This window comes from Suncus etruscus, chromosome 2 (genome assembly GCF_024139225.1).
Source record: "Suncus etruscus isolate mSunEtr1 chromosome 2, mSunEtr1.pri.cur, whole genome shotgun sequence".
NCBI lineage: Eukaryota > Metazoa > Chordata > Mammalia > Eulipotyphla > Soricidae > Suncus > Suncus etruscus.
This window is the reverse complement of record NC_064849.1, coordinates 70,659,840-70,731,928: the sequence shown is the minus strand read 5'-3', so window position 1 is coordinate 70,731,928 and position 72,089 is coordinate 70,659,840. Positions and strand designations below refer to the sequence as shown.

The 72,089-nt window shown below is 40.4% G+C and overlaps 1 protein-coding gene and 1 non-coding gene across 2 annotated transcripts; one reads left to right on the top strand and one right to left on the bottom strand.

Annotated features, from left to right (window-relative positions):
* Window positions 1–40,599: 40,599 nt before the first annotated feature.
* CATSPER2 (cation channel sperm associated 2) lies at window positions 40,600–69,888 on the top strand. Its single transcript, XM_049769016.1, has 15 exons — window positions 40,600–40,708; window positions 41,897–41,972; window positions 44,262–44,566; window positions 52,320–52,466; window positions 54,077–54,250; window positions 55,252–55,320; window positions 56,645–56,808; window positions 58,519–58,668; window positions 59,954–60,078; window positions 61,292–61,470; window positions 61,685–61,784; window positions 65,612–65,681; window positions 68,706–68,718; window positions 69,476–69,643; window positions 69,857–69,888. The coding sequence occupies exons 1-15, from the start codon at window positions 40,600–40,602 to the stop codon at window positions 69,886–69,888; spliced, it is 1,881 nt and encodes a 626-aa protein (XP_049624973.1).
* LOC126002513 (small nucleolar RNA SNORA51) lies at window positions 53,717–53,849 on the bottom strand. Its single transcript, XR_007493204.1, has one exon. It is a non-coding gene; the product is annotated as a small nucleolar RNA SNORA51 (small nucleolar RNA).
* Window positions 69,889–72,089: the final 2,201 nt, after the last annotated feature.

Here is a 72,089-nt window from a genome sequence, read left to right as displayed (position 1 = left end):
GACCATCTTTGTCCTTTACAATTTTTCTGAGTCTAAAGTTTATGTCATCTGATATTAATATGGCCACTCTAGCTTTTTTAAGGGAGATATTTGCTTGGATGATTTTTTCCCAACCTTTTTTTGAGTCTATGTTTCTTTATGTGTTTCTTTTTAGGCAACAGAATGTTGGCTTCAGCTTTTTGATTCATTTTTGTCATTCTGTGTCTTTTATCTGGTGCATTTAGGCCATTGGTATTGAGATAATTGTCATGGGATTTAGTGCCTTCTTTGTGTAGAAGTTTGGTGTGTCTATTGGTTGGTCTTGTTCTAAAGTTTCTGAGCTGCTATTTATCCTTGAAGCTATGTATGCTTCCTTCAAACCTGAAAGTGAGTCTGCCTGGGTGCAGTATTCTAGGCGAGGCATTCATTTTGTTGAATTTTGATACTATATTCCACCACTGCCTTCTGATCTTGAAAGTTTCTTGTGACAGGTTTTAAATCTTAAGGATGCTACCTTGAATGCAATTTCATTTTTTCTTTTTTTATCTTGCTGCTTTCAGTATTCTATCCCTGTCTGTGGGATTTGTCATTGTGTCTAGGATGTGTCTTGGGGTACTTTTCTTAGGGTCTCTTTTAGCTGGTACTCTTCGAGCATCAAGGATTTGGTTGCACGCAATTTTTAGCTCTGGGAGTTTCTCTGTAATGATGTCTTTGACTATTGATTTTTCCTAGGGATTTTCTTCCTGAGTCTCTGGGACTCGAATTATTCCTATGTGTGTTGAATTAGTCAAGGACTTCTATTTTCATTTGCTCACATTCTTTGAGTATTTTTTCCATTGTCTGATCCTTTGCTTTAAGTTACTTTTCCAGCCTCTCTGCTGCATGTAGTTGTTATGCGTCTCATCTTCCAGCTCACTGCTTCTGTCTTCAGCTTCTATTACTCTGTTGGAGAGGCTTTCCATTCAGTTTTTAATATCATCTGCTGAGTATTTCAGTCCTGTCATTTCATTTTAGTGTTTTCTGATTTCTATCTTAGTTTTCTCTTCAGCTTGACCAATTCTTTCTTTGGGTTCTATGAGCACCCTCCATATTAGTAATCAAAATTGTCTGAGAGGTTATCTATGTGGTTGGTACTCTTTGGGGCATCACAGATGCCATCTTCATTCTTTATGCATGCTGTTGTCTGGAATTGTTTCCCCATTGACACACATGTTATGTGACTTTTTCTGTGTGTCATGGTGGGGTTCTTGGGGTGGTAGATGTGTATGGCCATGTACCTGTCAGTGAACTTGATGGGATTAAATTGATTACATTCACTGGGGTCTTTCTCAGCAGTTTCTCACAGGGACCAGAAAGCCCTGATTTAAATTTTTGGCTATTAAAATTGCCTTGGGTAAGGTATCAGACATTAAAATTGGATGCTGTGGAGTCAACTGACCCTCTACCTAACAGGTAGTAGTATGAATTGGTAAAAAAAAAAAAAAAAAAAAAGAGCATGGAAATGTTTTAAAATATAAGAAAACAAGTATTACATGATTCAGTAATTCTACATCTGGTTATCTAGCTTTCAAATTTCAAAATCAATATCTTTGAAAGTTACTCTTTGGTGTTTACTGTGTTATTTGTTACAATAGAAAAGATAAGGGCAGAATCTCCATGTAGACAGTCTGAGATCTTCAACAAGATGACCAGATAAAGAGCTGTTTCTATGTGAAGTAAGTTTATGTGAAGGGAAATGTAAGCAACATTAAGTAGTATGAATCATCTAATATTTTAAATATTATAAAAATTATAAAATAACCCATTGAGGGGGAAATATAGTATCACATAATGATATATCTGGTTAGGGTTGAATAATAAGCATTTGAAGATCTATTTCAACACAACTTCAAAATATACATCTCAATTATCTAAAAAAACAGAATAGACATGTCCCAACAAAGTTTATACTGGCTATTAGGTATAGAAAAAGATGCTAGTCCAGAACATTAAACACTCACACAATGTAGAATGGCTATGGACAATTGAAGAATTTATATGTAGAACTCACGCATAAACTAGTGATGTAACATTGGGATATCTATAAAACTATTTCAAAAATGACCTTGAAAAAATTATATATGTATTTAACATGATAGTTCTTATAGTATTTTTAGGAAGCATTCATATTGAAACTGATATCATCATTTAAAATTGACAAATGATTAAAAAAGATATGGATATACAATGGCATCCTATTCAGCTACTAAATATGTGAATGTTTATCCTTTGCAGCAAAATGGAAAGAACATGAAGGAACGTTTGATGTTAGTAATAAGGAGAAAAACAAATATTGACTATTTCACTTAAGTTTTTAGTATAAAGAAAGAAAAGTACTGAATCAAACAAACACCACCACCAATAATCATGAAAAAAACAAAAAAACAAAAAACAAAACAAAAAAAAAACCCTGGGCTTACCTGAGGAACTGAAGGTGTGAGGATCACAAAGGTTGCTGATGGGCTTCAAATGATGCTGCTTCCATGATTTTGTTGTTGCTGATATTTGAAGTATTTGAAATAAATTGCAGATAGTATTGCAAGCTTAGTTCATTATTTCTGTCAATTCCACCCTGATATATTTTATAAGAACATTTTTACATGATAAATTATTTTAAGAAGATTTATTTTAATATAATTATAAATCAATAAAATTTATTCTATTCTAAAAATACGTGGCCTTTTTTTTTATTATTTGCTTTGAGCCTACACATTACTGTATTCAGGGTTTACTCCTTCCTTTGCACTCAAGGATCACTTTCTGGCAATCCTCTAGGGGGCAGAGGAAGTGCCAGAGATAACTAGGTCAGGCAGATCTGTGCAAGACAAGCCTAATTCATCTACAGTACCATCATTCTAACATCAATTAGACACTAATAGATGTATAATAGAACTCAGGGCCGGAGTGATAACACAGTGGGAATGATGCTTGCCTTTTACGCATTTGATCTGATTTAGATTCCTGCATATCATATGATAATCCAAGCTTACCAGAAATGATTTCTGCGCTCAGAGACAGGGGAAACTTCTGAGCACCACTTGGTGTGGTCCAAAAAGAAAAAAAAAATTCTGAGCACAAATGTTAGTAAAATATTAGCATATTTCATTTTCTTGGAAAACTAGAAAAAAAGACTGAAAGAGAAAATCTGAAGGCATCATCAACTGTTGCCAGAAACTGAAGGCCAAATGAAGAGATTTGGTTTAAGACTTCAGCTACAGAAGGAACACATTCCAGAAAGCAGAAATACTACACCGAGTATCATTAATAATGGTATATTGTGTACCTATAATTTGTAAAGATGGTTTTGTTTACACCACACAAATACATTCACAGGTTGCAAGCATCTGAGTGATGACTATTTTAACTTGATCCGGTATAGTTTCTAGATGCAATGGAAATAAAATCAGCATTTTATACATTTTAAATAGGTATGGCATAGGTATTAACAACCTATTATTAATAATAGGTATTAATATTATTAATAGGTATTAATAATAGTTATTATTAATTATTGGCATTATCATTAATAATATTGGTGCTATTATTAATTATTAACCGATAATTATTAATACCTATTAACAACCTAACTGGAAAAAATTTACTCTACCTGATATAACCTTTATACTGCTGTACATAAAATCCTAGAATAATTGAGAGCTCTTCTCAGCACAAAGCAGGTTCCCTTGTCAAAGTCAACTAAAGAGAAGATAGTCAAAGGTGGATGTAATAAAAACTGATGGGTGAGGTAAAAATAAAACATGAGTATCTTTAGATTCATTAGCCTAGAGAGCTAATGCTGAAAATTTGGTAAAAATGAGCATAGCAAAATGATCATGAACAGAAAATCTGCTCATTCCTCATTTTTGCCAGTTAAACATCTAAAGTATATATACCATATATTAAACTATAAAGTATAAACTATAAAATATATATACTTTATATATATAGTATATATATATATACTTTATTTTTTGATAGATTAAATGCTTGGTTTTCTGGCCACACCCATTGATAGGGGTTACTCCTGCTCTATGCTCAGAAATCACTCATGGCAGGCTGGGGGCCTACGTGGGATGCTGGGAATCTAACCAGATCCCTCCCAGGTTGGCCGCATGCAAGGCAAACACCCTACCACTGTGCAATCTCTCCAACTCCCCACTTAAGCATCTCAAGATAAATTTTCATTTCAAAGGTAGAGTACTCAAAATATAGACCTGTATTTGTATTACTTCTATGACGTATCTTCCACCAAAATAAAAGGATTTTGGATGCAATGCAAAAAATATAGACCCACTAGATTCCATCATCAGCCCAAACCTTGATATGCAAATATTGTTCCCCAAAATCTGAACACATACTGAAAAGAACCAAAACTGAACAGTTGAACACAGAACAAGGAGTAAGCTGATAAACAGGAACAGGTTCTCTCATATACACTATAACAAATAAACAAAAAGAAGGTAAATACCAAAAGAATAAAATCAATTATTTCAAGCAAACTTAACTAAAGACTTCTACTCATGAAGGATATTGTAGATTGTATGATTGAAACTCAATCATGAACAACTTTGGAATTTTGAGAAAAATTTACAACTGTATCATAAACAGTTTTGTAACCATGGTGTTTAAATAAAATAATCAAATATAAATGACAAAACACCCTCATAAAACAAAATATTCAATTTTTTTATCTTTATTTAAACACCGTGATTACAAACATGATTATAGTTGTATGATTACAGTCATGTAAAGAGCACCCCCCCTCACCGGTGCAACATTCCCACCACCAATTTCCCAGATTTCCCTCCTCCCCACCACCCTACACCTGTACTCGAGACAGGCTTTCCACTTCCCTCATTCATACACATTCTATGATAGTTTTCAGTGTAGTCATCTCTGCAACTGCACTCATCACTCTATGTGATGAGCTGCATGTCCTGAGCTGCACCTACCAGCCCTCATCTCTCTTGTCTCTGAGATACTGTTAAAAATGTCCTTCATTTTTCTTAAAGCCCATAGATGAGTGAAACCATTCTGCGTCTTTCTCTCTCCCTCTGACTTACTTCACTCAGCATAATAGATTCCATGTACATCCATGTATTGGAAAATTTCATGACTTCATCTCTCCTGATGGCTGCATAGTATTCCATTGTGTATATGTACCACAGTTTCTTCAGCCACTCATCTGTTGAAGGGCATCTTGGTTGTTTCCAGAGTCTGGCTATTGTAAATAGCGCTGCAATGAATATAGGAGTAAGGAAGGGATTTTTGTATTGTATTTTTGTGTTTCTTGGGTATATTCCTAGGAGTGGTATAGCTGGATCGTATGGAAGCTCAATTTCCAGTTTGTGAAGGAATCTCCATATCGCTTTCCATAAAGGTTGTACTAGACGGCATTCCCACCAGCAGTGAAAAAGAGTTCCTTTCTCTCCACATCCCCGCCAGCACTGCTTGTTTTCCTTTTTTGTGATGTGTGCCAATCTCAGTGGCGTGAGGTGGTACCTCATAGTAGTTTTGATTTGCATCTCCCTGACGATTAGTGATGTTGAACATCTTTTCATGTGCCTTTTGGCCATTTGCCTTTCTTCTTTTTCAAAGTGTCTGTTCATTTCTTCTCCCCATTTTTTGATGGGGTTAGTTGTTTTTTTCTTGTATAGTTCTGTCAGTACCTTGTAAATTTTGGATATTAGCCCTTTATCTGATGTGTATTGGGTGAATAATTTCTCCCACTCAGTGGGTGGCCTTTGTATTCTGGGCACTATTTCCTTTAAGATGCAGAAGCTTTTCAGCTTAATATAGTCCCATCTGTTTATCTCTGCTTCCACTTACTTGGAAAGTGTTGTCTCCTCCTTAAAGATGCCTTTAGTCTCAATGTCCTGGAGTGTTTCACCTACATGTTGTTCTATATACCTTATAGTTTCAGTTCTGATATCAAGGTCTTTAATCCATTTGGATTTTACCTTTGTACATGGTGTTAGCTGTGGGTCTGAGTTCGCTTTTTTGCAAGTGGCTAACCAGTTGTGCCAACACCACTTGTTGAATAGGCTTTCCCTGCTCCATTTAGGATTTCTTGCTCCTTTATCAAAAACAAGGTGGTTATATGTCTGAGGAACCTTCTCTGAGTACTCAAGCCTATTCCACTGATCTGAGGGTCTGTTTTTATTCCAATACCATGCTGTTTTTATAATTGTTGCTTTGTAATACAACTTAAAATTGGGGAAAGTAATGCCTCCCATATTCCTTTTCCCAAGGAGTGCTTTAGCTATTCGAGGTTGTTTGTTGTTCCAGATGAATTTCAGAAGTATTTGATCCACTTCTTTGAAAAATGTCATGGGTATCTTTAGAGGAATCGCGTTAAATCTGTACAATGCTTTTGGAAGTATTGCCATTTTAATGATGTTGATCCTGCCAATCCATGAGCATGGTATGTGTTTCCATTTCCGCGTGTCCTCTCTTATTTCTTGGAGCAGTGTTTTGTAGTTTTCTTTGTATAGATCCTTCACATCTTTAGTCAGGTTGACTCCAAGATATTTGAGTTTGTGTGGAACTAATGTGAATGGGATTGTTCTCTTAATGTCCATTTCTTCCCTATCATTATTAGTGTATAAAAAGGCCATTGATTTTTGTGTGTTAATTTTGTATCCTGCCAATTTGCTATACAAATCTATTATTTCTAGAAGCTTTTTGGTAGAGTCTTTAGGGTTTTCTAAGTAGAGTATCATGTCATCTGCAAACAGTGAGAGCTTGACTTCTTCCTTTCCTATCTGGATTCCCTTGATATCTTTTTCTTGCCTAATCGCTATAGCAAGTACTTCCAGTGCTATGTTGAATAGGAGTGGTGAGAGAGGACAGCCTTGTCTTGTACCAGAATTTAGAGGAAAGGATTTTAGTTTTTCTCCATTGAGGATAATATTTGCCACTGGCTTCTGGTAGATGGCTTTGACTATATTGAGAAAGGTTCCTTTTATTCCTATCTTGCTGAGAGTTTTCATCAAGAATGGGTGTTGAACCTTATCAAATGCTTTTTCTGCATCTATTGATATGACCATGTGATTTTTATTTTTGTTGTTGTTTATGTTGTGTATTATATTGATAGATTTACGGATGTTAAACCATCCTTGCATTCCTGGGATGAAACCTACTTGATCAAAGTGAATGATCTTCTTGATGAGGCACTGGATCCTGTTCGCCAGGATTTTGTTGAGGATCTTTGCATCTGTGTTCATCAGGGATATTGGTCTGTAATTTTCTTTTTTGGCAGCATCTCTATCAGGTTTTGGTACTAAGGTGATGTTGGCTTCATAAAAGCTATTTGGAAGTATTCCTGTTTTTTCGATTTCATAAAAGAGCCTGGCCAGAATTGGTAGTAGTTCCTCTTGAAAGGTTTGAAAGAATTCATTCGTGAATCCATCAGGGCCTGGGCTTTTGTTTTTGGGTAAATTTTTGATTACAGTTTTAGTTTCCTCAATAGTGATGGGGGTGTTTAGATATGCTACCTCTTCTTTATTCAACCGTGGAAGGTTATATGAGTTCAGAAATTTATCCATTTCTTCCAGGTTCTCATATTTAGTGGCATAGAGTTTCTCAAAGTATTCTCTGAATACCCTTTGAATCTCTGCAGTATCTGTAGTGATCTCCCCATTTTCATTTCTAATACGCGTTATCAAGTTTCTCTCTTTCTTTTGCTTTGTGAGTTTTGCCAATGGTCTATCAATCTTGTTTATTTTTTCAAAGAACCAACTTCTGCTTTCGTTGATCTTTCGGATTGTTTTTTGGGTTTCCACTTCGTTGATTTCTGCTCTCAGCTTTGTTATTTCCTTCTGTCTCCCTATTTTTGGGTCCTTTTGTTGAGCACTTTCTAGTTCTATTAGCTGTGTCATTAAGCTACTCAGGTAAGCTCCTTCTTCCTTCCTGATGTGTGCTTGCAAAGCTATAAATTTTCCTCTCAGTACTGCTTTTGCTGTGTCCCATAAGTTCTGATAGTTTGTGTCTTTATTGTCATTTGTTTCCAGGAACCTTTTGATTTCCTCCTTGATTTCATCTCGGACCCACTGGTTATTGAGTATGAGGCTGTTTAACTTCCAGGTGTTAAATTTTTTCTTCTGTGTCCCTTTGCAGTTCACATCTAACTTCAGAGCCTTGTGGTCAGCAAAGGCAGCCTGCAAAATGTCTATCTTTTTTATTTTATGGAGGTATGTTTTATGTGCCAGCACGTGATCTATCCTGGAGAATGATCCATGTACATTGGAAAAGAATGTGTATCCAGGTTTCTGAGGATAGAGTGCCCTATACATATCTACTAGGCCTCTTTCATCCATTTCTCTTTGCAGGTCTAGTATATTTTTGTTGGGTTTCCATTTGGTTGACCTATCAAGTGTTGACAAGCCTGTGTTGAGGTCTCCCACAATTATTGTGTTATTATTGATATCCTTCTTCAGATTTGTCAACAATTGTATTAACTACTTTGCTGGACCCTCATTCGGTGCGTATATGTTTAGGAGAGTGATTTCTTCTTGCTGTACAAATCCCTTGATTAGTACATAATATCCATCTTTGTTCCTTATAACTTTTCTGAGTATAAAGTTTGTGTCATCTGATATTAGTATGGCCACCCCCGCTTTTTTAAGGGTGTTGTTTGCTTGAATGATTTTCCTCCAGCCTTTGATTTTGAGTCTATGTTTATTCTGACTATTCAGGTGTGTTTCTTGTAGACAGCAGAAGGTCGGCTTCAGTTTTTGATCCATTTCGCCACTCTGTGCCTCTTAACTGGTGCATTTAGTCCATTGACATTGAGAGAAATAATTGTCATGGGATTTATTGCCATCTTTGTGTAGAAGTTTGGTGTGTTTTTTGTTCTGTCTTGTTTTTAGAGTAGATCTTTCAGTTTTTCTTTTAAGGCTGGTTTTGAGTCTGCAAAGATTTTGAGCTGTTGTTTATCTGTGAAGCCGTGTATACATCCGTCAAACCTGAAACTTAGTTTTGCTGGGTGCAATATTCTTGGCGAAGCATTTATTTCATTGAGTTTTGCCACTACGTCCCACCACTGCCTTCTGGCCTTGAGTGTTTCTGGTGACAGGTCTGCTGTAAATTTCAAGGATGCTCCCTGGAATGTAATTTCCCTTTTCGATCTTGCTGCTTGCAGTATTCTATCTCTATCGGTGGGTTTCATCATGGTGACTAGGATGTGTCTTGGGGTGTTTCTACTGGGGTCTTTTTTAGCTGGTACTCTTCGGGCATGCAGGATTTGGTCACATGTTTTCTTTAGCTCTGGTAGTTTCTCTGTGATGATGTTCTTAACCATTGATTCTTCCTGAAGATTTTCTTCTTGGGTCTCTGGAACTGCAATGATTCTAAAGTTGTTTCTGTTGAGCTTATCAAAAACTTCTATTTTCATCTTCTCATATTCTTTGAGTAAATTTTCCATTGTCTGATCATTTGATTTGAGTCTTTTTTCCAATCTCTTCTGCTGTGTAAAGTTGTTATGCATCTCGTCTTCTAAAGCACTAATTCTATCCTCAGCTGCTGTTAACCTGTTGGAAAGCTCATCCATTATGTTCTTCAATTCGTCTACTGAGTTTTTCAGACCTGTTATCTGATCTGATATTTCAGTTTGGAGTTTTCTGATTTCTATCTTCATATTCTCTTGATTTTTATTAGTGTTCTGATTTATACTTTCTTTGATATCTGTTAGCAACCTCCATATTTCGTCTCTAAACTCCATTTCTGAAAGACTGCTTAGGTAGTTGGTCGTTGTTGGGTCATCAGAGTTTCCATCTTCATTCTCTATGGTTGAAGTTGGTCTGCGTAGTCTCCTTATTGTCACGCTTACGCTGTGGGTTTTTCTACGTGTTGTGGTGGTACTCATTGGCTAGGCGGCCGCGCTCCGGCCCCCAAACACTCATCTCAGCCAAGGCAAGCCGTCAGGGGATGCCAGGAGAAGTCCCCAAATGTCTCAAAATAGTCAATTTTTTCCAACACACTTTATTAAAGACTTATACTTAAAAGTCTTTATGTATGGGGCCGGGCGGTGGCGCTGGAGGTAAGGTGCCTGCCTTGCCTGCGCTAGCCTAGGACGGACCGCGGTTCGATCCCCCGGCATCCCATATGGTCCCCCAAGAAGCCAGGAGCAACTTCTGAGCGCATAGCCAGGAGTAACCCCTGAGCGTCACAGGGTGTGGCCCAAAAACCAAAAAAAAAAAAAAAAAAAAAAAAAGTCTTTATGTAGACTCATTTCAGAATGAAAGAAATGAGAGAAAACTTAAAAGTCATAAATTTATATGCCTTCCATGCCCAATGAATCCCCTCCCCCACCCTGTGACCTATTGTGACTTCAGTGGGAAGTGATGTCACTGATGCACATGTAAATAGAACCTGTGTATCTTAGTCTCATTTGCCATTGGCAAGCGACCAGGATAGCTGGAAAATTAGAATATAAATTTTAAGTATTTTTTCCATACTCAAAATCTGAATTTTGAATATTATTTCCTTGACCCCTCTCACCAATACGAAGATTGGGTGTGTATTTTGATGTTGGATGCGTTCTTCTTTGCTGGACTTCCTTGATGATTTACATCGTAGTCAAGGACATAAAAATAATCCATGTCAAGTACCAGGTAAGGAGGCAGTTCGAGTTTCTGGGGACTTCATGGCAGGACAGCGTTTCAGAATAGAGACAATTCAAAGACACACAGATTGAGGAGTCTGAAGCCAGGATAGAAAAATAATCCTCTATCAGACCAGGGAGCTAAGAGTAGAGGTTCAGAGGAGCCTATTACCTCAAGTTCAGAGACTGTTGGTTCTGTCGCTGAGATCAGGTCCCACATTCAGGGTTGTTGGAGAATTGGAGCCTCAGCTCTGCAGAACAATAGTCACAGACCCATGTGGAGAGCCATTAACACCTGGGTCCCCTGATGAGAAAGATGATCAAAACCCATAGAGAACAGTTTCTGAGAGCCTCTCAGCAAAGGAGACTAGGGTTCTCCCTGAGCCAGTCCATGGACCAGAGGTCTTTTTCTAGGAGTTTTACTGGGAGGACAAGCTGGTATCATGGGTGTGGGCCTGTTGTGGCATCTGTTTCCATAACCCGGGAAAAAAGCATAACTGTGCTCACTCAAGTCTTCCTGTGCTGCCCAAAAGGGGCTTCTCTGAACTGCCCAGAGTCCCCATCTCACTCACTCTCTTCTTCTCAGCAAAGGAGGGCAGTGAGAAGGAGAGTGTCCTCAGTCAGAGGTTAAGGAGACAACTTTCTCAGCACTCCCAGTTCTCAACTCCCAGGCCACTTCCTTCTTAGGATGTCAGTGTAGACACTTCCTCAGGGCCCAGGGAGGAGCAGTCGATGGGAAGTCAGACAGGACCTGTGGGAATTGGGTTAGTCCTACTGACCCAACCTTTGGCATTCTTGAAGGGCACTGGCGTGAGGTGAAGGCTGCAAGGTACTTGTGTCTCCGGACTTTGTTCCATTCTTTGAGTGCTTGGGTGAAATATCCTCTTGGGGCTCCCGGGTCCCATCTGAGACCCTGAGAAGTTCGGACTGGCCTTAGTACAGAAGCATGCGCCATTGTGAGTGATCGTGTAGTTTGGGCAGATCCGGGGGCTCAAGGAAGAGCAGTCTGGGGTCACCCTGGAGCCCTGACCAGCAGCTATGCTGCCACAACTGACGAGGACCCCTCCCTGCAGCATCCAGGTTCCAGTGCTTCAGAGGAGGAAGAGAGATGCCCTTGCTAATAATATCCATCATCCTTAGTAGACTCTTGGACCCCTTCTCCTCCTCCATCAATTCAGAGTGGCGGTTAACGGCCATGGCCAAGTTCTGGGAGCTATGAGGACAGCACGGTGGCCCATAAGGAACTCAAAGGCCAGGGGCAGTTGGCGGGTACTGTGAGGTCATAAGACCGTTGGGGGTACTGGGACTTCATGGACTACTAGAGGCTCAGGAGCAACTAGGAAATCCAGAGCCCCTACCCCCTACCCTGACAGTCTCCGGTGTCCTTTCCTTTCCCTTCTCCTACATCCTTGTGCTCTGTCCTCTGCAGAGAGAACACTGTAGAAGAACAATACTTTGAACCTCTCTGTCACCATCTGCACAAGGGCACCCAAAGGGGCTCCACTACCACCGGGCTACCACCCTCCTCTACGGGTCCTGCCTTCCCAGCTTCCGAGGTCACCCGGCATCTTGGTCCTCCCCTCAGGGAAAGGATCTCCCCTAGCTCTGCCTCCACTTGACCCACCCCCTCCGCCCACCTTACCCCTTCCTCTAACTGGCCAGGCCCAGTTGGCTGCACAGCTGGCTGGCATTGTTCAGCAATGCCCAGGCCTGGCAAGAGGCTGGTACCAGGCCCAGCTCAGGGAACTCATTGAGTCTCTTACCATGTTACCATTTCAAACATGTGTGGAGGTCCACAACCTCCACAATGAGTTGTTGGACATAGTCCATTTCACGGGCCTAGACCTTCAGCCTAATCCAACAGAACAAGACCATGAAGGGAGGGTGCAGGCTTCCAGGGAGGAGGGCGTTGAGGGCTTCCCAGCAACAGAGCCTCTTCCCTGCCTTTTCTCACCTCCCATTTCTTCCCCCCTTCTTCAAAACCCCTAACTCTCTGGAGGGGAGGCTGAATTAAATTTAAACCGAAGGGGATCGAGGGTTCCATGTTGGTTCACCCCCAGACGACAAAGGAACCAAGACAACTCAGTTTTCACTCAACCCCAAAACAACTTCCTCACTGAATCACTTTAGAAAAGCGTTCCAATGTATTTGTACTTGTTTATCCTCAAATATGGATTAAGCCAGTAAATCAAACAATGCTCTTGTTGGCTCTGTTATTTTTCCTGACACACAAGATGTGCTGGGAGTCAGGGGCATGATGATGGATGACACAGCTCATGGTGATCCCGCTTTCTTTTGGAACTCCTTTGGGAGCAGACACCTGATACTCCCCAAACAATATTGAGGAGATTTCAGTTTTTAGGAAGGTGTAAAGCAGCCCCTTGCCCCTGTCACTGTTCTAGAACCTTTCCATGATGTCAGTCAAGGATTCAGAAGCCCCCAGAAGCAGAAGATGTGACCTAACAGGAAGTTAGGAACCATAGGTGGACATGGAGATGTCTGGATATTTGTGAGAAGCACTGAGATGCTGTTTCATTGGTTCCTCTGGAACAAACAAGAGTAGTGATGCCCTTCCCAAAACAAACCCTAGCTCCATGATGAGACACTGAGTAGAGGTGTTGGGAAGAAACACTGACTGCATGGCCACTTACCCGTGGGGTCTCCAAAAAGGACAGAGAAGAAGCAAGCCTTGTAGGATTGCACGAAGTGGAATGTGAAGAACATCTTAGGGGATAGGATGCCCTGCATGAAACTTCATTGTATGTCCTTCTCAGGGGCTTTTTGCATAATGCCTCCATAGCTGGGAACAGTGTTGGGGAGTGTGTGGGTCAGTGATGATGAACACGGTCTGTAGGGATATGGCCAGGCACAGTCTCCCTCAATGGAATATGTTAGCAGGTTCTACTGTCTAGACACACTGATTACTACAATATATAAGAAACTTCTCTCATAGATATTCACCTATCATCCACTGAGCTCCCTCCTAGGAGAGGGCTGCAGCTGAGTTCATAGGACTCTACATAAACTCCAGGGATGTCACAGACTGGCAGACAAGGCGTCCAAATCCCCAGAAGCCAAATCCTGAACCAAGAGCAGGCCTTGGCCTGGGACAACTTCCCTGCTTTGTGCAGCAGCTCCTGGGAGCTTCCACAGCATGGAGTTGAGATAAAGTCCAGCGCTCCATCTGTGGAGCACAATGCTGGGACTAGTTAGTTCTTTCCAAGCATCAGGGAGGCTAGGGACAGGCAGGCAAAGGATCCAGAGCCCCAGTGCCAGAAGGCCAGAACCAGGAGAAAGCCTGAGCCTGGGCCAAGGATAACTCCCTGCTCTGTGCAGAAACTCCAGGGAGCTTCCGTAGCAGGGATTTGAGGAAAGGCCCAGTGATCCTTCTAGTGAGTATAAGGCTGTTACTAGGAAGTTCTTTCCAAGGACCAGGTAGGCCATGTACTGGCAGGCAAGTGGTCCAGAACCCCAAATGCCAGAAGAACTGAACTGAGAGCAGGCCTGGGGCTGGGTCATGGACAACTTTCCTGTGCTTTGCAGCCACTCTTGCCAGAGTCCCGAGGAGAATACCCTTGCCCGCCTGTGCTCCTCACTCTGCCTAAGTGGTTCCAGGAGTAAGCCATAAGAACCACGTGATTTGGCCCCAACACAAAAACACATACACAAATAAACTGCCAAGAAACCAACAGTCAAAAACCTTCAACACTTACTTCACTCAAAGTTAATTAATTCATTACTTTTCTTGCATGTAGCAGTCAGGTAAAATCCCCAACATCACAGGGGATCTCCTTGAACACAGCTGGGTGTGGCCCCAAAACAGAGGTCATGACATTGCAAATGGGGTGAAACAACTGTCCTTCTGTGAACAGAGTGAGCTATAGCAAAAACTAAATTCAAGTGGCCAGCGAGGTGGCGCTAGAGGTAAGGTGTCTGCTTTACAAGCGCTAGCCAAGAAAGGACCACGGTTCAATCCCCTGGCATCCCATATGGTTCCCCTAAGCCAGGGGTGATTTCTGAGCACTTAGCCAGGAGTAACCCCTGAGTATCATACGGGTGTGGCCCAAAAAACAAACCAAAAAAACCTAAATTCAAAGGTGCGTGTGCCTATTATCTCTCTCTATCTATTTATCTATATCTATATCCACCTATCTATGAGTGTTTGGGTATTTGTGTGCATCTGGATAGAGTACATAATTCTATTTGGGAAAGGATCTATGTGAAAGTTCTAGTCTATGGACAGGGTGTGAGGCATGGAGAGAGAAGTGTAGGAATGTTGTATTAAGCAAAGGAAAAGAAACTACCTGAATTCAGTTAGGATACAGGCAATTCCTAAAGGCACATGCCAACTTTTTGGTTTGGTTTGGTTTGGTTTTGAAGTGTGAGGTATAAAATGCCATGGCCACACATCCAAAGTTAAGTAGTTTCTAGAAGAGCAAGATGAATTTAATGGCTGAGGAGAAGAGCCGGTCACCAGGTTGAAACCCTTCTTAGGTAGATAAAATGATTTTACTTTTCCTAGAAAGGATAATAAATGAGTTCAACTGTTCATTCTAAGGCAAAAACCACATGAATGTGTTCCTCAATGAGTGTCTGGTTGATAGTTTCTTCAAAGCCACTAGCTTCTGGGATGAGAAGAGGAATCCCCTTGCACATAGTCAAGCCTGGTTTGATCCCTGCTACCATATTAGATACCCCAAATCATCTAGGAGTGTCCCTAAGCTCAGAGTAGGAGTCAATCTAGAACCTTCCAATAGCCTCAGGCCTTTATTCTCTGTTCAGCACCCAATAACATTGGGGGGATCTGTACCTGGCAGTGCTCAAGAGTTATTCCTCATTCTGCACTCAGGAATCACTCCTGTAAGGTTCCTGTGACAAAATGGCATGCCAGGATCTGACCCAGGCACTCCACCTGCAAGGCAATTGCCCTACTGGTCTTGCTATCACTGAGGGTGGTGACAGCAGCATGTTTATTTTATTTTAATATTGTGAATATTTTAATAATGTGAATGAATGGTCTGTGTGCCATTGGCAAGATGGCTGCAGGAAGGAAGACCACGTTTTGAAGACATAAAATCCCCTTCTTCTGGGGGTGTTACTGGTGGCTAGTGGAGACAGGTGTCTTTGGAACAGTTGGACTTAGCATGTCTTGCCCTTTGCCCAGATGCAGAAATAACCCGACCAGGGCCATGGTGTGCTCCTACTGCAGAAACCAGGTGCTTGGGTGGCTCCAGTTGCAGGTATTGGAAAGAGGCTCCCAGAATGGGAAATGACTTGGAGCTTCTGACCAGACATCTATAGCATAAAAGGGCAGAAACAGGGGAGCTGACACTACAGAATGGGGAGGAGGCTTAGTTCAGATACAGCAGCCTATGGGCTTGGTTCAATCCCAAGGACTTCCTAGGGTCTCCAGAACACTGACTGCCAGGAGATGCCCCTATGTGCAGAGTCAGGAATCAGTTGGGGGCACACTGGGAATGGCCCCAACAGAAAACAAACAACACAGCCAGAGAAGGTGGGATGTGTGTATGAGACAGACAGACAGAGAGAGAGAGAGAGAGAGAGAGAGAGAGAGAGAGAGAGAGAGAGAGAGAGAGAGAGACTGGAGGGGAAGGGAGGGATAGCGGAGGAAGAGGGAGAGAGGGGGAGAGAGATAGAGCTCTCTAATGTTTGAGCACAGCCTCTGCAACATTTTGGCATCCCTTATTCCCCCATCACTAGAGTGATACTGCAGAGAAATAAAAAGGATGACAAACAACAGTTAAAAGGATTCTTCATCTCTACAACAGCCCTGGAAAATTATTTAAATGATCTCTCTCAAAAGGTAGAGACCATCTCTTGAGGGGATGTAGTGCTTTAACAGGGTTTAAAGCCCTTGCTTCAGGTGGTTGACTTAGGTTTGACCCTGACACCACTAGGGTGCCCAAGCACTGAGCCAGCAAGCACCCTGAGCAAGGCTGCTTAGGGCTTGGCATCCCACCCCACCCCCATTTTGGTATCTTGGAAATAGCCAGAAAGTCCCAACTACACAAGGTGGGAAAGATGCAAAAGAGGAAAAAGTACTCTCCATTGTCAAGTGTATTGATCCCTTCACAATGAGAATTTTATTCCCTCCCCTCCCCTTCCTCCCTCCCTTCGTGTAGGATGCTGCACCTGACCTAAGAACATGCCATGCTGACTGTGGCGCTCACACACTGTGGCCATCAGGAGATTCCTGGCTCTGTGCCAGTGGACAATCCTGGGCTGGCTGAGGGGACCCAAGGCCAGGAAAAGGCCAAGAGAGCCCCCCTCCAAGACTAAGCTCAACCAGTGTATTCTCTATTTCTGTCTCAGGGCAGTCTGAATTACTGGCCCTAGGGATAGAGGGAAGGGCCAGACATTGCCCTGCTCACTCTTTACTGCCTTCTACTCAGACCCAGCCTGCACCACTCTAGGATATTGCCTGCCTCCAGGTAATTTGTCACTTACAGCTGAGACAGAACAGGAGATGGCCAGTGTCTCCCTCCCAGCAGGCCCCTGATGGAATGTGTCTCTGACCTCACAAGAGGCCCCAGGTAAGGCATGTGTCCTCCTCCCAGGAGGTGATCCTACTCTATAAAGGTAAAGCAAGGTAGGGTGTGCTCATTCTCCAATTCCCTGCTTGGAGGTTCCTCTCTCTTCTCTCTCTCTCTCTTCTCTTTTTCCTCTCTCTTCTCACTCTCATTTCTTTCTCCTCTCTTCTCTCTCCTCTCTGTTCTCTCTTCTCTCTTCACTCTCTTCTCTCTCCTCTCTCTTCTCTCTCCTCTCTTCACTCTCTTCTCTCTCCTCTCTCTTCTCTCTCTTCTCACTCTCTTCTCTCTTTCTCCTCTCTCCTCTCTCTTCTCTCCTCTCTCTCCTCTCTTCTCTCTTCTATCCTCTTTCCTCTCTCCTCTCTCTTCTCTCCTCTCTCTCCTCTCTTCTCTCTTCTATCCTCTTTCCTCTCTTCTCTCTTCTCTCTCACTTCTCTCTCCTCTTTCTTCTCTCCTCTCTCTCCTCTCTCTTCTCTCACTCTCTTCTCTCTCCTCTCTCTCTTCTCTCTTCTCTCTCTCCCCCTCCCTCCCTCCTTCCCTTCCTCCCTCCCTCCTTCCTCCCTTCCTCCCTCCCTCCCTCCCTCCCTCTCTCTTTCTCTCTCTCCCTCTCTCAACCCTCCCTCTCTCCCCTGGAGAGGGCTGCAGCTGAAGTAATGTGGCTCTACATTGCCTCCAGGGAGGCCATGGCTGGCAGGCAAGGGATCTAGGGATCTAGAGCCCCATAAGCCAGAAGGCCATAACAGAAGACAGGCCTGGGATGGGCCATGAACAACTTCCCTGCTCTGTGCCCCAGCCTCAGGAAGCTTCCAGAGCAGTGAGTTGAGGAAATGCACAGTGCTCCTTCTGCAGAGGACAAGGCTGGGACTAGAAAGCTGGGGCAAGGGCGCTGGTAGGGTCTTTACCTTGCAAGCAGCCTATCCAGGTCAATCCTTGGTTAGATTTCCAGGGTTCCATATGGTCCCTTAAGCAAGGAGCAGTTTTTGAGTGAATAGTCAGTAGTAATACCTGAGAGTCACAGGGTGTAGCCCAAAAAGAAAAAAAAAAAAAAAAAAAAAAAAAAAAAAAAAAAAAAAAAAAAAAAGACTGTGCTTATGGGAAAAAAAAAAAACAGAAAAAACAACAACAAAAAATACTTCATTACACCAGCCCTCATTTCTATTTTCTTTTCTTATTTTCTTTTTCTTTTGTTCTTGTAGTTATTGTTTGGTAGTTGTGGTGCATTTTTTTTGATAGTTGCTGGTTTTGGTCTTTTGTTTAATTTTTGTTTCCTTTTTGTGTTTTGTTTATTTTGTTTTGTTGTAGATTTTTTTTTATATTTTTTATGTTTGTCTTCTTTTTCCCTTTCTTCTTAAATTGATATTTATAACCTCTAGACAGACTCCTTCTATTTTTTGTTTGTTTGTTGTTTATTCTTTTTCTTCTTTTCTTTTGTTTCAAACAGAACCACATAACTTGAATCATCTTGTTCTGCCTCATAAATTGAAGGGGAAAAATGAATAGTTTCAGAACCAGTTGTATGAACATTGAGTAGAAATAAAAAAAAAAGGATCAGCCTTAAACACCAAACAAAACCAATGACAACAGAATTGATAGCCAATTTTCAACAAGCTTTACACAGAGGGGACCAGTTATACTCAAAGTCCGGGGGTCAAAGAAGGAGGAATATTGGGGATTGGGGTGGAGGGAGGACAACACTGGTGGTGGAAAACCCTGATTCAATGTCACTATGTACCTCAAATATTACTGTGAAAGAATTGTAATTAACATTGATCACAATAAAATTATAAGAAAGAGAAAAAGAGAAAGAAAAAGAGAGAAAAAGAAAGAGAAAGAAAGAAAGAAAAAGAAAGAGAAAGGAAAGAAAAGAAAGAAAGAAAAGAAAGAAGAAATAAATAAAGAAAAAGAAAGAAAAGAAAGAAAGAAAGAAAGAAAGAAAGGAAGAAAGAAAGAAAGAAAGAAAGAAAGAAAGAAAGAAAGAAAGAAAGAAAGAAAGAAAGAAAGAAAGAAAGAAAGAAAGAAAGAAAAGAAAAGAAAGAAAAGAAAGAAACGGGAACAGAAACTGTCACTACTTCACTTGATCAGGAATTGGTGTCTTTATAGTCCATCTAAGAATACAATTGTAAAGTAAAAGTACACGACTAGAAAGACTGTCTCAAATACAGGTGATGGGGAGGAAGATGGAGGCATTGGTGATGGGAATGTTGCATTAGTAAAGGGGCATGTTCTTTTTATGACTGAACCCAACTACAATCATGTTTGAAAATACAGTGTTTAAATAAAGACATTAAAAAAATACACGAGTGATGAGATCACCCTCCATGCTGTGTTTCTAACACCTGAGGTGGATGGGTCTGATGAAGCAGGATAGTGGCAGAAAAATAATAGACCAAGCATTCAGGAAAAGATTCATTTGACAAAATCAGCCTGCTTATTGCCTCATGGTCTCTGCCATGTTCTCTTTGTCTCTCTCTCTCCCTCTATTTCTCTCTCTCAGGAGGCCACACTTAATGATGATCAGGTCTTAGTCCTGGCTGTGCTTAGGGATTACTATTGGCATGACTCAAAGGACCAGATGGGATGCTGAGATTGAACTCAGGTTGTCCACTTTAAAGGCAAACACTCTATCTACTGGACTATCAGTCCTGCCCTTAAACACATAAGCTATGATTCTTTTTATTTATTTATTTATTTATTTATTTTTATTGTAAGAATTTATTCAAGAGACAAAATTGATTAACATAATGAGGTAAACTAACATAACATAATATAATTAATATAATATAATACATGTAAGTCAAAGAAAGTTTCTGATTAAAACACAATTTTTTTTCATAATGGCTTACATCTCTTTCACAGTAGTATTTTGGTACATATTAACATTGAATCAGAGGAATACCCATCCCCAAATATGTCCTCCCCCCACCCCAGGTCCCTTTCTACAACCCATATACCCCACCATCACCTCCTAGGCTGCTAGAGTAGGTGGACCCCTCTTTGTCTGGTTTACTATTAGTGATCATATATCTGTTTGGTCCTGGAACCCTCCCTTGTTTCCCCCTCTATTTAAGAGCAGAGCTAGAAAAATCAAGGTATGTGGTTTTGTTTGAAGGAAAGAAAAGCAATAGAATGGGTTACAAAATAAGAGGAAAAAAAAGAAATCAAATACGCTGAAAATGGGCAGAGTCCCGAGGCATCCAATCTCAGTTTGAGAGAGGATGTGAAAAAGGTAATTGAAACACCACAACAATACAGAAAGAAATATCAAATTAAATAACCAGTGAGCACTACAGCAATAAAGACAAGCACCACACAATAGTCTCGGTTCTGAAATTAAATCATGCTCGAGTGCAAAAAGAAAGAGAAAGATAAGATAAAATAGAATAAAATAATATTGGAGACATCAACTTCAATCTCTACACCAAAATAAAGACATCAAAAAAATCGATCAATCGATAAATATGTGGAAAAATGATTGTTTTGTGCTTTTTTTTTTTCTTTTTCATAAGCTATGATTCTTTGTTGTAGAAGCTGCTTGTTGCTCTGGACAGCTAAGGCCTGATGATCTTCTTGCTTTCCTACTACTATTAGTCCTCGCTCTATGGGGGGCATAGATAAAGTTGGAAAGTTGGAGCATAGAAGATTGTTCCTTCAGAAGTTTGTGATAGGTTCCTAAGATCCCAAGGCTAAAAGAGAAAAAAATATGACTATTGGGTAAGACATAGACATTATTGAGTTAAACCCCAATGTATGTATGTATGTATGTATGTGTATAAGAAACAGTCCAAATATTCCAATCCATTTCACAAAAAGATGATCCCAATTATACCTTTATAAAAGCCCAGCTCCAACTGCTAGGACACAATGTTTGATACAATCTCCCTCAAAATTCAGGACTGAAAAGTCTCACTATCTAAGATCCCTGAGGAACTTGGCTTTCTCTTCTATCTCTTCCCCAGATGACGTACTTCCTTTGGGCTTGTTGTCACATTTTCCTGTAAAGTCAAGTGGCAAAACCATTCACCAATGCATAAACTTTCATCTTGTCTGACACAGAGGTCTATCTCATGAGTGTGTGTGTGAATGTGCGCTGTTAGCACACACTGCTGCACCATAAGCACAGAGACATTAAGCCTCATAATTATTTTTCTCTAGTTCAATTTATATCAAGGGCCGAAGAGATAGCATCATGGCAAGGCATTTGCCTTGCATGTAGAAGGACGGTGTTTCAAATCCTGGCATCCCATATGGTCCCCGGATCCTGCCAGGAGCGATTTCTGAGCAGAGAGCCAGGAGTAACCCCTGAGCGGAGCTGGTTGTGACTCAAAAACAAATAAAAATGTATATCAAAGTCATAAAAATATTGTAAAGAAAATAGTAAAGAAAAATTTAATCCAAAAATCTCCTAACTACCTCGAATTCCTTTCTTAAGAAAACGTTTTAGTTACTTGTTTTTTTTTCTTCATTTTAAAGCTGGTTACTTTAAAAATGTTAAAAAACATGAATGAGATTTCTGAATGTATCCCTTTTATATTTAGCCTATTGTCTTGCACAATGAAAGATGAGGACTTAATTACTCTTTACAAGCATTTTTTTAACCTTATACTTACAATATCTGAAATATTATCATGTTCTCTTTTTTTCCTTGTTTATCTTTAATTATTTCAATAGCATATGTGTGCCTCCATTTCTTATATAGAAGCTTCAATTTTGGGGCCAGAGAGATAGCATGGAGGTAGTGCATTTGCCTTTCATGCAGAAGGACGGTGGTTCAAATCCCGGCATCCCATATGGTCCCCCAAGCCTTCAGGAGCAATTTCTTAGTGTAGAGCCAGGAGTAATCCCTGAGCGCTGCCGGGTGTGACTCAAAAACCAAAAACCAAAAAAAAAAAAAAGTTCAATTTTTTCAAAGCAGGTTCTTAGGCATCAAAAAGAATAACTTTCCTTTCTGTTACTAACAGACCCTATTGTCCTATTGTACTAACCAGCAGAAACCTCAGTCTTTGTTAATTCCCAGGAAAATAGGCCATTTTAGATAGAAATTCTCTTAAACCAAACTTAAATCTTTATTTCCGACCCACTTGTCATGAGCAGGCAGGCGTTTCAGGCCATGTGCACTAAGCATTGGGACTTACTTTGGCATTTATTGATGGCCAAGCCTTGTCTCCTTGGCTTTTCCTGTTTTTAGGTCCCTGTCTTCTCTGTTGACATCTGAGCTAATGACAGCACCACAATGATGTCTGGTTACTAGGACACATGGTTTGTATTAAAAGTGTTTTTTTTTTAAAAAAAAAGTGTTCTGATGAGAGATTCCAATATCTCCATTCCCTTTCTAGACCCTTCTGTGAGCCTTTTTAGGGGCATGAACCATGTTCTGATTCTCCTCTGTAAGTACCAGGAGATTGGAAGCTTTCAGGCTGTCTTTACCTAGACCTGTACTACAATTCTCAGTATTGAGCTTTGGCTCCTTTCTCTTGGTTGTTAGCTCTTGTTCTCTGAAACCACTGGTAAAATGCCAATCTGCAGTGTAGAAAGGTTGGAAATAACTGGTCATAAATGCTGGTCCATGGACCAGTATATCCAGCCACATATGTAAAAAGGTTCAAGAAAACTGGGAAGATATATGTTGTGGGTCTTCATGCTAGCTTCCAGGATGTGAATTTAGAGAGGTGTTCACTGCTACATTCAACCTTTTCTCTAAGAGTTCCTCAACATTTTTCTGATCATGACCCCCTCTGACTTTGTTTCCTTCCTGTGCCCCTGCTCTCATTCAATCAATTAGCCCCCTAATTTCATGCTGTGTCCTGATCCTTGATGAAAATTTCCACTGCCTTCCTTGCAGTATTCTGAAGACTCAGAGAGTTCCACATGGTCCTGGTCACGAAATGCTGCTTACCATGTTCTAACCTGTTTCCTCCTACACCAATCCTGGATGGAGGAATAGTGAGTAAAGCACAGGACATTTCCCAAGTACCCGCTTTTTACTCTCACTTCCAAATTGCTCTAGACATCTAAACTTCCTGCTTCAGTAAAAGTCGTCAGAGATTTTTCTTTGGATACTCAACATTTTGGAATTCATTGACAGTACTTTGGTATGCATTTTTCTCAAAAAGTGTAGCACATTACCAATCAAAAGTCTCTAAAGAAAAATTATTTCAAGAGCATACTTAGAATTTCAGATCCAAAGACACCCTTGGATAATATGTTTATGTTTATAAATAATAGTTATGAATGACCCTCTTATACCAACCCTCTTCTAGGTGATAAGCCCAGAACATCTGAGCTTAGTATATACATAGTAGAAAAATCATGGGATTTAGCAATAAAAGTTGAGAGATGTAATTACAAGTATAATCATAGTCCCAGGTTCCAAAGACATAGTCTAGTTTTAGTTCACAGCATAGAAGTTAAAAATATTATCATTGTTATCCTTAATCCCACTGTTTATATTTCCTGATTTCCTGACTGAGGCAGCCAAGAAAGGCCCTACAGAACAGAATATCTTTAGAAGTCATCACAAGGTAAGCTGTCTCTGCCCAGGAAGGCTGAAGGCTTATTCCTGCCATGTGCTTGGGCTTAGGGCTACTCCTTGCAAAGCGCTCAGAAATTGCCCCTGGCTTGGGGGGACCATATGGGACGCTGGGTGAATTGAACCGCGGTCCTTCCTTGGCTAGCGCTTACCTCTAGCACTACCTCGCCGGCCCCGATTTTAATGTCTCTTTGTATGCTTTTGGTATCGGGGTGATATTGGCATCATAGAAACTATTTAGGAGTTTTTTGTTTCTTCAATTTTTCTGGAAGAGCTTTAAAAGGATTGGCAGTAGATTCACTTTAAAGGTTTGACAAAATTCACTAGTGAATCAAACAGACCCCGGGCTTTTGATTTGGGGAATCTTTTTTATCACTTATTCAAGTTCCAAAATATTGAAAGTTCTGTTCAGGTGATCTAGATCATCTTGGTTCAGCCTTGGAAGGTTGTAGTTATCCAAAATTTTGTCTATATCTCCAGATTATCTTCTTTTGTGACACTGAGCTTCTCAAATTAGTATCTATTAACATTGGGATTTCTTTAGTGTTCGTGGTGATCTCCACTGTTCCATTCTTATTTTCCTTATTAATTTTCTCTCCCTTTCTTTGTGAGTACTGCTAATGGTTTATCAATCTTGTTTATTTTTTCAAAAGAATCAGCCCTTGTTTTTATTGATCTTTCAGATTGTATTTTGTGTGTCCAGGTCTTATTTTTTGCCTCAAGTTTTATTATTTCCTTTACCTGCTTAGTTTTGGTTCATTTTGTTGCTTTTTTTCCAATTTCTTAAATTGTGTCATTAATACTAATAATACAAGGGCCAGAGCAATAGCACAGAGGTAGGGCGTTTGCCTTGCAAATAGCTGCCTAGAATGGAATTGAGTCTGATCCCTGGTGTCCCATATGAACCCCTGAGCCAGGAGCTATTTTTGAGTGCATAGCCAGGGGTAACTCCAAAATGAAAAAAAATATTAATAAAACATAGAGACAATATAAACAAAGTTCTGGAGGTCTAGCCGAGGGTAGAAAGCTCAACACAAAGAGCAGTGAGAGTAGCTAGAGTAGAGAAGGGTTTACTAGGACAATGATTTTTGTAACTGATCGCATTGGGCAAGAACTTGTTGCTGAAAGTGGAGAAACTAACAAGGAATGCACCCCTCAATTAACAATAATGCAAATCATAATGTCAAAAAGGAAAGAGAGAGAGAAAGAGAGAGAGAGAGAAGCAAATTGCCTGACCTAGATTAGAGAAGGAAATTGCATACATTGGTGATGGGAAGAGTGAACTGGTAGAATGGTTTAAATTGTATGATGTAAATTCAACAATTTACAATTCTGTAACAATGGTGCTCAAGTAAAGAAATTTAAAAATAAATAAATAAGTCTTTATGAATGATCAATGACTACGTGCAAAAAATAAAAATACAGCTAAAAAGAGCTGTCCAAAGGCATACATTTTAATTATGCTCATCTTCCATCTTATAGGGCAAAGGGAGTTTTATTTAGATATAATTTTAATGTTATGTCCTACTATATATAATATTTTGACATTTCCTAATTTTCTTTTTCTTTTTAAAACTAGTTTATGCTTTGTCATAAGCAAACCATGTTCAGAAACTAATACATTCAGAATCCCTCAGTTTACACATTGCTCAACCTGAGGGGTGAGAGAAACCCAGATCCTAGTAACCACAAATCCCAGATCCCAGAACACCTAGAACCATTTGCAACGTATGACTTCACTGACTGCATCCTTCCAAGTCCCGGTCCTTCCCATTGTCACATGGGGCCTGGGCTAGCACCAGAGTCAGCATGAGAACATGCAATGTGCATCTGGTAACCCCTAAGGCCACCTGAATTGTCCTCCTGGCCCCTTTCCACAGCTACTCAACGTCTGCCTGCATCCCAGGGCTGAGCAGAAGTGACATTTAAGCCCAGCTTTGCAATTCCAGTCCTTCTTTCACAGGATGATACAAACTCAATAAAACAACGTAGTTTTTGCTTTTGTTTTGTTTTTTTACTGTGAAATTTATTGTTTCCACATTAAAAGATTTTTTTTGAGGAAAAGAATATTATTAGCCACGTGATGATCTTCTACAGCTGCCCAGAGTAGGACATGCCTGTATGAGTTCTGAATAAATAAAAACTACAAAGCCCAATTGAGAGACAAATATCTTAGGCAATGGTGTTCACAAACCTATGTACAATAAAACAAATGTAAACAGTCGATGCAGCATGAACATAATCGAAGGATGTGCAGGGACAACCTCTTGCTGTCGGTCTGCTCCCGGGAGCCAGCTCTGGCCAGCCTCTGCCTTGGGTCGCTCAGATCTTCCACGACAACTGGACACCCCGATAAACAAAATTGGTCTGAAGTTGCTGTGTGACTGGAAGACCAGAAGGCTGGCAAGGAGCTGCCACACCTCCTGCCCTTATCTGAGGCACGTGGGGAGACTGCACAGAAGCCCAGCCCGACTTTACCCAGGCCCCAGGGGGCGCCCCACCTGGGACTCATGCAGGCCTTCCGCTGCTCTGGGAGACATTTATAGAGGTGCAAAAACTGGGACATCATTCGGTGGCCTTCCTCTGTGATAGCAAGCAGCCTAAGTTGGGGGCAGGGATGAGTCGAGTTGGGGGACACGTGATCATGACCCCTGAGGAGGCCGTGGTGGACGCTCAGGAGGCCACGTGGTCAATCTGATTTGGAGAGCATGTCTAGGAAGATCTGCAGTGTCCTAAACACAATCAACCCTATGGGTACAGCAGGACAGGAAGGAGGTTGGTATGAGAAATGGTACTTTTGCATCCAGTGACCAAGCAATACACACAGGTACCACCTTGTGACCCACAAAAGTGCAATAATGTGAAAACAACGGCACTACAGCCAGAAGAGATCAAAGCCAGTTTGGAGATCATGTGGAGTCCTGGTTGGATGACCCCGCAGCCGCCCTGTCCTCTGTCGGCCCTGGGGAAGAAGCTGGGCCCAGGCACCCTGGAGTGAAGCGCAGGTATCCGGGGTCACTGATGGAGGGCAGGAGGTCCCACCAGAGGCCGGGCACTCACACACTCAGAGGCAGCATACCTGGTGTGCAAGGAGCCCAGACCAGGAGGAGCAGGGGCCGGGTCAAAGCCGTTTACTGCCCCTTTGTCGAAGAAAGAGGTATGCCCTGATCGAGAGAACTTTGTGCCTTTACTATTCATCATCCCACAGTTAATATTCCCTGAAATATAGGATTTCCGTGATGCTTGGTTTTTTGCGAAATTCCTACAAGCTGCTAATTTGGATTCTAAAGCCCCTAATTTCCGTAAAAGATCTCTCACAATGTTCAATGCTGATATCCTAGCAGAAGGAGTTAGTGGACTGGTACCAAAACCATTTGGTATAGCTTTTGGTGATGGAAAAGTGTTTTCGATTCCTTTGCCTACAGGAGTAGCTGGCAAAGAAAGTGACGCCTGGACAGCAAGAGCTAGCAGTTTGAGAAAGACAACAGGAGGTCACCAGGAAGTCGGCTCCCAGTTCCCCAACGCAAGACTGTGAAAAGATGGATGAACATAAAACACCAATTTATGTACAGTTTATGGTTGGGCAAATTGATTCCTTCTATCTTCTTTTCCTCCAATTATTTACTTAACTATTTATATATGTTCACTCTTCCAAAGGATATTCAAGATTATCTGACGGTTTTACCTATATTAAGACAAATTTCTTCAATTCCCATATTACTGAAGTTTTTTTAAGAATGGGTGCTGGACTTTGTCTAATGGTTTCTCTGCATCTTTGATATAAATATATGGTATGTTTTTTTCTTTTATTGAGTTGATGTGTTAAATTGATTGAGTTGCATCATTCTATTTGTGGAATGAATCCTAACTAGTCATGATGGGAAAACTTTTTAATAAGGTATTTGATTCTGTTTGTGAATATTCTCCGAGGATGTTTTCTCTGTTCTTCAAGGATATAGGCCCATAATTCTCTTCTAAAGTCATTTCTCTGTTTTTGGTATAGTGATGTTAGGAGGAAATCATATACTTCCTCAGATATGCTTAGACTGGAGTTTAACAAGTAAATTGGCTTTGCATTTTTCCAATTCTCATTCTCTTTTCTTTTTTTAATTACTTTATTTAAATATCATGATTACAAAGCTGTTCATATACAATTGAGGTTTTTAATAATATCTTTATTTATGCTTTGTGATTAAAAACATATTTGTATATGGGTTCAGTTATTAAAAAGTAACACCCCATTTAACCAGTGCAACCTTCTTCCCAGTAATACCTTCTATATCCCTCTTCCCAAACTCCCTTCCTGTATTTAAGACAGGCAGTCTGTTTCTTTCCATCATTACCATTGTCAATGTAGTTGTCAGTGAACTCACCACTCTTTGTGATAAGCTCTATATTGTGACCAGTCCTTTCAACCCATCATCAGTCCAATCCTTGACATTCAATATTTTTCCCCAACTCTAACCATGAACTAAAAATTACAATAACTGAACAGGACCTGTGTAGCAAGTCAGCCCCTGAAGAGATTGACTGATGGTGGGATGGAGAATGAGGCCTTTTTCTTCCAGCTCGGAGCACGCGTCTGCCACCCTGTCTAGCCCACGGTTCTGAGGTGAAACGGCGGGTAAACAGCTCGCAGACAGTCAGGCTCGTGGAAATATTCGCTTTATTCGGAGGACAAAACTGAAGTCCAAAGACTCAGCTTCAGTTCCAGCCAGCCAAATCCCCCGCCTTCCACAGACCCTTGCTCTTATACCCCAGAGTCAGGTACCACCCAATAGTGGGATCAGATACCAACCAATGATGGAAGCAGAATCAGGTCCTACCCTAGGGTGGGGGCAGAATGCCAGGTCACACCCTAGGGTAGGGCACAATCACCTAATCAGTTTAGGGTGAGCAACATAGTAATCCCCCAAAATATTTACATACACAACAATTCCCCCGTTTGTTTTTAGTAAACAAACAATATTGTCTACAATTATTAAAAGAAAAATTAGTCAATAATAAAAGAGCGGCTGTTTGCATAAGCGCATCACAGGAAAATGTAAAGAAAAACTTCTAACCTAAGCACAGGGTGTCTAAAACCAGAAACATGTATCAAGGAATCAACTACAAGCTCCTGAGAAGATAAATCTAAGACATACATAGATCTTTCGAAGAGACACCAGAAAGGTTGTGTAGCAGGCAAGAAGAAGCACCTTTTCTTTATTTGTTGTTGTTGTTGGTTTTTGGGTCACACCTGGCAGTGCTCAGGAGTTACTCCTGACTCCACTTTCAGAAATCGCTCCTGGCAGATACCGGCATTTGAACCAATGACCTTCTGCATGAAAGGCAAACGCCTCACCTCCATGCTATCTCTCCAGCTCCATTTTCATTCAAGTTCAGGTAGACCAGGAAGCCCATCTTTGAGCGCATTGAACTAGGCCTTTATTTTGGAAGAAGAGGCACATACACCCTCTGCACAGTGGGGAGCCACTGCAATGATGATCAATAGGTATCTGAACTTAGTCCAAGGTCTTAATCCTGTCTGAAGTCCATAAGATGTCTGAAATTGATGTCGACTATTTATAGATGGGAGCTTAAGTCACAAACCAAAACAAAATGTTTAAGGCAGAGACCCTCCCTGTGTAAATAAACAACTTGAGGGAACATCCAAAATGGATGGAACCTTCTATAAACCTAGTATTTTGCCTATGATGCGCCCACGCAAAAAACCCTGAGAACAGACAAAAATATCATTTAGGAAATTATAGACAATAATATCTAACTCACAAACCTAAAGTCAAGAAAGCAAAACCTTAATGTAATACAACATCGATTCCTAATATTAAAAACTAAAATAGAAAAACATTAATTACGATAGTCAAAAGAAGTGTAGTACCAAATATAACTTCAAAGGATTACAGTTATAGGAAAAACAACAGATGAAATTTCTACAGAGTTCAATACCAATCTGTAAATATGAGGGGTTTGGAACTCCAAAAAGACCGGCAGAAGACACTTGATGAATCTGGAAAAGCAGGTTGAAGCCTTGTACAGGAGATAACATCAAGCTGAATGAAGAAGGAAGGCCAGTACAGTCATCCATGTGTTGGGGCATCCCCAAGCGTTACATTATTACATCATGAGTTGGTTGGGCTTCTGCATTTCCTTTGGGATCGGTGCAATCTTGGGGTAGCCATTGTAGAAATGGTCAATAATAGCACTGTGTATGTGGATGGAAAACCAGAAATTCAGATAGCACAGTTTAACTGGGATCCAGAGACTGTGGGTCTTATCCATGGGTCTTTTCTCTGGGGTTACATTGTGACACAAATTCCAGGTGGCTTCATTTCCAACAAGTTTGCAGCATATATGGTGTAAAACTCCAACAGTCACAGATTTCTTCTTCCAGCCAAGAACAGGAAGCTTGTAGTTGTGGGTGAAGGAGATGAGTTGCACATGTGAAGGGAATCCTGAAAATTAAAATGTTAAGGACTAGGAAGAGAGAAGGAAGGATAAGGAAGACTAAATTGGGGAAGATAAGGTTAGGAAAAAGGGAACTATATACAAAATATGCAGAACAGACAGACACTAAACAAGACATACACATACAGACTTCACAAAAAATATGGCCATAACACTCACTCATACTAAAAAATATTTGTTGGAAAGATAGAGCAAAAGAAAAGAGAATTCAGCTGAATCAACTAAAAGTGCCTTAAAATGTAATAGCCGGCAATTGTTTCAAATTCAAAAAAAAATTCTTTTTTTTATGGCAGAGCAGAGCAGATCTGAAAGAGAATTTCATGCATAATACAAACATGGAAAACTCTACTATAAGTGTATATCAGTATATATACAAAGTTATTGTATAACAGTAACTTTATGATAATCAATCATAGGCAAGAAGCACTGTGAAGAAAGTTCACCTAAAATTATCATTATGTCAGTATCTTTTTTTTTTATGTCAGCATCTTAAAACCTAAATTGAGGGAAATAAAGCAATGATGTTAAAATAAAAAGAGTAAAAGTCGTTAAATGAGTATACCTAGAAAGAAAAACAACATTAATATGATGAGAAATTTCTCTTTTAGGTGAACCTTGACTAAATTAATTTGTAAAATTTCATGATTAACTGAGACCTAGAGCAATAATGAAATTAAGACATAAATCCATCCTACAAGGAAACACATTGGGGATTCATGATTTTCAATCTATATTCATTGATCATGCCTGTGGAAAGAATCCTAGAGCATTAATGGCAACTGATAAGGAAGTGAAATGATTATCTGGTGTTCATTGTAGATCTTTAAGAAGTATAAAACAGGATGTATGCTGCTGTGGATTTCACCAATGTATTAGGGACTTTTTTGATCTTCTTGTCATCAAAATTGATCCAGTGTTGTTTTGCAGCAATTTTACAGTATGAAGTACAGTGCCCATAGTGAACTTTACCATAATGGTTTGACACCGATGATAAGTTGTATTTCTTAATCTTGCTTTTATTCTCTGAAGTGAATTCCTCTAAATTGAGGTCCTCTAAAGGAAAATCTACATAAGTATGCAATTTTTTTATTTGTTTGCCATCAAAAGCAAAATGTTTCAAGTGTATTATAAGTACTGGTGGCAGTTTCCATAAGTACGTTTTCTTTGAAAAATCCCTTCTAGTTTTGCAACTGTTGCACAGAACTTTGTTGTCATTTCTTCATTCTTCTTCTTTAAAAATTTCAGAGAGGCATTCCTGTAATGTACATTTATCTGTAGATGTAACAGCCAGAGACAAATGAACAAATGTCTCATAAACGTCAGACTTTTGGTGGCAAGTGAGACACTGGAGTATAGATTTGAATTGTCCTTGAAAGAGATAATAAATAATAGATTTGTGAGCCTTTTGGTGTTCTGGACTAAATTGTTCATAATTTTCATTTTCCATGAGATGTGTAGTTTTGTCTGTCATTAGATTTAAGGTAAGCAAGTCCTGATGTAGTCCCTCAAGTAGGAACATCAATAGTTCATGAGGATCCTGCTGATTGTGTCCAGCAAACTGGTCATTAAGTAAACCAATTGTTACTTTGAAGCTTTCAGGGTTAATATATCTATGAAATCCATTTCCCATGGTTTTGATGAGCCGACCAAATTCTTCCGCTTATTTACCTTTATGCCCCATTGGATTTTTCTTGTTAATATCTTTTTATAATGATCTTTATGAAAATACTGAGTCAAGTCTAAAATATTATACAAGCATTGCAATATTGAGTTCATGTAGCAAGAGTTTCCTATATTTTGGAGCCCAGTTAAGACAGGTTCCTGTCTTTCCTTTTGCATCTCGGAGTGTAAGGGTTTATTACTACCATTAGTCTCACTCATTATATGGTGTGTGACAGCTAAATCGTTGTTCCCTGCCCCAGAGACCTCAGCAATATTACTGCTGTTAGTGTCTGAAGTATTCTGTTTTTGCTCTGAAGGAAAGTTTGTAGTCTGAACCTGATCATTTGTGCTAGCCCGATTTCTAACAAGGCGTAATGAAACCCAAAATTTCTTGGGAGGGTTGTCATTTATAGAAACATAGGCATAACCCCTTCCTCTTAGGAGAAGATATCCAGCTATCTATTTTTCATCCTCCTTGACCCAAATAGGTTTATGGGTTGTTTCTTGTCTCTGAATATCTTCTTTAAAATGTCTTTCCGCTGCAGTGTAAGTTTCCCCTTGGGGTAAGTTAAAGTAATTTAGTGTGATAAGAGTCAAAGATAGCAAATCCGTTGGTGGTAAACCTCTTTTTCTATTTTTTTGCAATTGAGTTTTTAAGGTTCTGTGAGTCCTTTCTACAATGGCCTGTCCTTTACAATTGTAAGGAATTCCTCTGAGATGTCTTATCTGCCATTCCTTACAAAAAAATTCAAAAGTTTTGCTAACATAGGCTGGCCCATTATCAATTTTTATAGAATATGGAATACCCATCACAGAGAAACATTGTAAAAGAAAACTACAAGCAGCCTTAGATTTTTGAGAAGACATGGGAATTGCCCACATAAACCGAGAATAAGTGTCCACCACTACATGAAGATAAGGTTTCCTTGGAAATAAATCTGTTTGAGTTATATCCATTTGCCAAAGTTCGTTAGACTGTAAGCCTCTTGGGTTTGCTCCTGCTATGTGAGTCTTTTTTGTTAACGGTGCACATACGTTGCAGTTTTCTACAATTTCTCTAGCTTGCCTCCATGGAATTTGGTAATTCACATGTAAACGGCGAGCATTTGTGTGTAGGGCTGAATGTTCCTCTATAGGTGATTTAAATATAGGCATTGCTAGAAAGTCAGCAGTTTTATTTCCTTGAGCCATAGGTCCTGGAAGACCTGAGTGGGCTCTAATATGCGTGATGAAGATGGGCTCAGTTCATTTTTGAAGAAGCTGCTGTAATTGTTTAAGTTCTGTATGATCGGGTTATTAGCATTAAGGGATGCAGTGGCTATCACATGACATAAATTTACCACATACAAAGAATCAGAAACTATATTTATGGCTTCAGATACATTTTCTAATAGGTAAATTAACGTTGCTAATTCAACTTTCTGTGCAGATTTATATTTGGTATCTATGGTCATATTAATGTTGTCTCCAGTTATTCCTCCTTTTCCATTTTGGGATCCATCAATGTAAAAAACCTTGGCATTGGGAATAGGGAAATCCCAAACAATTGAAGAAATAACAAACTGAGTTTTCTTTAAAAAGTCCCAAATTTTTCCTGCTGGATAATGGGAGGATATTTCTCCTGTGAAATCTGAGAGGGCCCTTTGTAGAGATTCATTAATTGGCAATATTGACTCAATTTCCTTTTTTCGTACTGGCAAAACTATTATATCTGTGTCAAAACCTAGTAAAGATATAGATCTGAGTCTTGCCTTGATAATAATCTCTGAAATCAGTTGCAAGTAGGGGACAACTGAGTGAGGTTGTTTGTTATGTAAATACACCCATTCCAAAGGTCCTGACTGTTGCATCAAGGCCCCTGTGGGGGTTTCTAATGTAGGGAAGATTAACAGTAATACCTTTTCTCCTGGGATGAATCTTGAGAGAAACGATTTTTGTAATCTGCTCAAGAAGATGTCCAATTCATTTTTGGCAGCTGTTGTTAAATTTCTCGGGCTATCTAAAGCAGTGTCACCCTCCAACGTTTTAAACAGATTAGATAACTCTGCATTTAGGATTCCTAATGCAGGGCAGAGCCAATTTACGTCACCTAAAAGTCTCTGAAAATCATTAAGCATTCTGAGGTTTTCTTTTTTGATAGAAAATTTTTGTGGACGTATAGACGTCCGGTCCAAAATAAAACCCAAATATTGATACGGTGGCATTATCTGTATTTTTTCTAAAGCTATTTTCAGTCCTGATGTTTGTAAACAGTCAGTAACATAAGAGTATAATTCCTGTAATTCTGTTTCATTGTTCATTGTGAGCAAGATATCATCTGTATAATGAAATATCATGGCTTGAGGAAATTTTTCACGAGCAGGGCTCAAAACCTTATCTACAAAAAACTGACACATGGTTGGGGAATTCAGCATGCCTTGGGGGAGAACAGTCCATTGGAAATGTCTGCAGGGATGGGTATTATTGAGAGAAGGAACTGAGAATGCAAAACGTTTTTTATCATCTGGGTGGATAGGAATATGGTAGAAGCAATCTTTCAGATCAATTATAATTAGTGGCCATTCCTTTGGAATAACTACAGGTGATGGTAAACCAGTCTGCAATTTGCCCATAGGTATCATGGATAAATTTATAGCTCTAAGATCCATCAAAAGTCTCCATTTACCGGATTTCTTTTTTATAGTGAATATAGGTGAATTCCATTGAGAAAAAGATGGTTCAATATGTCTTAAACTTAGCTATTCCTCCACTAATTCTGTCAGCACCTTTAATTTATCAGTTTTAAGGGGCCACTGACCTGTCCAAATTGGTTCATCAGATTTCCATTTTATTTTTATTGGTGCTGGTGCTTTTATGGTAGTGGCCCCTACTAAAAATTTTTGGTTTTTAAATCAAAAGAAGGTTCGGGCTCTTCCGGAGCTAATGGGATGTGGAATTCTGCTTTCCACTGTTTGTGTAGGTCACGGCCCCACAGGGATGGTGAAAATGGGCCCATGTGAGGTCTGATTATTGCTTTTTGATTTTCTGGGCCGTAAAATAGCATAGTCCTCGTACTCAACAGACAGGAACTCAGGCCTCCTATTCCTTCTAAGGAATACGGGATTTCCTGAAGAGGCCAATTTTCTGGCCATTCTTTATCAGAAATTACGGTAACCTGAGCACCCATGTCTATCATTCCATCAAAGGGTTGGCCTTCCAAGTGAAGTTTGATCATTGGGTGTTCATCTTTACATTTAGTAACCAGAGCCACGATTGGGTTTTGAGCAGCACCCGGATCTGTGCTTCCAAAACCTCCAATTCTAGTCTTATCTGAAGTCCCAAATTTGACATTAGGCACTATTACTATCTGGGCAATCGCTTCTCCTTTTTTAAAGGTCCATATAACTGGTACAGTAATAACTACAATGATTTCTCCCATAGAATCTGAGTCAATGACACCAGTGATTACTGATATACCCTTTATGTTGAGGGAACTTCTGCCAAGAATCAAACCCATAGTATCTGGGGGTGGCGGGCCTACAATGCCAGTTTCTAACATGTAAAGGCATGCTCCTGGGTAAATTGTAATGTCCTCTGGGCATAATATGTCTAATCCGGCACTCCCTGAAGTGGAGTGGATTAATTCCCTTATCATGATGAATTTTCTTGGGCTGGGCTTGGAAGGATTATTGTCTGTGAACTTTGCCCCTGATTTGGAAGGGCCTGGGGGGAGGCCCTGTGGGCGTTTCCCTGCATCTTGTATGTGTGTTCTTGGGGAGCTGAATTTATAAGGAGACAATTTCTTTTGATATTTCCCTGTTTTCCACAATGGTAGCAGGCGATTTGCCTCCTGGGGACTGTGTTGAAACCTCTACTTAGGTTATTATTAATGAGGTTTCTGGATCTGCAATCTTTCGCCCAGTGGCGACCCCTTTTGCATTTTGGGCAAAGACCTGGTTTCCGGAAAGTGTTCTGTCCCCGAGGGAAGTAAGGCATTGTTCCCTTGGTAACTGGGAAGGTTTGTACTGAGTCTGAGTGGGGTGGGGGTTGGGGTTCCCCATAGACATTCCGGCAGGCATAAAGGTAATCATTCACATCTGCCTTTTCATTTAATGTATTCAATACTAATCTACAGGCTGAATTTGCATTATGATAGGCCAAAGATTTTACTAGGAAGTTTCTCATCTCCTCATCTTCCATGTGAACTTCAGAGCATCTTTAATCTTACCTACAAACTCTGCAAATGACTCATAAGGGCCTTGGGTAATTTTTAAAAAGTTTCCTTTACCAATGCTGTTAGAATCAATTTTTTCCCGTGATGACAATGCAATATCCCTAATTAAATTTAAGATTTCCTTAGGTAAAGCTGCTTGTGTCTGAATATTTGCAAATGATTTTCTGCCATCAATAATTCATATGATAGAGTAACACCTGCCACTTGCTTTTTCGTACAATCTGGGCTATATAATTTAGCTTTTACGCCTTCTGAATAGTACATTTCCCATTCAGTTCGCTGTTTAGACGACAGGCATATTTCAGCGATTCTTTTAAAATCATACAAAGTCCAAGATGAGTTATGACTCCAAAGTCTTAGTAACTCCACACTGTATGGCGATTTTGGCCCATGCTCTTTACATGCTCTTTTAAACCGATCTAATTCTTCCATCTGATAGGGCACATAGTTAGAAACATTTACCCCGTCTATAGGGGATGAGGCCGGATTAGCAAAATTACTCTGAGTAGAGCTCTGAGACCGAGCATGTGGTTCATCGTCTGAATCTGTTCTGCTCTGCGATTCAATTTTGTGAATAGAAGGAGGCCTCCCTCGTGGAGTTAGCACTGGAGGTTGATCATTATCTGAGTCACTACTGTCAAGCAATTCACTAGAATCAGGTTTAACATTCCGAGTTGTTTTTCTTCCAGCAAAAATTTCTATATTGTTGATGGTGGGGCTGGATTCGTCAGCCCGCACCTTGGTCTGAGTTTTCGTCAGATAGATTTCCTTATTATCTATACTGGTTTTAGCCTCACCATTTCTACACTTTCTATTTCCTAAATACCAGCCAATAACTATGCTCACAATAATAATGTTAGTCAACACAGAAATTCCACAAACTATGATGGCTGGAGACACTGCAGTTTTCATTTGAAATATTGACCACAACCATCCAACTGCAGTGATTGTCCTTAGATCAAAACCAATTAGTTTTAAACAAAATGGAATAATCCACTTGTATACTAGAGCACCAATGCGTAAGACAAAGGGTGGCAAAATCCACATGACTAACTACAGAAACCATTTGATGGTCAGCATAGGAAATTTCCAATGAAGTATTTCACTTACAGTTATTGAGGGTCCAGGTTCAGGCTGTTCAGGCGCCATTATGTAGCAAGTCAGCCCCTGAAGAGATTGACTGATGGTGGGATGGAGAATGAGGCCTTTTTCTTCCAGCTCGGAGCACGCGTCTGCCACCCTGTCTAGCCCACGGTTCTGAGGTGAAACGGCGGGTAAACAGCTCGCAGACAGTCAGGTTCGTGGAAATATTCGCTTTATTCGGAGGACAAAACTGAAGTCCAAAGACTCAGCTTCAGTTCCAGCCAGCCAAATCCCCCGCCTTCCACAGACCCTTGCTCTTATACCCCAGAGTCAGGTACCACCCAATAGTGGGATCAGATACCAACCAATGGTGGAAGCAGAATCAGGTCCTACCCTAGGGTGGGGGCAGAATGCCAGGTCACACCCTAGGGTAGGGCACAATCACCTAATCAGTTTAGGGTGAGCAACATAGTAATCCCCCAAAATATTTACATACACAAGACCTGAACACAGAATAAGGAGAAGGCTTTGATAAACCGGATCAGGTTCCTCCACAGACACACTAACCAGTAAACCAAAAGCAGGTAAAAACCAAAAGAATAGAATAATGATTTCAAGCAGACATAACTAAAGACTACTCGTGAAGGGTATTGTACATTACATGATTGAAACTCAATCATGAACAACTTTGAAAATTTGAGAAAAATTACAACTATCAGAAACAGCTTTGTAACCATGGCGTTTAACTAAAATTATCAAATTTTAATGACAAAAAAGTCCCCCAAGACAAAAAATAAAAGTAATCATTTCCAACAGACTTAAAGACTTCTACTTAAAATAAGTAAAGGTGACTGAAAAGAGAGGAATTTAGAAACATAAATAAATTTATATGCCCTCCATACCCAATGAATCCCCTCCCCCACCCTGTGACCTATTGTGACTTCAGTGGGAAGTGATGTCACTGATATCTATATAAACAGGAGACGTGTGTCCCAGTCTCATTTGTCTTAGTCAAATGATCAGGATAGCTGGAAAATTAGAATATAGATTTTAAGTATTTCTCCCGTACATGAAATATAAATTTTGAGTATTATTTCCTTGACCCCACTCACCAACACAAAGATTTGGGTCTCTATTTTGACGTCAGTCACTTCTTCCTTTCCTGGGTTGCCTTGATTATTTACATCTTAGTCAAGGGCATAAAAAAGATCCATTCCAAGTACCAGGTAAGAAGGCAGAATTTCTGGGGACTTCATGACAGGACAGTGTTTCAGAATAGAGACAATTCAGAGATACACTAAGACTGGAGAGTCTGAAGCCAGGATAGAAAAATAATCCTCTAGTAGACCAGAGAGCCAAGAGTAGAAGTTTAGGGGTGCCTATTACCTCAAGTTTAGGGACTAAGTTAGTTCTGTCGCTGAAATCTGGTCTGACATGCAGGGTTGTTGGAGAATTGGAGCCTCAGCTCTGAAGAACACAAGTCACAGACCCATATGGGGAGCCATTCACAATGGGGTTCCCAGTGAGGTTTCTGAAAGCCTCTCAGCAAAGGGGACTAGGGTCATCCCTGAGGCAATCCAAGAATCAGGGGCCTTATTCCAGGAGTTTCCCCTGGTAGGACTAGCTGGTACCATGGTTGTGGGCCTGTTATAGCATCTGTGTCCATAACTGGGAAAGAAAGTTTACCTTGTGCTCACTCAAGTCTTCCTGTGCTGCTCAGAAGGGCTTCTCTGAGCTGCCCAAAGTCCCCACCCCCCCTCTGTCTCTGTAGATCTCTGTCTTTGTCTCTCTTTTTCTCTCTCACTCTGTCTCTCTCTTTTTTTTCTCAGCAAAGGAGGTCAGCAAGGAGAGTGTGTCCTTAGAGGTAAGGAGCCAACTTTCCCAGTGCTCCCTGTCCTCGAGTCCCAGGTCATGAACTCTGAGGATGTCAGTGTAGATACTCCCTCAGACAACTGGGGATCCAGGGAGGAACAGCCGATGGGAAGTCAGGCAGGACTGAGGGCCTTTGGGAGTCCCACTGACACATCCTAGGCATTCCTGAAGGGCACTGGCATAGGGGGAGGAGTGCAGGGCACTATGTCTATGGACTTGGTCCAATACACTGAATGCGTGGGTGACCTGTCCTCTTGGGTATCCCGGGACCCATCTGCGACCCCAAGATGATCGGACTGGCCTCTGCCCAGAATCAGGAGCCAATGTGAGTGATCGTGTACCTTGGGCAGATCCGGGGGCTCTAGGAAGAGCAGGCCGGGGTCACTCTGGACCCCTGACGAGCACCCCTCCTCCCTGCAGCAGCCAGGTTCCCATGCTTCAGAGGAGGAGAACTGGTGCCCTTGCTGATATCCTTCATCTTCAGGTAATTCTTGGCCCCCTCCTCCTTCATCAATTCAGAGTGGGGATTAACGGCCATGGCCAAGTCCTGGGAGCTATGGGGACTGTACGGTGGCCCATAAGGACCTCAAAGGCCGGGGCAGTTGGCGGGTACTGTGAGGTCATGAGGCCATTGTGGGTACTGGAACTTCATGGACCCAAGGCTCAGGAAGGGGCGGGGAAATCCAGAGCCCTCATGTCCTGCCAGTCCCTGGGGTCCTTTCCTCTCCATCCTCCTTCATCCTTGTTCTCTGTGTCCTCTGCAGAGAGAATACTGTAGAAGAACAACTATGAAACACTCTACTTCTTTTTAGTGCTCCTGTCACCACCTGTTCAAGGGCACCCTAGTAGGCGCCCCCACCACTGGGCTGCCACCCTCCTCTCCTGGGCCCTGCCTTCCCATTTTCCGAGGCCACCACGCCTTCTTAGTCCTCCCCCCATGGGAAGGAACCCCACTTGCTCTGCCTCTGCCCGACCCACTCCCTCCACTCTCCTCCCACCTTCTCGCCAGGACAGTTGGCTGTACAGCTGGCTGGCATTGTTCAGAAGTGCCCAGGCCTGGCAAGAGGCTGGTACCTGGCCCAGCTCAGGGAACTCATTTAGTCTCTTACCCTCTTAACATTTCAAACACGTGTGGTTCACAACCTCCTCAATGAGTTGTTGGACATAGTCCATTTTACTGGCCTAGACCTCCAGCCAGATCCAACCAAACAAGACCTTGAAGGGAGGAGGGTGCAGGCAGCCAGGAGGGCGATGAGGGTTTTCCATCAACAAAGCCCCTTCCCTGCCTTTCCTCACCTTCCATTTCTTCCCCCTTTACTCCAGCCCCTGAAATCTCTGGAGGGGGAGGTTGAGTTAAATTTAAGCCCTAGGCGATGGAGGTTCCCATATTGGTTCGTCCCCAGGCAACAAAAGAACCAGGGACAACCCAGTTCCCATTCAACCAGAGAATGAAAATCTCTCTAAAATTGTTTTAGAAAAGCATTCCAACGTATTTGCACTTGTTGTGTATCCCCAAATATGGATTAACCCAATAAATCAAAGTTCTTGTTGACTCTGCTAGTTTTCCTGACACTGGGTATGGTGGGGGTAAGAGACACTATGGGGAATGGCACAGTTTATGGTGATCCTGCTACCTTCTGGAGCTCCTTTGGGAGCAGACATCTGGTGCTTCCTACCTCCTCAAACAAGTTTGAAGGGCCTTCAGTTTTTAGGAGGTATAAAGCAGCCCTTGGCCCTCTCACTGTCCTAGAACTTTTTTTTATGGTGACAGTCAAGGCTTCAGAGGCCCCCAGAAGCAGAAGATGTGACCTGACTAACAGGAAGTCAGGAACCAGAAGTAGACATTTGTCACAATATCTGAATACTGAGGTGCTGTTTTATTGGTTCCTCTGGATAGGACAAGACAAAACAAACCCAAACACTGACTACATGACCACTTACTCGTGGGTCTCAAAGATATGAGTAGGGGACTGCATAAAGTGAGGATGTGAGGAACATTTGAGAGGAAAGGATGCTCTGCATGGAACTTCAGTGTATATCCTTCTTGGGGGTTTTTTGCACACTCCTTTATAGCTGGTAACAGTGCTGATCATAGTGTCCCACAAAATGTCCTGCTACTATTGGGAAGTGTGTGGGTCAATGATGATGACAGTCATGCATGTATATTTAGAGGAGATACCAGAATATCTATGTCCTTGACAGAGTTGGGGAACATTTCCCCGGAATTCCTGCAGTCTTGAAGCAGAAGTTCAGGGCTATAGGTCTTTGGGATTCCAATGAAAATGTATTTTTGATGTGAAGACACTAATATTTACTCTCCCCAGCAATCTGTAGCAAGGTATTGCCTAGCTAGGGTCACAGCAATCAGATGCCATTTTCTAGGGGCCCTTGAAACCACTTTTCTAGAAAGACTTTCTGAATGCTTATTCCTAAGAAAACAGGCAGTAACTGGTTCAAAGGACTGAAGCATATGCCCAGTGATCTGTTTCCAGTATAACACTGTTCAAGAGATTGAAAACCAGCTCCTTTACATTGCTGTCTGTTTCCTACCCACAAGTCCCCTTAAAAGTAAAAAAGAACAAGAACAACAATGACCCCTCCCCCCAAAATGAAAACCAATACAGACTGTGCTATAGCCTCTCTTTTTTTTTTTTTTTTTTTTTTTTTGGGCCACACCCGTTTGACACTCAGGGGTTACTCCTGGCTATGCGCTCAGAAGTCGCTCCTGGCTTGGGGGACCATATGGGACACCAGGGGATCGAACCGAGGTCCGTCCTAGGCTAGCGCTGGCAAGGCAGACACCTTACCTTTAGCGCCACCGCCCGGCCCAATATAGCCTCTCATATATCCAGATGTTTACCACCTTGACCATAGTGATGTCCCTTTTTCCCTCCCATTTACAGGTCCATATTGCAAGAGTAGATTTAGTTTCTCTGGGCTACATCATGTTGTCTTGGAGTCCATCACGTCTATTTCATGGTAAGGCCCTCTACCTGCAGTTTTTTCTGAGTGCTCCTGGAATAATAGCACCATCCAGCATTTGAAAACTCTTGACTCTTCAGCTTAGCTCCAACTTTGTGTTGATCACAGCACCCATTGGTGCCCTGAGCCTGGAGCTAGATGAGGGTCATGAACACTAGCAACTGTAGCCCCCAAACAAACAAATAGGTATTTTTCATGTGCACAAAGAAAGAAAAAAATAAGACATATACCTGACATCACACTAAAACATTATGCCATGATTTTAGGAAATTAATGTTTATATGTTGAAAAACATTAATTAGAAAGTCCTGGGGTGGTGGATGGTGAAATCGAGGGATGGAGAGAGAAGCCTTTCTATGCCTGGGCTTGAAACTGCAGGACTTTATTATTGATATGTTTTTCAACATTTATATTTTATGGGTTTTAATTTTTTAAATTTGCTTTTTATTAATGAATTTTTATTTTAACTTTACAAACATTTTTCTCCAAAATAGTCTGAAGTAGAGTTAATAGAATCAATAAAAGTAGAATTTTCTGTACATAAAGAATAGAAGAATGCCACAAAAGTTGCTGAATAATAAACAATATTTATTTCCACCAATTTTAAATGTTTTTATCAAACATTTTAGATAAATATTCATATCATTACAACTTAGTATTCATAGATACAAATGAAACAGTTGCTGAATGATAGGAGTACTACATGGAGAGGGAAAATTAAATGTGTACTGAAATATGTACTGGGGGCTTCTCTTTCTTATGGGTTTTTGTCTGGGAATAATTAAGATATGATACAGTGGTCTCAAATGAGCATATCAAAGGAATAAAGGCAAAGAGAGAAGTGCTAAAAATACTATCACCTTATGCCTCTTAAACTCTGAAACTTAGTGTAAAAGAATGTCAGTTGGCTGCCTTTCATTGGATAAAAGAATCAAGTGAAGTCAAAGTCACAAGGTGAGGATAGACTTTCTTCTCCTCCACTTCCTCCTCCTTCTTCTCTTCCTCCTCCTTTTTCTTGTCTTCCTCCTCCCCCTCCTCTTCCTCCTCACTAATAAAATGAAAAGGCGCCAGAAAAATATAAACCATGGAGGAAGGATGAAAATATTTTTCAGGGGTCGGCGAGGTGGCACTAGAGGTAAGGTGTCTGCCTTGCAAGCGCTAGCCAAGGAAAGATCGTGACCATGGTTCGATCCCCCGGGGTCCCATATGGTCCCCCCAAGCCAGGGGCAATTTCTGAGTGCTTAGCCAGGAGTAACCCCTGAACATCAAATGGGTGTGGCCCAAAAAACCAATATATATAATTTCAGTCATAGTCATGTTTAAAGTGATAGGAGAATCTTAGAATCCTGGAAAACAAAAAGTTTTAAAAGAACCAGAGAAAAATAGTAAAGTCAACAAAAACTTTAGGAAAACTATAATAGGATGAATCATTGAAGCTCCTAGCTAGGTACGAAATTTAATTTCTTTGACTTGGCCCTCTCTTACTCAAATATCAACTTTTGCTTGCTAGCCAGCTACCTGTCAGACAAGTTTAGCTCCAAAATAATATTAGCCAAGCAGTTTCCATTTTTTGTTATGCTACTTTTTCTTCTAACTCAGGACTTCCTAGATAAGATCCTTTTTCACCTGAGCAGCCTTATCAGTTAGATTGTTATGCATAATTAACAGGCCTATGTTTTTGTTTTTCTCAACTCCTCAGCTCTTTGTCTACCTGGAAATTCCTTTCATGTCTAAGACTGTAGTTTTACCCTTTATATACTCCTATTATGGAGATTAAAGTTGTCACATGCTTGATGAAATGTTTGTCCTCATACACTCATGTAGTCTCATTTTTTTCATATTATTTCATTGCCGGTCCATGTTTTTACCCACTTCCCTCAAGTAGGATTTATTAAAGTCCAACTGGCACTGTAGGACTAAGCCACCTACAGCAACTAGTGCTCAATGTTTGTTACTATCAAGGGAAGTAAGCTGTCTCTCCCTTCCTCTTCCTTTTTTTCCCTCTCATTTCTATTTGTTAGGTGCATGGATCAGGATCTTGCAAAGAGTATCTAGGACCTTCTGGTACATCAGACCAGGTTAAAATATGAGAAGGTAAACAGATTTTCTCTAATGTTTTAAGGTACATGTTCAGAACTACAATAACTAGATTGTACATAGAGTTTGTCCTTGGTTCCTTAAGAAAAGCAGTCTGTCCACAATAGATTGGAAAGAATGGACCAGAACATTCAGGAGTCTCATGCACAAAAACCTGGCAGTATCCTCTTTTATATGGAGACAAATTAGGAATCTTAGAGATGATAGACATGAAGTAGAACGTCTGGCTCAAAAGGCTAAATTAGAAAATCACGAGCCTTCTGATGATATAATTACGAAGAAGACTCAGAATTGGAGAAAAAAGCCTTCAAAAACTGGCGATCTGTTGGCTTTGGCTACAGCCTCTCCTATGCAAAAGATTAGAAATTTTATAGAACAAACTAGTCCTAATACTGCAGTTTCTGGTGCAGCAGAACTTAATTCTCCTGTAATGTTTGAGGAAGATGACGATGCCTTAGGGCAAAATTTGTCTTATAGAAACCAAGAACTAGGAAGTAAAAGGCTTTTAAGATCTGTAAGAATTCAGGGAAAGAAGATATTAGGACTCTTGGATACAGGAACAAACATTTCTTGCATTGCAGGGAAGGGCTGGCCCTATTCGTGATCTATTAAACATGCTTCTTCTCCTTGATGGCCTTAAAATTGGCTATTAATATAATTATAAGTACAAATATTTTAATTTGGGATGATTGTACAAGCAAAGGAACTTTTCAGTCCCGTGTTCTACCTACCTTAGCATATATTTTGTAGGGAAGAGAGATGCTAAAGGAAATGTGTCTAAACATCATGGTAACTAAACATCTAAAAATGAGTAAAGTTTTACTAGAAGTATCTGCTCAATTTTATGCAAAAACTATAAACTTGTTGTGTATCTATAGAAAATTACATGTAATATATGATGCAACAAAATATATAGGGATTTGACAACTAAGAATTTAAAGAAATAGGGCTCCCTGTGTGTGACAACAAGCGGGGAAAAACCACGAAAGTACACTGGCCCAGTGGGGCCCAACTGTGAAAAACTGTGAGTTTGACCTGTATATGTCTGTCTACTGTCCTCTTGCATGAAACTCTTGTGAGTGGGGTAAAAAGAGGCTCCACGGAGCACGGCCGCTCTGCTTCGCTACGCGGCCGTGCACTCGTTCTAAGGAAAGAACAACATTGCAACAAGAAGGAAAAATTACACTAAGAACAGTGCTATATCACAGAAGCAAACATTTCTCTCCGGACTGTCTTCTCTGTTGCATGCTCGGGCCTAAGATTTGACCCAGTGTGAGGCTTCATCCACGGAGATCTCCTCTCCCTTAGAGGCAAGTCAGCCCATCCAGAAAGGGAGGAGCCAGAGGAGTGTGCTGCCTGCATCATATAGACAATGAATACCACCACAACACGCAGAAAAAAATCACAATACAAGTGTGACAATGGGGAAACAACGCAGGCCATCATCAGACATAGAGAATGAAGATGACAATTCTGAGGACCAGATAATGACCAACCAACTAATCAACCTCTCAGATAAGGACTTTAGACTAGCAATATGGAAGATGCTCAATGGACTCCAAGAAACCATGGATCGAGTTGAACAGAACACTAATAAGAACCAAGAAAATATGAAGACAGAAATCACAAAACTCCAAACTGAAATAACATGTCAACTAACCGGACTGAAAAAGTCAGTAAACAAAGTGAATGACAAAATGGATAAGCTCTGGGACAGGGTATCAGAAGCTGAGAATAGACTTGGTGCTGTGGAAGATGAGATACATAACAATTCCATACTGCAGGAGAGATTAGACAAAAAACTTAAAGCAAATGAGCAGACAATGGAAAAATTAGTCAAAGAATGGGAACAGATGAAAATAGAAGTCTATGATAAGCTCAACAGAAACAACTTAAGAATCATTGGAGTCCCAGAGACCCAGGAAGAAAACTTCCAGGAAGAATCAATGGTCAAGAACATCATTAAAGAGAAACTTCCAGAGCTAAAGAATATATGTGATCAAATCCTGCATGCCCGAAGAGTACCAACCAAAAGAGACCCCAGAAAAACCACCCCAAGACACATCCTACTCACAATGACAAATCCCACAGATAGAGACAGAATTCTGAAAACAGCAAGATCAAAAGGGGAAATCACATTCAAGCAAGCTTCCCTGAGATTTACAGCAGACCTGTCACCAGAAACACTCAATGCCAGAAAGCAGTGGTGGGATATTGTGACAAGACTGAATGAAATGAATGCTTCACCCAGAATACTATACCCAGCAAAACTCACTTTCCGGTTTGACGGAAGAATACATGGCTTCACAGACAAAAAAGAGCTCAGAAACTTCACAGACACAAAACCAGTCTTAAGAGAAAAACTGAAAGACCTAATCTAAGACAAGACTACCCAAAAGACACACCAAATTTTAAAATAAAGATGGCATTAAATCCCAGGACAATTCTTTCTCTCAACGTCAATGGACTAAATGCACCAGTTAAGAGACACAGAGTGGCTAAATGGATCAAAAAACTCAATCCAACCTTCTGCTGCCTACAAGAAACGCACCTGAATAGTCAGAACAAACATAGACTCAAAATAAAAGGCTGGAGAAAAATTATCCAAGCAAACAACACCCATAAAAAAGCTGGAGTAGCCATACTAATATCAGATAATGCAAACTTTATACTCAGAAAGGTTGTAAGGGACAAAGATGGACATTTTATATTAATCAAGGGGTACGTAGAGCAGGAAGAATTCACTCTCCTAAACATATATGCACCGAATGAGGGGCCAGCAAAATATTTAATACAACTGTTGACAAATCTGAAAAATAATATCAACAACAACACAATAATTGTGGGGGACCTTAACACGGCTTTGTCAACACTGGATAGGTCAACCAGACTGAAACGCAACAAGAATATACTAGACCTGAGGAGAGAAATGGAAGAAAGAGGCCTAGTGGATATATATAGGACACTCCATCCCCAGAAACCTGGATACACATTCTTCTCCAATATACATGGGACATTCTCCAGGATAGACTACATGCTGGCACAAAAAACATACCTCCATAAGATCAAGAGGATAGAAATTTTGCAGACTACCTTCGCTGACCACAAGGCTCTGAAATTATTTGTGAACTCCAAAGGGACTCAGAAGAAACACTTTAACACCTGGAAGTTAAACAGCCTCATGCTCAATAACCAGTGGGTCCGAGATGAAATCAAGGAGGAAATAAAAAGGTTCCTGGAAACAAATGACAATAAAGACACAAACTATCAGAACTTATGGGACACAGCAAAAGCAGTACTGAGAGGAAAATTTATAGCTTTGCAAGCACACATCAGGAAGGAAGAAGGAGCTTACCTGAGTAGCTTAATGACACAGCTAATAGAACTAGAAAATGCTCAACAAAAGGACCCAAGAATAGGAAGACAGAAGGAAATAACAAAGCTGAGAGCAGAAATCAACAAAGTGGAAACTCAAAAAACAATCCGAAAGATCAACGAAAGCAGAAGTTGGTTCTTTGAAAAAATAAACAAGATTGATAGACCACTGGCAAACCTAACAAAGAAAGAGAGAGAGAGAAACTTGATAACTTGTATCAGGAATGAAAAAGGAGAGATTCAAAGGGTAATCAGAAACTACTTTGAAAAACTCCACGCCACTAAAAATGAGAACCTGGAAGAAATGGATAAATTCTTGGACTCTTATAATCTTCCACGGTTGAAGGAAGAGGATGTAGCATATCTAAACACCCCCATCACCATTGATGAAATTAAAACAGTAATCAAATGTCTGCCGAAAAACAAAAGCCCAGGTCCAGATGGATTCACTAATGAATTCTATCAAACTTCCCAAGAGGAACTACTGCCAATCTTGGCAAGACTCTTTCATGAAATTGAACAAGCAGAAACACTTCCAAATAGCTTTTATGAAGCCAACATCACCTTGATACCTAAACCAGACAGAGATGCTACAAAAAAAGAAAATTACAGACCAATATCGCTGATGAATGCAGATGCAAAGATCCTCAACAAAATCCTGGCAAATAGGATTCAATGCCTCGTTAAGAAGATCATCCACTACGATCAAGTAGGTTTCATCCCAGGAATGCAAGGCTGGTTTAACATCCGTAAATCTATCAACATAATACACAACATCAATAACAAGAAAAATAAAAACCACATGATCATATCAATAGATGCAGAGAAAGCATTTGATAAGGTCCAACACCCATTCTTGATCAAAACTCTCAGCAAGATGGGATTAGAGGGAACCTTTCTCAATATAGTGAAGGCCATCTACCACAAGCCAGTGGCAAATATTATCCTCAATGGAAAAAAATTAAAAGCCTTCCCTCTAAATTCTGGCACAAGACAAGGCTGTCCTCTCTCACCACTCCTATTCAACATAGCACTGGAAGTACTTGCTATAGCGATTAGGCAAGAAAAGGATATCAAGGGAATCCAGATAGGAAAGGAAGAAGTCAAGCTCTCACTGTTTCCAGATGACATGATACTCTACTTAGAAAACCCTAAAGACTCTATCAAAAAGCTTCTAGAAACAATAGACTCATATAGCAAGGTGGCAGGCTACAAAATTAACACACAAAAATCAATGGCCTTTCTATACACCAATAGTAATAAGGATGAAATGGACATTAAGAAAACAACCCCATTCACAATAGTGCCACACAAACTCAAATATCTTGGAATCAACTTGACTAAATATGTGAAGGACCTATACAAGGAAAACTATAAAACTCTGCTCCAAGAAATAAGAGAGGACACACGGAAATGGAAACACATACCCTGCTCATGGATTGGCAGGATTAACATCATCAAAATGGCAATACTCCCCAAGGCATTATACAGATTTAATGCCATCCCTCTAAAGATACCCATGACATTCTTCAAAGAAGTGGATCAGACACTTTTGAAATTCATTTGGAACAATAAGCACCCTAGAATAGCTAAAGCAATCATTGGGAAAAAGAATATGGGAGGAATTACTTTCCTCAACTTTAAACTGTACTACAAAGCAATAGTTATCAAAACAGCATGGTATTGGAATAAGGACAGGTCCTCAGATCAGTGGAATAGGCTTGAATACTCAGAAAATGTTCCCCAGATATACAATCACCGAATTTTTGATAAAGGAGCAGGAAATCCTAAATTGAGCAGGGAAAGCCTCTTCAACAAGTGGTGTTGGCACAATTGGATAGCCACTTGCAAAAAATTGAACTTAGATCCCCAGCTAACATCATGTATGAAGGTAAAATCCAAATGGATTAAAGACCTCGATATCAGCCCCCAAACCATAAGATATATAGAACAGCACATAGGCAAAACACTCCAGGACATTACAGGCATCTTCAAGGAGGAAACTCCCCTCTCCAAGCAAGTGAAAGCAGAGATTAACAGATGGGAATATATTAAGCTGAGAAGCTTCTGCACCTCAAAGGAAATAGTGCCCAGGATACAAGAGCCACCCACTGAGTGGGAGAAACTATTCACCCAATACCCATCAGATAAGGGGCTAATCTCCAAAATATACAAGGCACTGACAGAACTTTACAAGAAAAAAACATCTAACCCCATCAAAAAATGGGGAGAAGAAATGAACAGACACTTTGACAAAGAAGAAATACACATGGCCAAAAGACACATGAAAAAATGTTCCACATCACTAATCATCAGGGAGATGCAAATCAAAACAACGATGAGATACCACCTCACACCCCAGAGAATGGCACACATCACAAAGAATGAGAATAAACAGTGTTGGCGGGGATGTGGAGAGAAAGGAACTCTTATCCACTGCTGGTGGGAATGCCGTCTAGTTCAACCTTTATGGAAAGCGATATGGAGATTCCTCCAAAAACTGGAAATCGAGCTCCCATACGATCCAGCTATACCACTCCTAGGAATATACCCTAGGAACACAAAAATACAATACAAAAACCCCTTCCTTACACCTATATTCATTGCAGCACTATTTACCATAGCAAGACTCTGGAAACAACCAAGATGCCCTTCAACAGACGAATGGCTAAAGAAACTGTGGTACATATACACAATGGAATATTATGCAGCTGTCAGGAGAGATGAAGTCATGAAATTTTCCTATACATGGATGTACACGGAATCTATTATGCTGAGTGAAATAAGTCAGAGAGAGAGAGAAAAACGCAGAATGGTCTTACTCATCTATGGGTTTTAAGAAAAATGAAAGACACCCTTGTAATAATAATTTTCAGACACAAAAGAGAAAAGAGCTGGAAGTTCCAGCTCACCTCAGGAAGCTCACCACAAAGAGTGATGAGTTTAGTTAGGGAAATAACTACATTTTGAACTGTCCTAATAACGAGAATGTATGAGGAAAATGGAGAGCCTGTCTAGAGTATAGGCGGGGGTCGGGTGGGGAGGAGGGAGACTTGGGACATTGGTGATGGGAATGTTGCACTGGTGATGGGTGGTGTTCTTTACATGACTGAAACCCAAACACAATCATGTATGTAATTAAGGTGTTTAAATAAATTAAAAAAAATAGAAAAAAAAGATTAGAAAGAGTTAAGCCATGCAGAAAATTTACTTTTACTAATATTCTAAAAAAAAAAAAGAATTTAAAGAAATAAATAAATGTACTTAATTATTTTTTCTATTCCTTTTTTCTTCCAAATCTACTGTATATTTTAATTAGAGCTGGCTCTTATTCTTCTAAAAAGGCCTTCTTAATTTTTTTCTGCTATATAGACAGCAAAAACTGAGAATTTGGAGATATCCGAAAATCCCACATTTTTATCATCTCTCCTCTACCTTTTTATCTTACTCATTTTTATACTGTTTGTCAATTTGTGTGCTGTGTGAATTCGAAAGTTTGTTTTAGTTGTGCATTGAAATTGCATGTTGGAATCGTGTACTGAAATGGTATGTGCTTATTACTATATTTATTAGTATGTTGTAATATGTAAACTTTAACCAGCCACTTTTCCATGGTCAAAACTGGCTGCAAAAAAAAAAAATGTGCTTACCTTTTAAATACAAGACGCTTCAGCTTCAAGGTTTTAGCACTATGCCTAGCCATGTAAAATGAGGGAGAAAGATGAAAGAGTTGGCTCTATGATGCCCAGACTTCTATGGCTTTTCACATGGGATTCTGGGTAGTAAACTATGGCGTATCTTCTTTAAGTTTTCATTATTTTGTTTAAAAACTTTCTTTGGGCTATAACCAGTAGTGCCCAGGGCCCACTCTTGCTCTGTGCTCAGGAGACACTTGGTGGACAATCTAATTGCACAGTCCAACCCAGCCCTCTTCTCTGGAGCTTGTGTGCTCTGCCCATGAAGTGCTCTCTCTGGCTATCTTCTCTTGCTTAACCAGACCTTAATTTCCCTTTTCTTTTTTCTCTTTTTGTTTTTTGGCCCCTGCTGGCGCTCAGGGGTTACTTACTCCAGGCCTTGGAGGAGCTGCTGCCTGAGACCCCTGACCTCAGTGTGGCAGCCGCCCATTGGCTGCTGGTGTTTGCGTTAGGGGGCGGGACAATGGGTAACTGATGAGTGGCTGTGACCGTGGGCGGGGCCAAGGCCGGAACTCTGGGCACAGAAGAGGTCCACAAGTGGCCTTTGAACCTCGGAGACAGAGTCTAGTTGGGCTGCATGGGGAAAGCAGAGTTCTGGGCTGTGCAGGAGCCAGACTCGTTGGTGGAGTGAAATCAGACGGAGAGCGCATTAGCAATTAGGAGAACCTGGGCTGAGTGAGGCCCAAGAAGCGGTGATTGAGAGCAGGAACTAAAAAGCCCGGAGAACTTTGGGGTGGACACCGTTGGAATGGGGGGTTGCGTTTTGTTCACTTTCCTGCTCCACTTGGTCTCTCTTTTGAAGGCCAACCTTCCTTGCCTTGACTGTTTCCCTCTTTGTCCTCTTCCCCAGGGACTCTGGGAGCTGTTGCTTTGATATAGCAGTTCTGGCCTCTAGCTACTTTGGTTCCAGATGTCTTGGGGATGTCTTGGGGATGGGATTCCAGGGTTTTTGCTTGCCCTGTGGCCGGCCCGGTTTGGTCCCTGGCACCACAGTGTTCCCAATCAGATCCTGCTGAGCAGGAGCCTGCAATTGTTCCCCAAACACAGCTGCCTGTGGCACAGCACTCATCCCCCAAATCTTGGGTTTGTCTACAGTTCAAAGAGAGAGGAAGAAGAAAGCCTTTTTATGGAATAATTCTACAAATTAACTGACACTTGTTTTTTGTTGTTGAAACAGGCATGGCCACTTGCCACCAAACAGAACAAAAACCGCTGTTGCGAGCTGATGCCATTCGCTCACGTCTCATTGATACTTTCTCTCTCATCGAGCATCTGCAAGGCTTGAGCCAAGCTGTGCCACGTCACACTATCAGAGAGATAATTGGTTAGCATCCTTGTTCTCAGGAAACTATCCTTCCTGCAGGGCCTGATAGTACAGGGTTAAGGGGATTGTACTACACCCCTGGCCAATTCTCCCCCGAACCCCACTAGAAGCGATTCCTAGGAACTGCTGTATGTGTGCCAGACCCTCCCCACAAAAGATACACCCCTGCACACTCTCCAAAGGGAAAGTTAATTAAAAATGGATTATAACACCATGGTTTACCATATGATATTTATAATACAGTTGTGTCAGGCATAACTGTTCAAACATCCATCCACCTGCCAGTGTTCAGTTTCCTACCCACCACTTTAGCCTGCCCCTTACAGGCACACATTTATTTCACATCATTTATTACAACACAAAGGCAAATGGAATGATCAAAGCTTAGATCAAAAAGGGGCCATTTAAATCATTGTTGCATGTTACTAAAGTCATTGTCTGACTTAAGGCTGTGATTGTTGCCACTTGCGCCTTCTGTGTTTCAGACTCTCTGGACTTGGTCTTCTAGGAAACTTTCCCATTAGTTTGGCTGTAATCCTATTGGGATGATGCTAGTAAATTTTGGGGTCTCACTTAGATGCTTGTAACAATCTGGGGTAGGATATAGAACCAATTTTATGTCTTGATATTTGATAATGTTAAGTTGTGGAGCTGGCCCATTTTGAAGGTGTCTGGTGTGTGGTCTGGGCTGCTATGCCTTCAGACAGAAAGGAAATTTTTCCCACCCCTTCTGAGAAGACCCCAGAGTTTTCAGCCCAGATCAGACTACCTGGGAAGAGTTTCTGGACATCGTTTTCTTTGGAGCTTAGTTGAGGAACCTGCCATTTTTCTGCCAGGGGTATTGGGTGTTGGTGGAGGCTTCTGGGTTTTTCTGGGGGGAGGGATAAAAATGGAGTCAGTTTTAAGGGGAAATTTAGGGGAGACTTTATTGTTTGGAGGCTTAGTCTTTAAGAAAAGGTTTTATAGTAGAATTCTGTACCTCAAGCAATAGTACTGCAGGTAGGGTGCTTGCCTTGCACACAGCCTACTGTGTTTGTTTCTGCTATGATTTTTGGTTTCTTGAGTCTGCCAGGAGTGAGCACAGAGCCAAGTGTAAGCCCTGAGTACCACCAGGTGTGGCCCCAAAGCAACAAACCAAGGATTCCAAGATTTGTAATTTAGGAGATAGATGTCACTTTTAAATAGGATATGAACTAGCTAACTTGGAAATTCTACCAAAGACACTTAATGCTTTTGTCTTTTTTTTCTCTCCATGTCCCACCATTCACAATATAGACCAGGCAAAGGGCCTGGGCTGAGGTGTATATGGGGTACATTTACTGTACCTCCTCTTTCTATACAGTTAGTGTAAAGAACACAGCCTGTAGTAAGCACTGGGAGGTCACTTAATGCTTTTGAAGTACCTGTTATCTATATTTGTGGACACAGTTTTTGTCAAAGCAGTGTAGTTTGTCAATCTAAGCTAATATTAGGTGTGGTAAAAGAGGCTGCAAAACTAATAGTCCTTGCACCATAGACCTTTTAAGCAATCTTCCTGCTCCCAGCCCTAACATCTCTCACAGACTTCTCTTTCTATGTATCCATGGGACTTTTCACATTTTTTTTTTCAGATCCTACCCGACAGAGAAATATTGCGTTGGGAGATCAAGATCAACTTGTGCGCTTCTCCATAAAGCCTCATCGTGTAGAACGGATTACTTATAGCCAGAGACTTTTAAGCAGACTTACAGTCCGCTGCAGTAAAAGACCACCTATTTCCTTGTGGGCTGGATGGGTTCTTGAATGTATCCTTCAATGCCATTCATTTTTTTTTAAACATAATTTAAGGGCTATACCTAGTTATGCTCTGTTATACCTGTTCTGCACTCAGAAATCTCTTCTGGTAGGGTTTGGGGGAACATATAAGATGCCATGTATCAAACCTGAGTCAGCCACTTGCAGTAAAAGCAGCTTACTCATTATACTATCACTCTGGCTCATGGCATTTCTTCTCTTTAAAAGCTTTATGCTTAAAACTTTATCTAAAATCTAATTTACAAGACTTTATAATACAGTCATTTTAGGTATTCAGTATTCCAATACTAGTCACACCACCAGTATGACTTTCCCTCCACCAATGTCCCAAGTTTCCCCCACTCACACACAAGACCAGGTTCCTTTAACAGATGCAAAATAATTTACTTATATTATTTCTTACAACATATATCTTATAATGGTGTTAACTGAAGTTATTGTCCATTGATGAGTTGTTAGTTACTAGTTAAGCTTTCTGAGCTTAGTAGGCTCCTATATAACTTTCTCATCTAGTTTTCTATGTTGCTACCGAGCTAGTACTGCAAAGTTTAGAGATACCATATGGCTTATTCTCACAGCTTTATCACTAGGATGGTTAAGAATGGCTTCTCAGTCCTACCTTCTCAGGCTCGGTGGAGTGACAGCTTCTTTGCCAAATTGGCATGGTGTTGAGATGTTTAAATGCAAGTGGAAGTGGGTGTGTTCATGTGGGTGCTCCAACAGTGCAGGCTTTCCCCGTCCAAAGCAGACTCCAGTGAGACCCAAGAAAGCCTTGAGACTGGGTCTATCAGGTTTGGCACTAAGGTGGTTTCTTTTTGAACCCATGTCAGTTATTTTTTTATCCCAGTCTTTTCCTGTCTCTCTCCCCCTCATCATCTGCCTGTTCATTCTTCCTTTCCAAAGTTCAATTTTCACATTTTCACTGATTCTTTTCCTTATTGTTTGAGTTGCCTAAGTCACAAGATAATTCTGTTTCCTTAAAAGAAAATAGGCCGTCTCTTTACAAACTTCATCATCTCCCTCATCCTTTTGAATACCGTTGTACTTATGATTGAAATAGGTAAGAAATGACATTAAATTAAATAGAAATTAGGTGGGATTCACTTTTCCCCTTTAATATGTTTTATAATGTTTTGAATTATGTTACAGACAACTATATTAAATTATCGGGACTATAATTTATACAACTGGCAAGTCCTCAAAGCATATGGAGGGCACTTGAAACTTGAGTTGATATAAAGTTTAGACTTTTAGAGGTAGAGTTTAATACAAGTAACTGGAAATGGAAAGACCAGTTATATTTTTTGTGAGTTTAATACTTGTTTGAATTAATCTTTTTTGGGGGAGTGGGCCACACCCACAAGTTACTCCTGGCTCTGCTCAGGGATCATTCCTGGCAGGCTCGGGGGACCATATGGGATGTCAGGATTAAACCAAGGTTGGCCATGTGTAAGGCAAACTGTGTTTTCATTTCAGCACCTGAACTAACCTTTTTCAAATTTTTCTTTTTTCCTTTGAAGCCACACTTAGCAATGCAATGCTCCATTTTTATTTATGGCTCTGCCCACAGGAATCTCTTCTGATGGTTATTTGGGATCAATAAGGCGATGCTAGGGATCAAATCCTGGTCAGCTGCAGGAGAAGCAGGGAAGACAAGAGCCTTCCCTACTGGACTATCTTTCCAACCCTAAATTATCCTGTTCTACTAGAGGTTTTAGTATCAGAGCTATCTGATTTATTTTTAAACGTATGTTTAGAAAGATTAAGACAAAGTATCTAGGGGGTGGAAGAAATAGCACAGTGGGTAGGGCATTTGTCTTGCACATAATCAACCCAGGTTCAATCTCCAGCATCCTATATGAACCCCGAGCCTTCTAGGAGTAATTTTTGAGCACAGAGTCAAGAGAACCCCTAAGTGTCTCCAGGTGTGGCTCAAAAACCAAAGAGAAATAGAAAGAAAGAAAGAAAAAGAGAGACTGAAAAATAGGACAAGATGTGGTTTTTCTTGTCAGGGGAACCCAGGACCTCACACATATGAGACACTGCTCTACCATTAATTTCATCCTTAGGCCAGAAACTGCAATTTTCAGTAGGCACAATGTCATTTATAGTGGTTTCTGATTAGTGTCATTCCTTTTATTATTTCCTTAAATTTTGTTTTTTTTGTTTGTTTGTTTTTTGGCCACACCCAGAGGCACTCAGGGGTCACTCCTGGCTATGCACTCAGAAATCGCTCCTGGCTTGGGGGACCATATGGGATGCCAGGGGATCGAACTGCGGTCCGTTCTAGGCTAGCAGGTGCAAGGCAGATGCCTTATGCCCTGTGCCACAGCTCAGGCCTCTATTTTCTTAAATGTTATTAATTATTTGCTTTGCTCTCACAGAACTAGATGGTGAAACATCCTGGCATGTCAAACTGGTTCTGGAGGGGGCATCTTGGTTCATCTTGCTTATTTTTCTCGCGGAGATCATTATTAAGTGGCTATTCAGCTTTCACCTCTTTTGGAAGAGTGCCTGGAATGTCTTTGACTTTATTGTCACCATATTGGTAAGGATAGATATCCTAAGGACTAGTTTAGTGGGCAAAGAATGTGCCCCAAAATGATAAGAAAAATTAATATAAATTTCAGATGACAAGAAGAAACAAAAGAAATGTGTCCAACTTTATTATTCTATATTTTATCTCAAATTAAAAGTTAATTGTGGTCCAGGGATGTGGCTCAGCAGTAAAGCACATATCCTAAATGCATGAAACCTGAGTTTCATCCCTAGCATTGTCAAAAAAAAAGTAATAGGATATTAAGGTCTCAGGACAGCTCAATGGCCTACTGCACATGCTTTGCCTGTCAGAGGTTGGAGTTTGATCCCTGACACAGCAGAGTCCATGGGTACCACCAGAATAATCCCTGGGAACAGCTGGGAGTAGACCCTGTACACTGCCAGGTGTGGCTGGAGAGAAACGAAAAAATAAGTTAATTCTGGCAAGAGTTGTTTATACTAATGTTACAGCAGAGTCTGCCCAAAGCATTGACTACCACACTAATTTCTACAGTTTCCTAGCATGTTATACTTGTCAAGTGTTTAATATGTATTTTCTCATTTGAGCTTCAGAGCAACCCAATGAGACAGCACTGAATGTAGATATATTTTGTTTGTTTTGTTCTATTTTTTGGGCCCATCCAACACTGATTAGGGGGCTACTCCTTGCTCTTCACTCAAGAATTACTACTGGGGCTGGAGCAATCGCGCAGCAGAAGGGCGTTTGCCTTGCATGCAGCTGACCTAGGATGGACCATGGTTTAATCCCCTGGCATCCCATATGGTCCCTAAAGCCAGGAGCTATTTCTGAACACATAGCCAGAGAGCATCATAGCCTGAGCATCACCAGGTGTTACCCCAAAACAAAACAAAACAAAAGAATTATTCCTGGATGAGTATGCATCCTACCTGCTGAACTATTGCTCCTACCTCCAAACAACATATATTTGTGTATTTCTGTATGTGTGTGTGAGAGAGAGAAAGATAAAAAAAAAGAAACAAAGAGGAAGAAAGAGAGAAAGAGAGAGAAAGTGAGAAAGAAAGAGATAAATAAAGAGAGAAAGAGAGACGAAAGGTGATACCTGGCTCTGCACTTGAATCATTTCAAAGAAGGAGAGAAATAAAGAGAGAAAGAGAGACGAAAGGTGATACCTGGCTCTGCACTTGAATCATTTCTTGGCCGGCTGGGGAGACCATGTGTTCTGTTTGAGGATCCATCCAGTAAACAAGCTCCCTACCCACTATATTATGGTAGCAAGCAGTTTATGTAATTTAGTATAGGATAACTGAATAGTCCCCCCCCCCCCCTCTGGAAAAGACTGTATTCTCTCAATTAGGAATCTCTCTTTTTCTTTCCTAACATTTCACTAAAGTAAATTTCTTTAAATAAAATTATGTTGCTTCACATAAAAATATTTAAAAAGTCTCAACAAGAAATAATTCTGTTAGAATGCTAATCAGGATATAAGAAACAAGGAAATATATAAAGAGGGACTGGAGTACAGACAGTAGGGTGCTTTTTTTGTACACAGCTGACCTGTTTTGTATCTGTCCCACCAGGAGTGAGTCCTTAGTGCAGAGCCAGGGGTAATCCCTGAGCACAGCGGTGGGTGGGACCCTCACCAAAAGAGAAAAAAATGAAGAAAATAAGGACAGTGTGGTGGTGATACTTTGAGGTGTCTTTTACTATCATTACCTCACTGTCTCATGTTTCTCACAGGCTCTGCTTCCTGAGTTGATTGTACTTGGAGGGGGAACAGGTCAGCGGCTCCAGTTGCTGAGGATCTGCCGGGTACTAAGGTCCCTCAAGTTCCTTGCAAGGTTCCCTCAAATTCGAGTCATTATTTTGGCCCTTGTCAGGGCCCTCAAGGTGATTTTATTTTTACTGCTAACCTAGTGGACAAGAAACACGGGGATTTGTATCACCCAGGACAGGGCAGAAGTCTTCCACACACCACAAAAGCACCACCGGGAGAGTAAATGATCCTGAACAGAGTCTATAGTTGATCCCATGACAATATTCTCCAAGGACGGAGAAACCCCATATTTCTCAGGCCAAGTGAATTCCTCTTCGAATGACCCCAATATTTACTGTGCCAGGGCAGGAGGGAAAAAAACAAAAATACAAAAAGCACAAAACCTTGGTTATTTTTTTATATATTATTTTTTATCTTCATTTATTATTATTATTATTTTTATTTACCTATATATCTTTGGTAGATTTCTCTGTTTGGGTGTGATTATTGAAATTGTTGTCCCCAGTTATACTTATTTTTTTCTCTTCCTTTCTTTTCTTTCTCTATGTGCTATGCCATGTTTCTTATTTCAAGACCATGGCGTTTTTTGTTTTGATTTGTTTTTGTTTGTTTCTTTTTGTTTTTGTTTTTGTTTGTCTGTTTTTTTGTTTTGTTTTTTGTTTGTTTGTTTGTTTTTTGTGGTGCTAATCGATATAGCTGGAATCCTCACTGGATATTTGACACTTCTTTTGGTACTAGTGGAGTGTTTCACCTTCTTTATCTCCTTCATCTCTCAAAGCGTTGATGAGAGCCCCTAGAAGGATTCCGCCCATTTTCGGCATATTAGACTCTTACCCCAGCTTATTACTTTTCTCTTTTTCAAACAAAACCATGCATCTTGAACTAGCTAGTCCTGACTCCAGCTAGAGGGGGAATTAAGGGAGACATCAAGACCAAACAGGTGCAAGACTACTAAGTAGTAGGTCAGATACAGAGGGGACCACATATTCTAGCCGCCCTGGTGGTGAGGGAAGAGGAAATGGGAGGGAGGACAAAAATGGAAGTATAGGGAAGACAATCTGGTGATGGGAATCCCCCTTGATTTTATGTAAATATGTACCTAAAATAATATTGTCAACAATATGTAAGCCACGACGATCAAAATAAAAATTATATTAAAAAAAAAAAGAAACACGGGGGTTTAATAGAAAGCAAAACTAGGTGAGTCAGACAAAACAGTAAAATATCCTGTGAAATGTGATTGCATGAGGAAGTATTGGGGATAAGCTGTTGTGGTCTAGAAAATTTGAACTAAGGAGGAATTGAGGGTTTAATGGGGTTTACCTGGTGGGCTGAACTGGGCTGGAGGTGAATGTCAGTCAAGTTTGGCGTTGTTCTGATTTAAGGTCATGTCTCTAGAGTATGACCTTCCTTTGGATGCTGCTGCTCATCTTTTTCTACATTTTTGCTGTGGCTGGTGTCCACTTCTTTGAGTATTATACCCGCTCAACTCGTTCGGACCTGAAGTACCACATGTATTTTTCGTAAGCAGGGTTTTGGGAACTTGGGTGGGGGAGAGAAATTGGGAAATAGACTTGGAAGCTAGTCCAATGAATGGTATTATGAAAATGTAGAATCCAATGTAATAAATACAGAAGAGGAAAAGGAGAAAGCAATTAGTGAGTGGTTGTAACTCTAATTTTGAGGCTAGCCAATAATTGCAGATTTGCTTGGGTTTTGAAGATTCAAGCATACCCCTCTCATTAGCCATGTTTAAAGAGTAATAGTCTATCAGTTGAGCACTTAAATCTATATGTCAGTAAATTCTTTTAAAGAATTAGAAGACTACCAAAAAGAAAAAAGGGGGGCCAGAGTGATGGCACAGTGATTTGCCTTGTACACAAACAACCCTCCCCAAATTAGAAATCTAAGAGTAGTACCTCATAGGAGAGTGAAGGGAAATGAGCTATCACTGCTAATCACAGATTTTTATTTATTTATTTATTTATTTATTTATTTATTTATTTATTTTTGGCTATTGGTGGTGCTCAGGGATTACTCCTGACTCTGCATTCAGAAATTTCTCTGGCATGATCAAAGGACCATATGAGATGCCAGGGAGCAAACCCGAGTCGATCTCAGGTCAGCCACACGCAAGGCAAATGCCCTACCGACTTTGTTATTGATCTGGCTCTTTTGTCACATTCTAAGTGATCATTAAATGTTACTATAACTCTCAAGGATGTAATTGGTTTTATCTTTAGATGTGGGGTGTGGTCTAAATTTGAAAGCACCTCTTAGTTCACTTAGAACAACATAATTCTTTTAGTTTACTTTTATTGTGGGGCTAGGAAGATAGTACAGTGCTTGATTTGAATACAGTGATCAAAATTTGGTGTCCAGCACCACATATGGTTTCCATGAACACTGCCAGGAGTAAGTCCTGAGCACTGCCAGGTATCCACCCCCCTCCAGACAGACAAATGTGATTAGTGTTTCCATTATTTTCCAATTCAGTCTCTTCCGACTAAGTCCTAGGTATGAATGGAATAGTAGGAGCTATTAATTCCTTTTTATTATCAAACTAACCTAAAATTAAAGAATGATTAGCTGAAAACTACATACAGAGGAAAGAATCCAAAATCAGAATAAATTTTACAGTAATATCTTTATGTGTCTTTTGAGAGTTAAAATGATACTGTTTCTGAGAGGTTTGGATCTTTTCTCTCCAACAACACACTTTCATTTGCTTTCTAGAAATGTGCAAAATTCCTTCATCTCAGTGTTCATTCTTTTTACCATGGATCATTGGTATGAATTGCTTCAAGATACCTGGAAGGTCCCTGAAGTTAGTCGCCTTTTCTCCAGCATCTATATTATTCTTTGGATAATACTTGGTGCCATTGTCTTTCGAAACATCATAGTGGCTATGATGGGTAAGTCTAGAAGAGGTGAGAAGACTTGGTGGGAGGGTAGCTGTAAAGAAATTAGTGTGAAAAATAAGATTGGTGTATTTTGGATAAAGGGAACCTTTGTGAACTGGGATTTTGGGAATCTGAATGTATATTTCACTTGGTTTCTCCCTACCAAAGCCTTCTCCTCAGATTTATTTATCACTGTCTCCTAATTCCTAATGGCCCTTTGGGGCAGTTAATAACTTTCAGACCATCAGGAATGAGCTGAATGAGGAGATGGCACATCTGGAGGTTCAACAAAAAGCTGATTTATTCAAGCGGCAGATCATTCAGAGGTTAGCCTCTCTATTTTCAAGCCTACCTTGAATGCTCTAGAGTTCCTTGGGCTCTTTTCCAGTTATGTTTTCACTTATTTTATTAGTGAGGCAATATTGGTTTAGATCATTGTCTGTTTCAGGAATGCCTTTTCATATCTTTTCAAAAACAAATTGTCAAACCTGGCCCCCCACCAATGCACAAAAGTCTCTACCATCCTGTACCAAACCCCTTCACACTCTACCCCCACATAGTCTCCTCAGAGGTGCCTCAACTCCCAGGTTTGAATTCAAGGGCTGGTTTTGATGGATTGTTTCTGTACTGTTGCCTTATTCCTTTATAACTCAGGAGGTATAATGGAGAATATTTGCATTTTTTGGTTCTGGTCTTTTTCTTATTTTGCTTAGCCCCTGAGCACTGCTGAGTGTCATCCACCCCTTAACCCCCAACCTATTGTCTTTTCCCTTCTACTCTCTCTCTGGCTCTCACTTTTTAGCTATTGCACCTCTGTGGTGCTCACTTGCTTGGCCTCCATCTAGCTCCATCCTTGCTGTTGCAAATGGCAAAATCCATCTTTTCCTTTAGGTGAGTAGTATTCTATTGTGAATAGATGCCACATCTTCATTAATTTGTTTGTTGTTGGATAAAACAGATAAATTGTTTCCTTATTGTAAATGATATTGCGGTGAATTGAGAAAATAATAAGAATAAATTTTAGCATTGATATTTTATATTTTTGAGGTAAATACTTAAAAGTGGAATTAATGGACTGTCAGGAGAGTTTTGTTTGTGGTATTCTTTTATTTTTTTGGGGGGAGCACACCCATTAGCACTCAGGGTTACTCATGGCTCTATGCTCAAAACCTACTCCTGGCAGGCTCAGGGACCATATTGGATGGCGGGAATCAAACCCAGGTTGGCCTAGGGTCAACTATGTGCAAGGAAAATGCCTTACCTGCTGTGATATTGCTCTGGCCCCTAGAGCCAGCTTTTAGAATCGTTAGAAACCTCCATGCCAAAAAAAAAAAAAAAAAAAAAAAGTGAACCCGTTTACATCCCCATCAACAGTGCACAAGATCTGCTTTCTCTCCCCAATATTTATTTGTGGTCTGTGATATTGACTGTTCTCATGAGAGATAATGCCTCATGATGTTGCAGAAAGATGATCTTTGATCTTTTTCCTCTTCATTTCCCATGTGTTTTCTTCTTTCTTTCTTTCTTTCTTTCTTTCTTTCTTTCTTTCTTTCTTTCTTTCTTTCTTTCTTTCTTTCTTTCTTTCTTTCTTTCTTTCTTTCTTTCTTTCTTTCTTTCTTTCTTTCTTTCTTTCTTTCTTTCTTTCTTTCTTTCTTTCTTTCTTTCTTTCTCTCTCTCTCCCTTCCTTCCTTCCTTCCTCCTTCCTTCCTTCCTTCCTTCCTTCCTTCCTTCCTTCCTTCCTTCCTTCCTTCCTTCCTTCCTTCCTTCCTTCCTTCCTTCCTTCCTTCCTTCCTTCCTTCCTTCCTTCCTTCTTTCTTTCTTTCTTCCTTCCTTCCTTCCTTCCTTCCTTCCTTCCTTCCTTCCTTCCTTCCTTCCTTCCTTCCTTCCTTCCTTCCTTCCTTCCTTCCTTCCTTCCTTCCTTCCTTCCTTCCTTCCTTCCTCTTCTTTGTTTTATTTTGAGTCATGCTGGACAGTGCTCAGGGGTTACTCCTGGCAAGCTTGGGAAACCATATGGGATGCCAGGGATTGCACATGGATCAACCACTTGCAAGGCAAATGCCCTACCTGTTGTGCCATTGTTCTAGCCCACCATGTTTTATTTCTATGGTGACCCAGAGTTTCAGTCATATACAAGTCAAGTGCCTTCTCTTCTACACCATTTCTCTGGCCCTTACATGATTTTAGCTATGGTACTCCCTGAAGGTCACATGTTGGTTATCACACTTAGCCATGGTGATGACCAAGTCTCACACTTAGTCATGGTGTTCCCAAGATTAACAGTTTTAGTTAATAATCTTAACTAATAATAGAGCTGCTCATCAAGTGTTGCTGCACAGCCTACATACATGCTCCTCAGAGATTGTATATAAACTTTGTAATGCATTGTTGCATTCTATTTACTAGTATTTTGTTGAAGATCTTTTTGCATCAATGTTATTGGCTTGTAATTCTTTTTTTAGTGTTCTCTCTGCTTTTTAGTATCAAAGCGATGTTAGCATCCTAAAACTGTCTGGGAGTGTTTCTTCTTGAATTTTCTGGAAGAGACTGTAAAGGATTGGCAGTAGGTTCTCCTTAAATTGTGAAAGAATTCACCCATGAATTTATCTGTAATGATCTTTTGTTTGGGGGAAGACTTTTGATCATCATTTTAATTTCCTTGTTAGTGATAGAGCTGTTCAGGTAGTGAGAGGCCAAGAATTTAACTATTTCTTCTAGGTTCTCATGTTTTGTGGCATAAAAAATTTTAATGCAAGCTTTGATGATCCTTTGAATTTCTGTGGTGTGTGTCCTTTTGTGTGTGTGTGTGTGTGTGTGTGTGTGTGTGTGTGTGTGTGTGTATACCTGGTGATGCTCAGGACTTACTTCTGTTCTGCACTCAAGAATTATTCCTGGGGCCAGTGAGGTGGCGCTAGATGTAAGGTGTCTGCCTTGCAAACACTAGCCAAGGAAGGACCATAGTTTGATCCCAGCATCCCATATGGTCCTCTCAAGCCAGGGGCAATTTCTGAGCGCTTAGCCAGGAGTAACCCCTGAGCATCAAATGGGTGTGGCCCAAAAAACCAAAAAAAGAAAAAAAAAGAATTATTCCTGGTGGTGCTCAGGGGGATAGGATGCCAGAGATTGAACCCAGGTCAGCTGTGTGCAAGATAAGTGTCCTACCTGCTGTATTTTTTTTTGTTTGTTTTCTTGAGCCATACCCGTTTGATGCTCAGGGGTTACTCTTTGCTAAGCATTCAAAATTGCCCCTGGCTTGGGGGGACCATATGGGATGCTGGGGGATCGAACCACGGTCCTTCCTTGGCTAGCGCTTGCAAGGCAGACACCTTACCTCTAGCGCCACCTCACCGGCCCCATACCTGCTGTATTTTTGATTCAGTTACCCCTTTCATTTTGATTCAGCTTATTAGCCTTCCTTCTCCCTTTCACTTTCTCTCTGTGAATCTTGCTAGTGGTTTATCAATCTTGTTTATTTTTTTGAAGAACCAGCACTTTGAATCTTTGGAATTTGGAGGGGATTCTAGTTCATTAATTTCTGCTCTATTATTTCCTCCCTACTGTCTGTTTTGAGTCATTTTCTTTTTTTTGTCAATTTTTTTAATTTTTTGTTTTGAGTCATTTTCTTGAATATTTTTAAATTTCTTAGCCTGTGCAATCAAGTTATTTATGTGAAACCCTTTTTCTTTCATGATAAATTTTTACAGAACTACAAACTTTCCTCTTTATCCCACAAGTTCTGGTAGCTCATGTCCTCATCCTGAATTCTTTGATTTCTCTCTGACCCAGGGTTAGTTCAGTAGTGAACTATTTAATTTCCATGCCCTTCCTCTTTTTGACAGAAAAGATTACTCAAAGGACCAACCAGAGACCATATAGTAGGTAGGATGCTTGCCTTGCACATGACCTACCTGGGCTCGATATTCCATATCATCCTGTGCCTACCAGGAGTTATTCGTGAGTGCAGAGCTATTAATAAGCCCTAAGTATGAATATTATGGCCCCCAAACAAACATATAAACAAAGTTTTCCTCAGGATTAGAATTTCTCAGCTTTAGACTATCATCTGTTCAGTTCTTTAACTTTTTTGGGAGGTTCTCCATTCTTTTCACCCCTTCACAATTTATTTCCTATTCATGGTTTATTTTTTGCATTGCAGGAGACAAAATCTGGCTCCTGAGGTGGCGAAGTCAGTCAGCAGCAAACTTGAAGCCAGGTTAGGAGACTTAGTATGTGAACTGTGGCTCGTACACATAAAGATAATTAAACTAAACTAAGATAATTAGTTTACTAGTTATTGTAATGCATCAAATAAATATTGTGTTGCTCCTGTGCCCCCAGAGGTATATCCTTATACAAAGGCACTGGAAACTGTAAACTTAACATTATTTGATAGAAGAATCTTGTGGATATAGTTAAGAATTGTTTTTGTGTTTTTGGGTCAAACAGGATGTTCAGGCTCTGAACCTAAGGAATGATTCCTGGCATTGCTCAGGGGTCCACATGGGGTGTTGGCAATCAAACATGGTTGGCCATGTATAAGGCAAATGCTCTACCTTATGTACCCTTTTTTCAGTGAATAAAAGTTGTTTTTAGGTAAACTTAAAACGATTCGAGGGAAGAGAGAGGAAGCACATGGACTTCTCCAGAGTGAAAAAGGAAAGCAAAATAGAGACAAGCAAGTGAGATACATGTTCAAGGGGAACATGGGCTTGAAGGAGGATTTGGAGATGTGGTGAGTATCCAAGTGTCCTTCGCCAGGACAGAATAGAAGATGTGGACACTGAGGACTGGGGAAAGCAATGTAAAGATGGAGATGAGATTGGAGATATAAAGCCAAAGCCTGAGATAGCTCATGAATGCATGACCACTTCCAGGAGCTCAAAGAAACTCAGAATATTCATCTCTAGAACTCCAACAAACCATTCATTGCTACTGACAATGGGATTTCAGATTTTGGCTTACAGAACTCTGAGAAAAGCCATTTATCTTGTTTTATGCTTCAAAGTTTGTGGTCATTTGTTAAAAACAGAAAATTAATACAAGCACTCTCTCTAAAAGATGCTATTCTAAGTCTTAAATGTCCCCACTAGGGACAAGAAAGCAAAAAAATAAACTCCTTAAATCATTTGACCAATAATTAATGAATAGTTATTAGGTGTTTGGGATTTATCAATTAATAAAAAACAGAGCCTCATCTCATGTACTTGTAAAGAAAAGAAGTAAATATTTAAAATAATATGATAAAATATGATCAACCTGATAAAAACAAGGTTGAGTAGGTTAAAATGTCTTAGTGTGTAGTAGGGATAATGGGTTATAATTTTAAACAACGTATTCAGGATAGCATCATTGTAAAGAACACAGTTGAGCTAATGGAGCTAAAAGTAAATAAGGTTTACTGTGCTTGCCTTGCATACTAGTGACCCTGATATGAACACTAGCACTGCATGTGGTCTCCTCAGTATGACCGGAAATGACATCCAAGCACTTATGAATGAAGCGCAAACCCTCAGCACACCCCCACAAAATAATTGAGATAGGATTTGATAAAGGTGATGGAATTTCTCTGTGAATATCTACAGAAAAATATCTAATATTCAAATTAACTAAATCTAATGTAGTCAATAGAGCAACTCATATAAAGATATAAGACAGAAGCATATGTAGTGTATTTGAGAGATAGCAAGGGAGCCATTATGACTAGGCCAAAGGGAGCAGGGAGAAGACAGGAAATGAGGTCAGAGAAATAGTTAGAACCTGATCTGGTATCTCTATGGAGACCATTGTGGAGACTTTAATTATGAGTGAAATTGGAGTGAAACAGCACAACGACATGAAGTGACTTATTTAACAATTATTTGGAACCCATGAGGTATTTCAATAGTAGAGCATATATCCCTCATGTGTGATGTCTTGACTTTGATTTCTAGTATACATTACACATGCACACACACACACACACACACACACACACACACACACACACACACACGGATTACTCTGGTTAGACCAAAGATGAACAAGAGAAGGCATACATAAATTTGAGACTAAGTCATGATTACAAATGTGTTTATATATACATGATTACATGTTTGTAATCATGGGCTTATATCAAGATATATTATTAAAAATGTGCAGATTATGCTGCTGCTATTTAGACAAGATAGCAATTTAGACCAGAGTATATGGTATATCAGACCAGAAGTTCCAGCAATACAGTAAGAAAGTACATGTATTTTCATGGCTTTCTTTTCTCTTTCTGATCTTTGGGTCATTCCAGTGGCACCCAGAGAAATGTAGTGCTGTATGGTCCTGCATGCAAAGCTCTCACCCAATCTAGCAAGCTGATCCAGCTCACTGATCCTTCTCTCTGCCCAATAATGGAATACTAGGCAACCATGAAAATATAACATTTGCCGTTAACAACAAAAAGAGAATGAAAAGAAAATGAAAAACAAAAAGAAAAGGAAATGATGTGCAAGGCAAACTTTTTCTTGATGAATTGGGTTCAAAGAAGAGTTATGGATGACTCCACACTAGCAAGAGAAATTAAACAACTTGTTTTACATTAAATGAAAGGCTTTGGAATGCAAAGAAAATACAAACAGGCTGAACAGACATCTTACTGGGTAGGCCCGGTTCATTTCCTAGCACCACCTTCTCTCCAAGTACTACCAGGTGTTACCCCAGTTGAAATTGAGGAGGGCAAAGGCAATAGTTCTCTTGTCATCATCACAGGACCACAGAGTAGAGAGTAGAAGTTTGACAAAGTAACGTCATATTATGGAATGTGAAAGTATGAATGAAACTGAGCACAGAAGTTGTATGTATGGTAGGAGCAAAAGATGATTGGTGATTTCCTTAGGTTTTCAAAATAGCTTGGACTTCATCACTTTAAGTCTCAGCTCTGGGGTAGAATTAGGGTCCTTATCAGAATAATGAAAGAATTGGCCACATCTTATAATTGTAGTTGAAACAATCAGAGTTTTCCTTTTACTTACAGACCCAGTCAAATAGAGGAAGAAGATGCTGTACTCTTAAGAAAAAGGCAAATGTCATCATATAGTGATTTTGATAATAAAGAGAGTTCTGTCTCTGAAACAGTGCAAAAAGAGGCCAAGACAAATATCAAGAGTTCATCATCATCATCATCATCATCGTCATCATCAACATCATCATCATCATCATCATCATCATCATCATCATCATCTCTCTTAGAAACTGATCATTCCCCTCCTGATTCCCTAAAGTTTGACCCTGTTGGTAAGCAGAGATTTTATTCTAGTTGAATGCAGATAAACTACCCATGTCAAACCCAGGGCTTCAGACATGTGCCATGTGCTCTACCATTGAGTGATATCTCTGTCTATGATAAATCATTTTTTTTATTTTTGAGGTTGTAAATTTAAAAAGATTTAGTATCAAGGTACTATGGATCACAGTAATCTTCATATGTATGCTTTTTGTGCACAAAAGCTACCAAAATACCCAACACTAAAATAATAGCCATTGTACTCATTTGCAAATTTTCTCTCCCCACTTTGATTTTATGCTCTTACTTTTCGTGGGGGAGGACTCAAATGGTACCCAGAAACCTTGCTATCACTCATTCTTATGACTTTATTTCTACTTCATTTCTCCTGTGTTTCTGCTTCACTTTGGGTATCTATGGTTCTTTTTTGCTTATTGTGAAAAGTTGTACTGCACTTTCTTCCCTGCATTCTACTTCTCTTTTATCCCTGATGGCCTCCCCTCCCATGCCCTAACAGGATTTGTCAATTGTTCCTCAACTTTACTAATATGGCTCTATATCTCAAAAACGTTTCTGGGGCCAGAGCAGTAGCATAGTGTGTATTTGCAAGGGCCCTGCAAATTACATTTGCCTTACACACAACCAATTGACCAGGTTCAATCCCTGGCATCCCATTTGTTCCTCTGAACAAAGAGCCAATACTAACCCCTGAGCACTGTGGGTGTTGCCCCCCCTAAAAATTAATAAAAAAAACATTCCTTTCTTCAGGTCATTTGGACTGGGAGACTCATGTGCACCAGAATCTGCCTGGGCTGATGGACATGGATCAAGAAGAATGTGTTGTTTGGCCTAGGGACTCACTTTTCCAATATTTTGAGCTGCTAGAGGAACTTCAATATAACTTAGAGGAACGTAAGCAGTTGCAAGAGTTTGCAGGTATTTAGGGAGTCATGGGACCAGGAATTAAATATGTTGATGTAGCTTAGATAACTGGGGGACAGGTGTAAAAGTATTCAATGTTTGGGCTCTTCAATCCCTGAATTTTCACAAAAAAGACAAATCTGGGTCCAGAGAAATAGTATAGCTGAATAGAGCCCAAATCTGCCTTTCTAACCCTCACAGCCTTTTTTATTTTTTATTTTTTTACAGTACGGGCACTGATGAACCTTGAAGATAAGTAATGCCTGAAATGGATGATCTTTAGCAAAGACAAGTAGGGGATACTTGGAAGCAGAGTGCATAATCAAAATGTTAAATAAAGAATGCTGTTTATTGCCGAGTTGTCTGTCTTTGAGTTACAGGAGATATGTATGGAACAGTATCTGGGATGAGAAATATTGTTCCTTTGTCCATGGAAACTGTTGACCATTTCAAAGGTTCGGAGTCTGACTTTGTTTGAATGGCGGAGAGTCTTCTCCATCATGGAGTCTCTTCTCCATCATTAATGGAGGACATCAAGACTATATCGAGCAGTGGTAGGGAGGCGATATGGTGCCAGTGATTGAACATGTTATGCAGGTGCTCCAGTGTTTGGGCCTTCTACCTGGCCTCCTAACTTTATTCTTGATTTGGGCACAATAGCTGCCACTCTCCCTGTAATCTCAGCTCCTAATTGAAGTCTGAAGTTCAGCTTTTTCTCTCACCAGTGGGTTTAGGCCTCTGGAGCAGGGGTTGGGGAAGACAAGAAAATTTCAGGAACTGTTAGTGCTGTAACCTATTGAGAAATATTGTTTCGATTACTAAAACATTAGTAGATGGGGTGTAGCTCAATAACCAACTGAGTATTGCTTTGCTGTGCACCTTTAAAGTAACTCATTTTCGGACCTGGAGAGATAGCACAGTGGCGTTTGCCTTGCAAGCAGCCAATCGAGGACCAAATGTGGTTGGTTCGAATCCCGGTGTCCCATATGGTCCCCCGTGCCTGCCAGGAGCTATTTCTGAGCAGACAGCCAGGAGTCACCCCTGAGCACCGCCGGGTGTGGCCCAAAAACCAACCCCCCCCCCAAAAAAAAAGTAACTCATTTTCACCTGCTTTGGGGCTTTTATTCCATTTCTTTGCTGTTACTTAATCTAGGGCTTGTTAAACATTCCCCATTTGTAACCTCCCTTTGCCTGAGAATATTTTACACATCAGATATGTAAAACAGATGTATGGACATTTACCAATAATAAATTATAAACATTCTTTTTTTTTTGTTTTTGTTTTTTGGGTTACTTCTGGCTATGCACTCAGAAATTGCTTCTGGCTTGGAGGACCACCTGGGACACCAGGGGAATCAAAACACAGTCCATTCTAGGCTAGTGCCATCAAGGCAGATGCCTTACCACTCCATGCCACTGCTCTGGCCCCAAAATCATAAACATTGTTTAAAAGTTATGTATTGAAAAGTACAGGGGTTTAGGCACTTGCCTTGCACTCAATTCTAATGTGGTCCCAGAACTTTATATGGTTCACTGACCACCACCCAAACAAAACATATTTTGAGACTCACAAAAGAATTTTAAAGATAGGTTCAGATAGTACAGTAGTTAAGACACTTTTGCATACATCCAACCCTGGTTTGATCCCTGGCACCACATGATCCCCTCAGCAATAGGAAGAAATCCCCCTAGCACCGAACTTGGAGTATTCGCTGAGAACAATTGGGTGTTGTCACCTAAAAGTAATCACAAAGATAGTATTTCTGTATCTGTAATTTAGCTGTCTTTAATATTTTGACTCAAAAGCAAAAAGAAAAGAAACAAAACAATTAAGAATTGAGGTGTGCCCTTTCCAAAGCATATCAGGAAATATATAACATCAGGAAGTTGTAATGCCAGTGACAGAACTGCATTGGTAACCTCAATCCCTTAGGTAAGGGGGCACTGACCAAGGTTTTTGCCCTATGAAGTTATTTTCCTCTTTATAACATATACATATTTTGGGGGCTTGGGGCGGGGTCACACCCAGCAGCGCTCCAGTTACTCCTGGCTCTACGCTCAGAAATTGCTCCTGGCAAGCTTGGGGAACCATATGGGATGCAGCTATTCAAACCACTGTCCTTCTGCATGCAAGGCAAACACCCTACCCCCATGTTATCTCTCTGGCCCCAACATATCCGTTTTTGGAAGGATATAGTTGGTAAGTATTAAGCAAATGTTTTGTTTCTCTTTAAAGTTTCCTTATTTTAGCATTCACCCATAGATTTTTTTGGTAGTAATTTACTACTATATTCTCTCTTTCATTCCTTCTACATTGGTGTTTGATTAGTTGGTTTGGGACCAGGCCCAGTTGTGCTCAGGGCTTACTCCTGGTGGTGCTCAGGGGACCATATTATTGGCAGGGTTTGAATTGGGGTTAGTTGTGTACAAGGGAAGAAAGATCCTTCACCACCATACTATA

Bases quoted from the DNA above. Each gene is read 5' to 3' on its own strand.
- CATSPER2 (XM_049769016.1), top strand. From the start codon at position 40,600: ATGGCACAGTTTATGGTGATCCTGCTACCTTCTGGAGCTCCTTTGGGA. The intron at 52,467-54,076 runs GTTAGCATCCTT...TTTTTTTTTCAG, and splicing joins CACTATCAGAGAGATAATTG to ATCCTACCCGACAGAGAAAT. The intron at 69,644-69,856 runs GTATTTAGGGAG...ATTTTTTTACAG, and splicing joins GCAGTTGCAAGAGTTTGCAG to TACGGGCACTGATGAACCTT.